Source organism: Hyperoodon ampullatus (genome assembly GCF_949752795.1).
Source record: "Hyperoodon ampullatus genome assembly, chromosome: 1".
Lineage (NCBI taxonomy): Eukaryota > Metazoa > Chordata > Mammalia > Artiodactyla > Ziphiidae > Hyperoodon > Hyperoodon ampullatus.
In genome coordinates this window covers 91,457,519-91,529,607 of record NC_136914.1, presented here as the reverse complement: position 1 = coordinate 91,529,607, position 72,089 = coordinate 91,457,519, and the positions used below count along the sequence as shown (strand labels likewise).

Sequence of the window (72,089 nt, the reverse complement as noted above, 5' to 3'; positions counted from 1 at the left end):
GTCAAATTTTCTTTTTCCTATGTGATTGAGCAACAAAAATCACTGTTCTTGATAACACAAAAATGAGTGTTATGACATATGTTCACAGGGCCTCGAATAGGTTAATAGGCCCCTTTCAGAACATCTCCCATATTTTAAGGTCCATGTTTTTTCCAGCACAGACTTGGGTACCAGGCTTGAGTGATTTTTGTATTCCCTTGGTCTCTCCGCATTAAAATCTTAGGCTCTGGTCAAATTCAGCTTTCCAATCCAAACCTCCAGCTAGATAAAAGAAAATGTGCTAGAGATGTAGCTAACCAAATCTGGAAAAGGGGTCTTAGCAGTGTGGTTGAGGGGTGACCTCACTGGGATGGGTAAGAAGAAAATCTTCTTTATCATCGGTTTGGTGGATGTCTGGAAAACAAAACGGCTGCAGTTATTCCCCTCCCTGCATCCAGGCCCTTTGCAATGCGATGCTGCAGCCCCTGCCATCATCAAGATGCAGCCTGTTTCCCCAGTCCTTGGATCTGACCTGGCCTTGTAACTTGCTTTGGCCAGTAGAATGTGGAAGAAGTGACAGTGTACAAGGACTTGCACTCTCTCCCTCTCCTTGACCTTGCCTCCACCATGTGAACAAACCTGGGCAAACCTGCTAGAGAATGAAAGACCACTTGGTCCATGGTCAGCTGACTTGATTTACCAACTGTAATCCCAGCTGGTACCTATGGTATACATGGTACAGGGTACAAGAGCCCCATGTGACAAAGTCCAGCCAAGACGAGTTTATTGATCTGCAGCTGAGTGTGTACAGGCATGAGCAAGCCCGGCTGACATCAACCAACCCTGGCCCAAATCATCAGAACCACACAGGTGCCCCACTGACTTGTGAGCAATAATATGTAGTTATTGTCTTAAACTATGGAGGTTTGTTGTGGCTTGGTATACAGCAGTAACTATTTGATACAAGCATAATCACTATAATCATCTACATCATCAATAACCATCATTCATTTTCACGTTTTTTTCCATATACCTTCTCATCCCATCCCCAGTTTCCCTGATTATTAACATCTGACATTAGTGTGGCACATTTGTTACAATGATGAGCTAATATTAATACATTATTATTAACTAAAGTCCATAGTTACATTAGGGTTCACTGTATTGCACCTTCTACAAGTTTTGACAAATGTATGATGACATGTATTTCCCATTATGGTATCACACAGGGTAGTTTCACTGCCCTGAAAATCCCCCGTGCTCCTATTCATTCCTCCTTTCCTTCCCCACTGAGTCGCTGGCAACCACTGACCTTCTTACTGTCTCCATAGTTTTATCTTTTCCAGAATGTCATGTAGCTGGAATCATACAGTATGTAGCCTTTTCAGATTGGCTCATCTGAACAATTTCTATTTGTCTTGCACTGTGTTACTTTTCCTAAATGATCTCATTTAACCCCGTAGGGTGCTATTATTATGCTTAGTTTACAGAGGAGAGAACTGAACTCAAAGATGAGTTAATTGGCCCAAGGACACACAGCTAATAAGTGCTGGGGCTCCAGAAACTCCGGCCTTTCTGATTTTAGAGCCTAAACTCTTAATTATTACAGGAAAAGTTGCAAAGTGGTGATCCAGAGGCCGCATTCAGCCTACGGTTTTGTTTCATTTGGCTCACCTGCTATGTTAAATACCAGAAAATTTCAGCTTTTCTTTTAAACACTGTAGGGTGTGGCAATTTTAGGCCTGAGTTCTCACACTGCAGTTGTCTTAGCTTGGACTGGGTGGTTTAAACAACATTTATTCCTCACAGTTCTGGAGGCCAGAAGTCCGAGATCAATCAAGGGGCCAGCAGACTGAGAAGTGAGAGCTCTCTTCCTTGTAAGGAGGATTGTCTGCCTAAAGGATGACAATTTCACTCAACCAAACACCTTGATGGATTCTGATCCTGAGAAAATGGGCCTGGAGGTACATTGGGAATAGGGGCTGGAGGGAACAGAGCATGGAGTCCCTATGGGTACCTCGGGCCATATGCTGGTGAAGGAGAAAGAAAGGAAATTGAGAGAGAAGAAGAGCTAGCAAAGTGGCATGAAGCCTAGGCATTATATGGTGTGGCAGAGCTACTGAGAGATGCTGGTGGTGATAGGTGTCTTAAAACATCTAAGACCAAGTGCTGGCAAGGATGTGGAGAAATTGAAACCCTTGCACACTTTAGTGGGAACTCAGAATGGTGCAGTTACTATAAAAAGCAATATGGAAGTTCTCAAAAATTAAAAAATAGACCTACCATATGACCCAGCAATCCCACTTCTGGGTATATATCCAAAAGAATTGAAATCAGGATCTCAAAGAGATATCTATACCCCCATGTTCACTGCAGCATGATTGACAATAGCCAAGATATAGAGAGACAGCCCAAATGGCCAGATGAATGGATAAAGAAAATGTTTATATATATATATATAATGGAATATTATTCAGCCTTAAAAAACAAAGGAAGTCCCACCATTTGTGACAACATGGATGAAACTAGAGGACATTATGCTAAGTGAAATAAGCCAATCATAGGACAAATGTGCATGATACCACCTATATGAGGCATCTAAAAATAGTTAAACTTGTAAATCAACTATACTCCAATAGAAACTAAAAAATAAAAAGTAGTCAACCTCACAGAAACCAAGAATAGAATGGTAGTTGTCAGGGGCTAGGAGAGAGGGAAATGGAGAATTGTTTCTCAAAATGTATAAAGTTTCTGTTATGCAAGATGAATAAGTTCTAGATATCTGCTGTACAGTACAGTATCTATAGCTAATGACATGGTATTGTGCACTTTCAAAATATGTTAATAGGATAGATCTCATGAAGTATTCCTACCAGAAAAAATAAAATGCAAAAGAACAAAGGAAATTTTTGGAGGTGAAATATATATTTAGTACCTTGTTTGTGGTGATGATATCACAGGTGTATGCATATGTCCAAATTCATCAAGATATATACATTAAATGTATGCAATTTTTTGTATATCAATTATACCCCAATAAAGTTAAAAAAAGAATAAAACTATTTAATATGCAATTTCACACTGATTACTGTGCAGTGTGGTGCTATGGAACTCCCTCATACTAATTCATAGACCTTTAGTGAAAGTTCTACTACAGTCCACAGCTGTGTATTCACAATTGTTTGGGGGAGAGACATCAAGAGGAAGATTCTAAGTTCGGAGTAACATGGGGCAGAGAAAATAGAAATAACACTAAGATTCAGAATGTAAAACAAGACTTCAGAGGACACAGGAAATCAGGAGTGACAATGAATTTCAGAATGTTGGGTGGACATTGAACTTTAGCTGAGGTCTTTATTTGTGGGCTCAGGCTATTTCTGTCTAGATCATAAGGGCTCAGGAGACTTCAGATGATATCTGAGTTACACAACCATTGTGTTTAATCAAGAATTTCCCACTGAAATCTCCCAGCTGGTTCCATTTGCCCTGCCCCAGGAAAATGCAAACCACAGGTATTTGACTCTAGTTGGGGAACAGAGTGTCCAGACAGAATGAAAGCATGGGCCTTGATAGTGTATTTTCCCAACAACCTCTGCAATTAAAGAAGTTTGTAATCCAAGATTTGAATAAGTAGTTGTATGAGAGAAGATGGAATCTGTTTGAGGTTTCTAGATGAAGTATAAATAACAGAAATCCTTAAATTGCACTGAGCTTTTTACTTTTAACAGTATGTCTTCAGAGTACAGGACATTTTGCCATCTTGACCGGGTGGAAATTTTTATCCCAAGCTCTTGATACTAAAGACTATTTCTGCTCATGGAACATTCTCCAGGACAGATCATATCTTGGGTCACAAATCAAGGCTCAGTAAATTTAAGAAAATTGAAATTGTATCAAATATCTTTTCCTACCACAATGCTATGAGACTACATATCAACTACAGGAAAAAATCTGTAAAAAATACAAACACATGGAGGCTAAACAATACACTACTAAATAACCAAGAGATCACTGAAGAAATCAAAGAGGAAATAAAAAAATACCTGTAAACAAATGACAGTGAAAACATGACGACCCAAAACCTATGGGATGCAGCAAAAGCAGTACTAAGAGGGAAGTTTATAGCAATAAAATCCTACATCAAGGGCTTCCCTGGTGGCACAGTGGTTGAGAGTCTGCCTGCCGATGCAGGGGACATGGGTTCATGCCCCGGTCCGGGAAGATACCACATGCAACGGAGCAGCTAGGCACGTGAGCCATGGCTGCTGAGCCTGCATGTCCGGAGCCTGTGCTCCACAACGGGAGAGGACACAACAGTGAGAGGCCTGCATACGGGAAAAAAAAAAAAAAAAATCCTACCTCAAGAAACAAGAAACATCTCAAATAAAAACATTAACCTTACACTAAAAAAATTAGAGAAAGAAGAACAAAAAACCCCAAAGTTAGCAGAAGGAAAGAAATCATAAAGATCAGATCAGAAATAAGTGAAAAACAATGAAGGAAACAAGAGCAAAGGTCAATAAAACTAAAAACTAGTTCTTTGAGAAGGTAAACAAAACTGATAAACTATTAGCCAGACTCTTCAAGAAAAAAAGGGAGAAGGCTCAAATAAATAGAATTAGAAATGAAAAAGGAGAAGTAACAACTGACACTGCAGAAATACAAAGGATCATGAGAGGTTACTACAAGCAACTCTATGCCAATAAAATGGACAACCTGGAAGAAATGGACAAATTCTTAGAAAAGCACAACCTTCTGAGACTGAACCAGGAAGAAATATAAACAGACCAGTCAAAAGCACTGAAATTGAGACTGTGATTAAAAATCTTCCAACAAACAAAAGTCCAGGACCAGATGGCTTCACAGGCAAATTCTATCAAACATTTAGAGAAGAGCTAACACCTATCTTTCTCTAACTCTTCCAAAATATAGCACAGGGAGGAGCACTCCCAAACTCATTCTATGAGGCCACCATCACCCTGATACCAAAACCAGACAAAGATGTCACAAAGAAGAACTCTACAGGCCAATATCACTGATAAACATAAATGCAAAAATCCTCAGCAAAATACTAGCAAATAGAATCCAACAGCACATTAAAAGGATCATACACCATGATCAAGTGGGGTTTATCCCAGAAATGCAAGGATTCTTCAATATATGTAAATCAATCAATGTGATACACCATATTAACAAATTGAAGGATTAAAACCATATGATCATCTCAATAGATGCAGAAAATGCTTTTGACAAAATTTGACACCCATTTATGATAAATTCAGAAAGTAGGCATAGAGGGAACTTACCTCAACATAATAAAGGCCATATATGACAAACCCATAGCCAACATCGGTCTCAATGGTGAAAAACTGAAACCATTTTCACTAAGATCAGGAACAAGACAAGGTTGCCCACTCTCACCACTATTATTCAACATAGTTTTGGAGGTTTTAGCCACAGCAATGAGAGAAGAAAAAGAAATAAAAGGAATCCAAATCGGAAAAGAAGAAGTGAAGCTGTCACTGTTTGCAGATAACATGATACTATACTTAGAGAATCCTAAAGATGCTACCAGAAAACTACTAGAGCTAATCAATGAATTTGGTAATGTAGCAGGATACAAAATTAATGCACAGAAATCTCTTGCATTCCTATATACTAATGATGAAAAACCTGAAAGAGAAATTAAGGAAACACTCCCATTTACCACTGCAACAAAAAGAATAAAATACCTAGGAATAAACCTACCTAAGGAGACAAAAGACCTGTATGCAGGACACCATAAGACACTGATGAAAGAAATTAAAGATAATACAAACAGATGGAGAGATATACCATGTTCTTGGATTGGAAGAATCAACATTGTGAAAATGACTATACTACCCAAAGCAATCTACAGATTCAATGTAATCCCTGTCAAACTACCAATGGCATTTTTCACAGAACTAGGACAAAAAATTTCACAATTTGTATGGAAACACAAAAGACCCCTAATAGCCAAAGCAATCTTGAGAAAGAAAAATGGAGCTGGAGGAATCAGGCTCCCTGACTTCAGACTATACTACAAAGGTACAGTAATCAAGACGGTATAGTACTGGCACAGAAACAGACATATAGATCAATGGAAAAGGATAGAAAGCCCAGAGATAAACCCTCGCACCTATGGTCACCTTATTTTTGATAAAGGAGGAAAGAGTATACAATGGAGAAAAGACAGCCTCTTCAATAAGTGGTGCTGGGAAAACTGGACAGCTACATGTAAAAGAATGAAATTAGAACACTCCCTAACACCATACACAAAAGTAAACTCCAAATGGATTAAAGACCTAAATGTAAGGCCAGACATTATAAAACTCTTAGAGGGAAACATAGGCAGAACACTCTATGACTTAAATCACAACAAGATCCCTTTTGACGCACCTCCCAGAGAAATAGAAATAAAAACAAAAATAAACAAATGGGACCTAATGAAACTTAAAAGCTTTTGCACAGCAAAGGAAACCATAAACAAGACGAAAAGACAACCCTCAGAATGGGAGAAAATATTTGCAAATGAAGCAACTGACACAGGATTAATCTCCAAAATTTACAAGCAGCTCATGCAGCTCAATATCAAAAAAAGAAACAACCCAAACCAAAAATGGGCAGATGACCTAAATAGACATTTCTCCAGAGAAGATATACAGATTGCCAACAAACACATGAAAGGATGAAAGGATGCTCAACATCACAAATCATTAGAGAAATGCAAATCAAAACTACAATTAGATATCACCTCACACCAGTCAGAATGGCCATCATCAAAAGATCTACAAACAATAAATGCTGGAGAGGGTGTGGAGAAAAGGGAACCCTCTTGCACTGTTGGTGGGAATGTAAATGGATACAGCCACTATGGAGAACAGTATGGAGGTTCCTTAAAAAACTAAAAATAGAACTACCATATGACCCAGCAATCCCACTACTGGGCATATACCTTGAGAAAACCATAATTCAAAAAGAGTCAGGTACCACAATGTTCATTGCAGCTTTATTTACAATAGCCAGGACATGGAAGCAATCTAAGTGTCCATCAACAGATGAATGGATAAAGAAGATGTGCCACATATATACAATGGAATATTACATATCCATAAAAAGAAACGAAATTGAGTTATTTGTACTGAGGTAGATGCACCTAGAGTGTGTCATACAGAGTGAAGTAAGTCAGAAAGAGAGAAACAAATACCATATGCTAACGCATATATATGGAATCTAAAAAAAAAAAAAAAAAAAGGTTCTGAAGAACCTAGGGGCAGGACAGGAATAAAGACGCAGACGTAGAGAAGGGACTTGAGGACACGGGGAGGGGGAAGGGTAAGCTGGGATGAAGTGAGAGAGTGGTATGGACACATATACACTACCAACTGTAAAACAGATAGCTAGTGGGAAGCAGCTGCATAGCACAGGGAGATCAGCTCGGTGCTTTGTGACCACCTAGAGGGGTGGGATAGGGAGGGTGGGAGGGAGATGCAAGAGGGAGGGGATATGGGGATATATGTATATGTATAGCTGATTCACTTTGTTATAAAGCAGAAACTAACACACCACTGTAAAGCAATTATATTCCAATAAAGATGTTTAAAAAATAAAAACTATTTCTCTATGCGTTTTAATCAGAATGATATGAATATTGATAAATTTCCATATACTGTGTTTCAGAAAACATAATTATCAGTTAAGCATTATATTCAGCTGTGAGTAAACTGATAACTGAAAAAAACTAGTGTATTGATCACACAAGAATGCATTCTCTTTTGTAAAAGAAGTCTGCAGTGAGGCCCTCCAGGGATCATACGGTGATTCAGAGTTTATCACTTCCATATAAATACAGGAGCTTTCTTTGCATATAGGACTAGGAAGAGGCCATTTGTGACTTCACCAGAACTGCTGAACACTTTAATAATCTAAGGGTCCAAATGTTCTGCTTCCTTCCATAACTGCTGTCTCATGCGAGTCTCACCAGGGGTAGGTCTGGAGACATTATTACCTCCCTTGCACAAATCATGAAAGATAAAGGATGTAGGTCATAAACCAGGAAGTGGCAGTTCTCTTTCCACTGAGTGAATGAGTATGAAAAGCTCCAGATTTGCCACCAAAGACTGGACAAACAGCTTCTCTGGGACAATGGACACATCATGGGCACTGCTCTCAGGACACACTGAGGTTTCTCACTTCAACCAAACAGTAAGTTTCTGGGCAGGGAATGCCCCCATCCAGACCAAGCAAAGGCCTGGGAGAAAGAACCCAGCTGCCCTGGGTCTCAGTGTTCTATTCCCCCTAAGCATCCACAACTCTGTTAAAGCTCCAGACCCCACTTCTTATTTCATTGTGTGGCAAGGACAATTTATTTGCAGCTTTCTCAACTCTCACAAGGCCTCACTGTAGCTCTGTTGATCTGATTTAATTAAAATAAATTCCTGAAAAAACTCATACAAAGGACTTGACCTATAACAATATTCATTGTTCTCTTTTGCTAATTTACTGGAAAAACGTACTTAAACCCGTTGAACCCAACAGATTGCAGATCCAACTGTATGATCATCCAAAAATTTATTTCTCACTTCCTAAACTAGTTATACAGTCAGGTTCAGGTTCACAGGAAACCCCCAGATCTCATGCAACTTTTTCAGAGTCCAAAGATGTGAGCTGTGTTCCCTTTAAGATGGACTGGAAATCTAGCATGGAAATGATGTTTCTAAATCAGATTCTCTCACTCTGTGAGCTCCAGCTGCTCAAATTTCATGAGGATGACTTCTCAGGGCCTTCAGATTTCATTTCACATCAAGCAAAGTCTGGTCTTGATTAAAGTAGCAGTGAGGAAAGCATACGGCAGTCAGAGATGCAGAGACTGAGTAATCAGCCCCTGCAGATTCACACTGAAGAAAGTAAGAGCCCATAAACTGTCTGCATTGAAGTTGGGCTCTGAATGAAACATGAGCTTGCACAGTCCCTGTGTTTATATATTTGAGTTAATTGAGTTTTTAATTATTAAAAGTGAGTCGAGTCAGGCAAGGGATTTAGTGAGCTCAGTATTACAATAACACATAGAGGCAAACTTTGTCCAACTCTGACAGGATGAGTGTTGGGACTCTTTGTTGTCACATATTTTAATAGGAAAGGAAAGGGTTGGAGCTGAGACCATGCACAAGTTACTAAGCTTTTGCATCTGCAGAGTGGAAGGAATAATGCCTTTAGCTTTCGAATTCTGTTAGGACTAGACAAAACACTGCTTCCGGGAAACACTGCAAGAACTAGCCATGCAGAGGAAATGGAGCTTCTCTTCCTGTCATCAAAGCTACAGGCCAGACCAGACCAGGAATTACACTGGTTACTTCTACAGACATGGCATGGGGAGACCATTTGCAGAGAGGTCTCATTACAGAAGGAATCGATTCACAGGTCTTGTCCTAAATGTTCGGAGTTCTTTATGCTCAGGAGAAAAGATTTAGAGGTAAAGTTCCCCAGCTTCATAAATTGTTTGCTTTTTTATTTTAATGGTGTAGAATATTTCAAAACAGTACGATAGTATTGCAGCAGGGTGCTCCTGTTTTTTAAGATGTCTGCATCCTTTCCTGCCAAAACAATGTGCTATTCAGTCCTTTCTCTTATGCACAATCCTTAACTATTCTCAAAAATATTAATTCTTTCTAAAGAAACAGCGGCAATGTTTTTTCACCAAAGCCCAGAGAAGAACCATGTTTGACCTGGCCGCCTGTATACTCTACAGTGGGTTTTCCTTGGCAAACAGTATCCCGCCTTCACTGACAGCTTCTCACAAGTAATATCCCAGGATTCCTAGAAGTGACCCTGCCTGGGAACTGAAAACCAGAAAACTGAGAGCCTGGGAATCAGAGAAAGGGGCCACAGCACTGGGGAAGAAAGGGACGGGGCTGGAGTGGGGTGTGCAGAGACGGAATGCTGAGCGTCGTCAGCAAGAGACAGCTTCACTTCTCCAGCTGCTTCTTCAATGTTCTATGGAGATTTGGTTTCTCAACACATTTATCTAGTACCTGTTCTGCATTGTTTCAAATTTAGTTCTTAAAATATCCCATTTTATCCATCAAGAAAGTGAGTCTCTGGGAAGTTCAATGAATTGCCCGAGTTCACAAAGGAAACCACAGGCAGCATAGGGATTCCCACCACCAAAGAACGGATGCCAAGCCCTGGGCACTAGTTCCATAGACCGAACAACCTGAAAATGCTGCCCAGAGGGTCAAGAATTGGTTCCCATTGAGTGATGGAGCTATGTAAGGCTCAGCAGTTCTAGAGGATGGAGTGAGGGGAGGTAACAAGAGGGAGTGGACAGTTTGGCTGGCAACTCAGAGGGAGCCGCAAATGCTGAGACCTCCAGACCTACCCAGTGATCTGCCACTCCTTTTATCCATGATTTTTATCCTACCAGTTTCTCTCCCTACCCCTCTCTCTCTGTGCTGGCTTCAAATACATCTCTTTCATCCACCCAATCACTCTCTCCCTCTTCCTGGCACCCAAAGGGAACTCCCACCTACTGGTAGGAAAGCCTTGTTGCAGCCAAGGCTTCTTCTCAGTTAGGGTGAAGAAGGAGAGAGAGAAGAGGGAAGAAAGGAAAGGAGAGAAGATAAGGAACCCAAACTGACGCCACATTTCTTCAAGATGGTACCTCAGCAGGGGCCACCATCAGGGAGTCACTTCTCGTCTTCCTTCTGTACTCTCTTGTTCCTGACACATCTCCCTGCAAGGCCTGGCATTCCTCAACAGAAACCAGGCCCTGCACAGCTCTAGCTAGTGACCACCCTCCAGCCCCAACCTAATTGCAGGAGGAGCCACCTGTGGATGAGGCCATTCCTCTAACACACCCTGTGGGGCAATGGTGGAAGCTCTCATCCATCCGATGTCTCCAGGCTGGAGACTCGGATCCTTGGGGTGAAGTCTCCCACCTCCCTGAGATGTGGGGTTGGCCTGAGACCTGTCAGAAACCTCCCAAGCTCTGGACAGGGCTGCCTGAGGACAAAATGGTCCCTGAGCAAACCTCTACTTGCAGCTGTGTGAGGCCCAGTGTCACTTCTCCCATCCTCCCAGGAGGAAGAGACCCACCAAGACAGGCCTCAGAAAGCTAGAACACCCCCAGACACTTCATTTGACTTTGAGAGGGCAAACTCCTGGGAAGATTTGTTTCTCTCACAGGAATCATTGCAACCCACTTCTGACATTTCTGGACTGACAGTTATCTAAAAACTGGCATCAACTCAATTCTCATGCTACTCTCAGTAAGAGCAAATATTTTACTTCATGAGACATGAGTGAATATTTTTGCAAAGACTCATGGCCTGGGGTAGACTTTCTCTGGACACTTCCTCTCTGAGGCAGGGTCCCAGCACGCAGACTTTACATATTCAGAGTAACATTGCCCCCCAGCCAAGTCTCCAGCCTTTATCAGCACACCTTTGCATGCAGTACAGAGTGTGTGTCCATGTGTTTGTGAGCAGTTGACAGAATCTCTCACTCGGCTGGTTCTGGAATGCCTGTCTGTTGGTCATATACCAGCAGAGGAAGCAGCCCAGTGAAAAAGTATTGTCCTCACGTCACCTCCCAACCTCCCTCGGTCACTCTGGCCCTGCGTTTTGCACAGAGCATCAGCAGTCCACTGCGCTCAAAGCTGAGCCAGAGGAAAAGTGATGGAGTGGATAACCCAGCTGTCTTCTCTCAGTAAAACCTGGAGAAGTATTCTATTTATGCAAACAGTGCCACACTAGTCCCCATTCAGTGTCCACATTGGTTGGTGTGGCTCCCTCATGGCTCAGAGACACCGTGGGCAAAGCTGCCTCTGTGGCTAGAATTCCCTCCTCAGACAAATGCTGTGGAGTTGAGGCTGGTACTGAAGTGAGTTCCCTGCCAGGGGTCCTGTGGAGAGGGCTTCTGCTGGCAGCCAGGACCATCACATGGGCAGTAAAGAGCAAGAACAAAGGGAATTGTCCAGACCTCGAGAACTTCTTTTCTGGTCAGAGTTTCTAGTAACAAAACCAGTCCCCTCCCATGTGGGAAATTCTGAAGAGAGGCGAGCACAGTAGCTGTGGGAAATGTGCAAGCTGACCATCTTCTCGAAAAGCCTCAGTGGACAGACGGGCTTCATGTTTTGCCCCATATGTGTTATTTTGTCTTCAAAGACCTTAAATTTCAAGAAATTATGACTCATCCCCTCCCCCATTTACAATTCAATTTTTTTCACAGTCTAAAAGCTTAAGGAAGTCCAACAAAATTCTGATTTTTTTTTCCCTAAAGCTATTTAGAATACTTTTTGAAAATAACAGACACTAAGTTATTTTACTTGGGGGGTGACCTTGCTTTGCTGATACCCTAGTTCATGGTCAGTCTGACTAGCAGCAGCCCAGGATTGGTCCTGGTCCTCTACTTCCAAGTATAAAAATCAAAACAGGGCTTCCCTGGTGGCACAGTGGTTGAGAATCCGCCTGCCGATGCAGGGGACATGGGTTCGTGCCCCAGTCTGGGAAGATCCCACATGCCGCGGAGCGGCTGGGTCCGTGAGCCATGGCCGCTGAGCCTGCGCGTCCGGAGCCTGTGCTCCACAACGGGAGAGGCCACAGCAGTGAGAGGCCCACGTACCACAAAAAAAAAAAAAAAAAAAAAAAAAAAATCAAAACAGAGCATTGTTGTTGGCCCTCAGGGTTAGAAGCAAACATAGATCTGCAGGTTCATAAGAAGAAGGAAAGAATAAGCTTTCTTTTGTTTTCAATGACTCTATTGTCATAATTAAGAATATTTAGAAATTAACAAGTTCATTTAAATTTATTTATGGCTCTTGGGAAAGGGGTGTTCCAAGAGAGGAGGCTTAGTGGGACATTGATATTATCTCCAAAGGGAATGACTTTCCAAAGTTTCTTTATGAAGTTCTTATTGCTCTTCAAAGCAGAGATCACTCAAGTGCTAGTGTACTCTGCACCATCCTGTAATTGACGGAGGGCTAACTCTTCTTAAGGCAACTCTCCAGTACACAGAGACTAAAGCCAAACAAGATAGTATTTCAGAAAGCCCCATCAAAGAACAGACAATGGGATTACATCCAGTAATTAACAACTCCCCCTTATCTTTGACTTTTCCAAGGAAATGTCTCTCTTCCTGACACAAGATGTTCTCTTTCAGTGTGAATGTCAGAGATTATATTTTGCTCAAATAACAGTTTCTATGTTGTTAAATGTCTTTAAATTTTTATTCACTGTACCCTTGATTAGAAATGCCTTTTAGGTCCACCAGTACAGATATCCACACATCAGACTGGCACTTCCATCCCAATATCCATATTGGTCTGAAATACGCCTAGGATTAAAAGGAAGTGTATTGATCAGACCTGTGTAACAAAGTTCATGTGATCAGAAACTGAAATTGGGCAAATCCTCGTTATTTCTTAGATCTAGCATTTTTTATTTTTGTGGCTACAGAGAAAAGTTGCTGATAAGTGCAGTTTCATGTGATCCAAGAAACCTGTTACTTTTGGTCTTGTTTTGTTTCCAAACTGATTTATTGAAAAGATACAGATCACAATGAGATTCTCTCATCAAAGCCCAGAGATACTAACCATATTGAATTAATTTGCAGACAATTCAAAGAATGCATTCAGAATCCAAAAGAATGTATTATCAATATCACCCCTGTCTTTATTTAAAGTGCAAGTACTTTGTTCGTCATGGATTTTTTTCATTAACTTTGACTTTTTTTAATATTGCATTAAAATATTATTTTATTACTGAGTTTTTGGTACCCAATGCAACTGCTTGCCTCACCCTAGTCCAGATCCTGTGCATACTTCTCTTCCTAAAGGATCTCAGAAGAAAGGGAGAAGCCCCGTTTGAAGAATATGGTTTATTTCCCCTCAGCAGGGGAACAGCAAAAATGGTTCTGATAATCCCTTCTATATGAGGCCTTCCAAGAACTTTGAAGATGCTACTAAACCAATGCTAAAGCCACCTTCTCTTATGCAAGTTTGCTGGGTAAGGTTCCCTGTTGGGCAATGCACAATTCTAGGGGACACTGCTCTCATCATAGTCTAATTGGTGCTGCTCAGGACTGCTTTCAGCCCACAAGCTATTGATTTTAGGTCCACCATTAAATAAGGAGCTTGCATCAGAATTTAAATCAATTCTATCCCTAAGCATGCTGTTTAGTGCAGCTTTTTTTTTTTTTTTTTCCATAGCAAAACTTTCTCAACAAAGAAAGCAGTTCATTGATTTACAATCAGGTCCCAGCTCCTTGTTGATTGGCACTTTGAATAGCAGTGACCCAAGTGAGAGGTGCTCCCTGGGGTTGGGAAAAGCAAAATCTGCACAACTGAACCTGGACATCCTGTTTTCACCTCTCCTTGACTTCTTGATAGACACAGCTCCAGAAGCAAAACTAGTAACAAAGAGATGTCCTTGGAAACAGACCCCCTTCAACCTCTTCTTTAATCCTAACCCCTTTTCCTTATACCTTTAACACTCAAAACTTTTCCTTTCCATTTCCTGGATTGCCTCTGGGGCAAAGTCACTATTACACTATTCTGGTTTAGGAGAGATAGGTACTTTAACCACAGTGACTTCTGTCCTCCTGGGACCATGCACAATGTCTATTTATTAAAATTAAATACTAAGTAGATGGATGCTCTATTGTTAAAACTAAACACAAATAAGCTCTTGACTTCCTGATGGCTTGTAACATCAATGAATAGCATCCTTGTTATTGATAATAAACACACACCAAGGAAGAGTTTCCTTTCCCAGCCATCAGCGACAATATCCTGAAACTGTTATATCTCTGAGGATAGTGGAAAAACTGGGGATTGCTCCCCTTACTCAGAAGTCTGAGCCAGGTGATACAGAGCCTAAAGACCTGGATTAAAGCCTCAGTGAGGGAGGGGGATGTATAAAATCCTTCGTAAAATTTTGTTTGGAGACTAGAATTTTCACTTAAACTTAGGTGTGTGGTCATTGGCAGAAGGAATATTTAACTGATAAATTCACTGACCTTAAAGACGTAAATTTTAAGATCAATGTTCTCAGAAAAATTATGTTAAAAAATAAAATAGAAAAAAAATACCAAGGCAGGTCTAGAGAAGCCAAAATGCAAATCTACATTTTTTAATTGAAGTATAGTTAATTTACAGTGTTGTGTTAGTTTCAAGTATAGAGCAAGGTGATTCAGTTATGCATATATATTCTTTTTCGGATTCTTTCCCACTATAAATTATTACAACATATTGAGTATAGTTCCCTGTGCTAACAGTAGGTCCTGCTTTATTTTATATGTAGTAGTATGTATATGTTAATCCCAAACTCCTAATTTATCTCCTCTCACCCCCCATCCTGGAAATCTACATTTTTGACAGGAAACATTTCTGCTTCTTCAGAGATTTATTTTTTTAAGTAAATAGTTTTAATTAATGTTATAGAATTTTCTTCCTTTCATTTGTGACCTTTTTCAAATGCTCGCATATTATTCTCGTGAGTCCCTATAATTTCTTAAGAGAGTTTCTCAGCAATATTGTTCCATCTTCCAGGTGAAAACTGAAATATTTGCTTGGAATAACCCTAAGTGTCTCTGAAACCGACCTCCCTGCTCAGGACGCACCTGGGGAGTTTGGACCATGGGAAAAGCTAACAATCTGAAAAATTTTGGAAACCTTCAAGGATGATTAAACCCTCAGTTTCTCCTATTCCATGTTTAAAAGCAAAGAACTATATTCAAAATATTTATTAACAAACTGAATCATGGCTCATTAAGAACTCCAAGTTAACAAGATGGTGGTGGTAGGTTGCATAAGGAAATTTAAAAATTAACACACAGGGCTTCCCTGGTGGCGCAGTGGTTGAGAGTCCACCTGCCGATTCAGGGGACGTGGGTTCGGGCCCCGGTCTGGGAAGATCCCACATGCTGCGGAGCAGCTGGGCCCGCGAGCCGTGGTCGCTGAGCCTGCATGTCCAGAGCCTGTGCTCCGCAACGGGAGAGGCCACAGCAGTGAGAGGCCCGCGTATCACCAAAAAAAAAAAAAAAATTAACACACAGAAAGCTTTGTTTTAGCAGAGGAATTTCTTCCCAGGCCTTGGGAATCAAATACATAAATACTTTATTAGGTATAATGATAGTTATTTAACACTTCACATTTTCTGTCACACTTTTTGTATTTTATGCATGGCCATCCTCCATCAATTTAATTTATTCTCTAAAGTTATGGAGAGCAGTAAAACTGGTAATTGTTACAGATCTTACCTAAGGAATTGCTATTTCCCAGTTTGAGTCTTCGTACTGAGGGACAGTCGCCTATTTCTTAAGCAACATTGCCATCTGGTGGCTGTTCATACATTTACCAGGCCTACGTGAACTAGAGACCTCAAGATTGGAATTGGTTTATGTCCCACAATTTCCTTTAATTGTGGATCAAATTGGTTAAGGACAAAGGGATTATCCTGCTCCCCCAAATTTTACAACTTTTATTTCCAATAATCAGTGTCGTTTTGTTTTACGAGGCCACTTCTGGCTATTCAATGAAGAAAGGCTGAACCAAACAAGGAAAACATTAAGAAAAAATTTAAAAATCATTATTTCCACGAAAACACCATGTATTTCAAATACTGGCATATTCAATTTGAAGTTACATTTAGCCCCTCTGTATCAATACTTCTTTCTTGGAGCTTTTGAGAACCTAATTTTCAACACTAAGACACTAGTGATGAGAGATTATATTGCACTCTGAAAACAGAAAAAGTGCTTTAGATTTTACGAATAGAAACTGAAACAGGTTCATTTCCAATCTTCTCTTTGGGACATTTGGTGAGTAAACAGAAAAAGCCAAATGTCTCTCCTCTATTTAATATTTGGGAAAATTCCAGTTGAGGTGGGCCACCTGTGAGGTCTAATATTTGGATGTCAGTTTCACTCTATTTTAGATTTTCTCTAGAGATTCATATGAATAATCATAAAGCTGTTCCAAAGTCTGAATCATCCAGGTGACAAGCTCCATTTGGCAGACAACCACGAGTAGGCAAACTGTGGCCAATGGGGACTCATTATTCTAACTGTTTTTCTAGCTCTCAGTAATACACAGTGAACACAGGTAGAAGGGAATGACTTATGAAATACACATTCTGACAGCTCAACAAAGGAGCTATCCAAATACGAAACACAAGAGTGGACATTTTTTTACCTCTAGGGAAGAAAAATAAAATATCTATTCTTTTTTGTCCTCTTTCTTTTATTGAAAATCTAATTATATAGCAATATATTTTTTTCTTTTCTCGTGGTATGCGGGCCTCTCACTGTTGTGGCCTCTCCCGTTGCGGAGCACAGGCTCCGGACGCGCACGCTAAGCGGCCATGGCTCACGGCCCAGCCGCTCCGCGGCATGTGGGATCTTCCCGGACCGGGGCACGAACCCGTATCCCCTGCATCGGCAGGCGGACTCTCAACTACTGCGCCACCAGGGAAGCCCTTATAGAGCAATATTTTTATATGTATGTACACAGATCAAGAATACATATACTAAATTTTCAGTAACTTACCTATTACTGGAGTATGGCAAATAATATTCTCAGAGGCTTTTAAATTAATATATTATTTTCCATTTAGAAATTTAAGGGTAGCATAGTACATGCAATAAATTATTTCTGCAATATTCTGCTTGTGAGTCATTAAAGCCAGATCGAGGGCAGTGCTTTTCAAACTTGTCTGCCGATGTTAAAAATACAGATGCCCCTGGAGATTCTGATTCAGTATGCTTGGAGTAGAGTCCAAGAATCTACCTTTGATAAGTATGCCAAGTGATTTTCATCATCAAACAACTTTGGGAAATATTAATCAACATTTTTATTGAAGTGACTTAAGATGTAAGTATAATCACAACTCAGACTTATTGGAAGCTACACATAAGTTAAGAATTGTCATTTTTAATAACCCAAATATTCAAAAATTTAGAAAATAGTTATTTAAAAATTTAATAAAATGCATGCATTATATGAATCAGGATACAAATTCATCTTTATAGGGAATGCTATTCAGTGTGTTCTAATTTTGAATAATATCCATTTGTCTCTTTCACTGATTCTTAATTACATTAAAGGTTAGGTACCTGTTTTTAAGAAGTGTAAATAGATTTATATTAGAGAGACTAACTAGGAAAACAAAACCCTGATAAAGCAGAAGAGGACAAGAAAGAGAAAATAGAAGTAAAGATGCAAAGTCATAACATGTGAGGGACTGAAGGAGAAATATGAATGCTGGAAAAACAACAGTGACATAAATACTGGGTTCAAGGGAATTTTATTTTATGATACACTTGATAGAAGGGTGAAGAAAATAAGACAAAAGGGAAAGATAAGCAGAAGTATAAAGAATAGAGATAAATAAGAGATTTCCATTTTAAGCCTTTTATTCCATAATGAATTTATTGAGTGAAAAGTCTGTTTATCAGAGTCAGAATTCTTCCTTCACTTGTAAAAGTTGATAAAACCTAACTCCCAGTGGTGAGCAGCATCTGTAATTCTAGAAAACCAATAGGTCTTAGGAAGAATTTCCTGAAACAGGTCTTCTAGAGCAGTACTTCTTCAAGAACTCCATGAAAAAAAAGGTTTCCATGGCAAAATAAACTTGGAGAGTCTGCACATGATATTCTCTTTGAAATTCCCCACAAACAGTAGATTAAAGGCTCTGAAGTCCTATAGAGATTTGTTCGAATCACTTTTAACTCATTATTTTCCAAACTTAGTTAGCCACAGGACACTTTTTTTCAGTTCACATCTTATCAACATTCTGTAGAATCAGGGAGAAGAGAGTGGGGCTCAACATCAGAAAACCTGGGTTGAACTTTTGCTCCAATATTTACGTGCTTCGTAACCTGGGTCAGGTTACTTAATAACTTAACCTTAGCTTCTCCATCTGTAAAATGGGTTTAATAATGCTTAGCACAACATCTGGCACATAAAAACTGTTGGATTAAGTACTAGTTATTTGTATTCTGCAAAGGCTATTCTGAGAAACATCTTAAGCTTTCTGTCAAATTATCAATATGAAGCGTATGTATTAAAGTATGCCATCACTCTTCTTAACATCAGAAGAAATTTATTTTTCCAATGAAAGAAAACCTGAAATTTTTTCTTTTATTTTTCCTCCCTCCACCCCCAACCCTTTTTATTTTCAGTTAGGCAATTTCAAATCAAACCAAGAAAGGTCAGAAATCAGTCACATCACGTCCAGGCCAGTGATATGCAGCAGAGAGTTGTCATAAACAGCAGGATAGAATGGATACAAACTGGTCTTAGATAAAGATAACTATTATCTTAGTCTGTTCGGGCTGCCGTAACAAAAATAGCATAGAATGGGAGCTTACTCAACATTTATTTCTCACAGTTCTGGAGGCTGGGTTGTCGAAAATCAGGGTGTCAGCAGCTTCGATGTCTGGTGAGAACCCGCTTTTGAGTTCATAGACGGTCATCTTCTTGCTATGTCCTTACATGGCAGAAGGGCTGAGGGAGCTCGAGGGGGTCTCTTTTATAAAGGCACTAATCACATTCATGAAGGCTCCACCCTCATGGCCTAATCACCTACCAAAGCCCCCCCCCCCCCCCCCCTCATGGCCTAATCACCTACCAAAGCCCCCATCTCCAAACACCATCACAGTGGGGTTTAGGTTTCAACATATGGATTTTGGGGGGACACAAATATCCAGTCTAAAGCAACCATTTCTAAGATGAAGCTGCCTTCTGGAAACACAGAATTCTCACTGCCTAGTAAAACTCTACTGGTGCCAAACACAAGAGTGTAATAGGTGTCACTTGGTTTTTATGCCCTTGACCATCCCATTCAAAGGGTAAAATTCCATTATATATCCTGCCAACCCTAATCACATGCTAAAGGCCCTAATAGTCCTTCATCTCCCCCTCCATCCATATGGCTTCCTGAAAAGACTCCAAAACCTCCTAACACCATGACTGGAACATCATTTAACATGCATCATGGGACTTCCCTGGTGGCGCAGTGGTTAAGAATCTGCTTGCCAATGCTGGGGACATGGGTTCAGTCCCTAGTCTGGGAAGATCCCATGTGCCATGGAGCAACTAAGCACAACTACTGAAGCCCACACGCTTAGAGCCCATGCTCCACAACCAGAGAAGCCACTGCAATGAGACACCCGCACACCGCAAAGAAGAGTAGCCCCCGCTCACTGCAACTAGAGAAAGCCCACGCACAGCAACGGAGACCCAATGCAGCCAAAAATAAATAAAATTTTTTTAAAAAAGCATAGACAGTTGCTTCCTAAATGAATCAATGATGAATGAACGAATAACTGTTTCCGTTCTCACTTCAACTTTGTGACCCACAGAGCCAAGCCAGTACTAAAGTCTGTTATTCTGAAGACACAGCTCTGAAATTTGTTCTCTGGTCTAAGAAGATAGAAGCAAGTAGGAGGGGTTTAAAATGCCACATCCCCAGCATCCCAACACCAGAAATCAATTGTGAAAGGGTCCGATTCATCAAATGGCGCTCAAGAGCTTCTGACGATTATCCGATTACTACCTTTTCCAAAATATATTTCACATCACATTTCAAGACATTATTTTGGTTGTATCCTAAAATTATGGCTTAAACTACATTGAAATAAAGCTATAACATGCCCATTTATCATATTTTTTGTTGCTCACCCAATAGCAAATAGAGTCAGCTGCCTGGTTTTCTTGTTTGTTTTTTGGGTTTTTTTACATCTTTATTGGAATATAATTCCTTTACAATGGTGTGTTAATTTCTGCTTTATAACAAAGTGAATCCGATATACGTATACACATAACCCCATATCCCCTCCCTCTTGCATCTCCCTCCCACCCTCCCTATCCCACCCCTCTAGATGGACACAAAGCACCGAGCTGATCTCCCTGTGCTATATGGCTGCTTCCCACTAGCTATCTATTTTACATTTGGTAGTGTATATATGTCCATGCCACTCTCTCACTTTGTCCCAGCTTACCCTTCCCCCTCCCTGCGTCCTCAAGTCCATTCTCTACGTCTGCGTCTTTATTCCTGTCCTGCCCTAAGTTCTTCAGAATCTTTTCATTTTATTTTTTTTTTAGATTCCATATATATGTGTTAGCATATGGTATTTGTTTTTCTCTTTCTGAATTACTTCACTCTGTATGACAGTCTCTAGGTATATCCACCTCACTACGAATAACTCAATTTCATTTCTTTTTATGGCTGAGTAATATTCCATTGTATATATGTGGCACATCTTCTTTATCCATTCACCTGTCGATGGACACTTAGCTTGCTTCCATGTCCCGGCTATTGTAAATAGTGCTGCAGTGAACATTGTGGTACATGACTCTTTTTGAATTATGGTTTTCTCAGGGTATATGCCCAGTAGTGGGATTGCTGAGTTATATGGTAGTTCTGTTTTTAGTTTTTTAAGGAACCTCCATACCGTTTTCTATAGTGGCTGTATCCATTTACATTCCCACCAACAGTGCAAGAGGGTTCCCTTTTCTCCACGTCCTCTCCAGCATTTATTGTTTGTAGATTTTTTTTGATGATGACCATTCTGACTGGTGTGAGGTGATACCTAATTGTAGTTTTGATTTGCATTTCTCTAATGATTAGTGATGTTGAGCATCCTTTCATGTGTTTGTTGGCTGCCTGGTTTTGATACACTAATTGCCAGTAATACTATGGAAAGTATGATGTTCATGCTGGCACCCAGGGGGCAATTTTTTTTTTTTTTTTGCGGTACGTGGGCCTCTCACTGTTGTGGCCTCTCCCGTTGTGGAGCACAGGCTCTGGACGCACAGGCTCAGTGGCCATGGCTCACGGGCCCAGCCGCTCCACGGCATGTGGGATCTTCCTGGACCGGGGCACGAACCCGTGTCCCCTGCATCAGCAGGCGGACTCTCAACCACTGCGCCACCAGGGAAGCCATGGGGGGCAATTTTTTAAGCGTGAAATTATTGCATCACATTGCATTTGAAAGAAAATTAGTTCCTGCTTCATTTTCGATGCCCCTATTCACTCAATGTATTAAGGCCAACAACCTTCACCGTTTTGTTATTTAAATGGCATATGCTGAATGTCATTTACCCGTATGGTTCCTGGGCTCACTTTTCAATGACCTAATGCAGTTTGGAATACTAGCTTCTTAAAATCTCCATAACACATTACCCTTAACTATAGGTATGATATTATTCAAAGTCATACTACTAAGAAGTCTTCCGTTCAATCCAAACTTTATAGAACACTATTGGCAGCAATCTGCCTTGTGAAGGATTTGCAAGTGCCTAAAACTGAATTATAATGCTCTGCAACTTGCCATTTCTTAGGAATATGGCAGGTGGAGGACACAGCTGCGGTAATTGGAAGTATTAGATGGATCTCTGGGCCACTCTCCCCGAACTCATTTTACGGTTGATGATGATCTTAGGATTATAGTTTCAGTAGATACTTGTAAAAAGACTGAGTAATTCACCTGTGGATGACATAACTGAGTTACATTCTTTCGTGAAGTTCAGCATATTTCTCCCATTGTCTTGCATAACTTTCTTATATATAGGTATTTGCCCCCCAAATTAATTCTTCAATTGATATGTGGCACTCTCTCTTTTGAATTGCTCTACTGGCTGTATTTTTTTTTCTTTCTTCCATCATATATGCTCTCTATGACAGGAAAAACACAAAGGAATGCAACTGGACATGACATTAAGCTCCAGAAGAGCCCGAACCTTGTCCATCACTATATTCCTAGCAGTACATAGTGTATCTAGCACACAGGAGGTGCTCATTGAACTTGTGAATGTATGAATGAATGAATGAATGAACAAACCATTAAACAAAAGAACCGATGCTATAGGCCATGGAGGAACAAAAGAAAACAGGAGAGAATATTATTCTGAAATAAAAAGGCTTAGAAGAAGACCACATGGTGTATTGGATGAACAGGTTCCTAACCTCTTTTACACTGTAGACACCTGGATTTCTCGTGGGGAGAAACTGAAATAATGTACATAAAAACAGTATAGAACTACTCAGAGAGTGTCTTGAATATGAAGACAATTAATTGTGAATAAAATAAGCTGAAGCTGATAATTAAGCTGCAGCATGGAATCACAGCATCATGGAATCAACCCCAGAGCAGAGGCACCATTGATATTTATTGACGGAATTTGTGGCCCTGGTTCAGACCTCAGAAAGTGGAGACGGGTGAAGGGAATCTGCAATCTCCAGTTCAGCACTTCTCTCTAAAAGGCACACAGCAAAAGCTGTCATTTGCAAAGCTTGTGTTTAAAACCAGCATTAAAGTGAAAAGAATTTTTTTTAAAAAAACAGAAAGAACATTATTCATCTTGAGAAAGCAACATTCCATTATAATCTTGAATGTGAACTTTTTCAACTGTACTTCACAGTGGAGAAATCAAGGGATAGACATTCAATTTAAAATCCATAAATGGTACCCTTAGCTTTTAGCCTTGAGTTTAAGTGTTTTTAGTCAGATGGAGTTCTTATGCGGTCTGAGTTTGTAAACAACCAGGTGGAATAGGTAAAGGGTGTGTTCCAGGAAGCTTTTATATTTCACACGTACATTAAAACTGCCCGAAATATTCCAGGGAGATAAACACAAGGTAACTAACATTTATCTCCAAACTGGCTTCTATCCAAATCACAGCTCTGCACTTATGAAGCAAGAGAATTCTCTCAAGTAAGTAGCTTCAACAAACAGTGCTCAACTCAGCCACACTGGGCACTTCACAGTAAGAAAAGAGAAGCAAGCCAATGAACTATATTCTCCTAAATCATCATCACCTACCTTTAGCCTGAAGTCACTGCTATGCTGTAAGTTCCCCAACCTGAGACTAGGGTTGTCTTCCAAACCCCCAAAGAAAATTAAAACACCCCAGATTGTTTTCCAGTTAAAGCTAAAACCAGCAATTATAATATTTATGATCAGTTTATAAACTAAAATGACTCCTCTTGTCTTTTGGACTCAGCACGGTAAAGATTTTCCACTTTAGTTCTTGTAGTTGCTATAAAAGAGCCTCGTATTTCAGGATGAGAATCCTGAACCTGTGTAATGGACTTTGCTTCAAATGAATATGATCCTAAATACCTAGGCAACTGTTTTTTATCAAATTAATGGAATCTGTATCTATAAAATAAAATAAAATGCAATATATCTGAAGTTACAAATGCACTAAGCCAAAACATTTAACTCTCTGTATGAAGTGATACACAGAATTGCCTTTTCACATTATTTTAAGTGAGGTCTGAGGCAGACAGCAGGGCAGGTGGAGGCACTGGGTAAGTTGGCCGTTTCAGACGTCCTGGGCAGAGGAACATGGCTGGTGGTTTTAAAACCCTAGGGAGAAAAGTAAACCGTTCATTATTATGGTCCATTTCTTAGACTTTCTTTTGGGAAGACCTAAAAGAATGGTGGGTGGTTAATCTAAGTTTACATCAATCAAATCTCTCCATGAGAGCCTCTTCCTGTGTCACCCACGGCACCTGCTGTGGTACCATCCGCGAGAAGGCCCAGAAATAAAAGGTGTGAAGTGGAAGTGAGAAATGTTCTCCAAGGAGCAAAACATTCATTTTGCTGCATGATGCTGAGTTCTAAAAGCAACAATAAAAAGCAGAAACTTTGTTGCATCTAGACCATCCGACTTACTTGGCAATCCACACCTTATTGGAGAAGGACTCCGGCTTCGAGATATCTGGAAAATATAAAAGTGTAGTGCGAATTACACAGTAGATGGAGCTCAAAGAAAGAATCCTTTTGATGTTTTTTTCCTAAAACCAGCTAAAGAGTTTATCTGAAGCAGTTTAGAACTATGATGGTTTCCCCCTGAGGTTGAGCACTGTGATTCCTTTTATACTTCCTGAAGCAAATGGACACTCAACTTAGCTTAAATTATATGATTAACTAAAAGCTGAGCTCAGTGGCCTAGTTTTTTGCTGGTTTTTGTTGCTGTGGTTGTTTTTAGTGGTTGCTAAACACTTTGAGGCTGGATGCTCACTGGCCATACTGAAGTCTATGCTTTCCAGAAAATACTTATTATTATTATTAATTAAAGCTAAAATGATCCAATACTCTCTGGCCCATCCTTTATATGAATTATGTCATGTGTCCAAAATGCTGTCCTATTAAGGAGGGTCACTGGGAAGCCAGAAAAGAGCCATTTTTCAAATCTCACCTTTGCTTTCACTGAGGAAAAGCTACCCCCATACCTACAAGCCTGCGATGGCTCAGAAATAACTGACCACAATTATCATTCTTGCTGTGAGCTTTCAAGCACTTTAGATAAATAGACATTAACAAAGATGGAAGCTGTTCTGGATATGAGGTCTCAAACAAGTCAACCAGATTAACCAAAAATGTTTGTAACGGGCTTGTCGTAAAGGGATGATGCTGGAAAGGGACAGGATTTTGGCAGCAGTTTCACCTTTGAGAATCTACTTTAGTCTATCAGAAGTCTAAGTTTGCTCTCCCTGGGCACAAAGTAGGAAAAAGAGAGGTACTTATTACAGAGGAACATTGCCCATTGCTAAGCCTTCCAATGAGGGTCCAGAGTTAAAACTTGCCATGGCTGTAAGTGCAACAGGTGTCTAATATTGCTCTTTCTTCTGGCAGAATACTTCCTCTTAGAATGAGAATTGTGATTCTTCCAGTATAAAACTCATAATATGTCTTTTTAATTTATCAGCCCATTAAATGTACTCTCCTTTTGCTTCTTCCTACTGTGAATACCTATTTGGCAATAAGGAGAGTTAAGTTATATTAAAATCAGCAAGAGCTAAAGAACAGTGTCTGACACATGGCTTTCCATTCTCAGGCCATTTCTTTCATGTGGATAGTCGTCCCCAGTTTCCCAGCCCACAAAAATTCTGCCAGATCACATAACTCCACCGTGAACTAAATCCAGAGGGAATCTCTACCTCCTCTGACAGCTGTAACATTCAGTTACTTTGTTGAAATCATACTGATCTTCCTATATTGAAACCCATTCAGGGAAGAAACCATGTTTTAGTCATTTCTGTATCGCCCACGCACACATACACACTAGCATCCATCCAATAACAGAAAAAATGTTTGATAAGAACATTATCAGGGCTTTCCTGGTGGCACAGTGGTTAAGAATCTGCCTGCCAATGCAGGAGACATGGGTTAGAGCTCTGGTCCAGGAAGATCCCACATGCTGCAGAGCAACAAAGCCCGTGTGCTACAACTATGGAGCCTGCATTCTAGAGCCCGCGAGCCACAACTACTGAGCCCGTGTGCTACAACTACTGGAAGCCCGCACACCTAGAGCCTGTGCTTCACAACAAGGGATGCCACCACAATGAGAAGCCTGTGCACTGCAACGAAGAGTAGCCCCTGCTTGTCACAACTAGAGAAGGCCTGCGTGCAGCAACAAAGACCCAGTGCAGCCAAAAATAAATAAATAAATAAATTTATTTTTTAAAAAAAGAATGTTATCAAACATTATGTTTTGTTGGGAGCGGTTTAGAAGTTTAGGGCTAGAGTTGCATCACTAGAGATAATTTCAGAGAAGTTGCCTTCTCTACCACTCTCCCTAAAACAAGTTTGAACAAATATTTAAAGAATTTTTATTTGAAGGAACAGCAAATTGTTAGCCTGTCTGGTATCTTAACCTGTCTTGGTCTAGATCTGTATTCAAAAGGCATTGACTAAATATTATGTGTTGAATGAATGAACAGTGGTGAATCATAATAATGTTAGTTTTTAGGGATATTATCTCCACAGTTTTCAGAGATATTTTTGCTGTTATTTTTTTTCTTTGATAGATGCGTTAGTAATCCTAAGAATGAATACACAGAGACTAATCTTAATTCTTCCTACTTTGAAGTTTGGAGGAAAATTAAGATCTGCAATGCCCTTTATACAGTATTAAAATCCAGATCATTTGAGCAATTTCTCCGAACTCATGCAAGAAGTTCTAGAGATACCAGAGACAGATGTGTGCAGAGATCAGTTGACTAAGATGTCCTATTCTCTGCTCAGGAGACTCATAGCTAATAGCCCATTTTCAGTTAAAGATAAAAATAGGGCTTCCCTGGTGGTGCAGTGGTTGAGAGTCCGCCTGCCGATGCAGGGGACACAGGTTCGTGCCCCGGTCCGGAAAGATCCCACATGCCGCGGAGCGGCTGGGCCCGTGAGCCATGGCCACTGAGCCTGCGCGTCCGGAGCCTGTGCTCCGCAACGGGAGAGGCCACAGCAGTGAAAGGCCCGCGTACCGCAAAAAAATAAAATAAAATAAAATAAAATAAAATAAATAAATAAAACACGAAATAACTAAAGTCTATTATTCTTTCAACTAATGAAGAAAAAAACTGCCTCTACTTCCTTCTTTCTAGAATGATAAATTCCTTAGCCAAGGTAGTATAAAAATCAATCTGGGGTGATTGTAGTAGGTTCTCTTTCTACCTACAAACTTATCATTGCCTCTTTTATAGGTGACTGCAGACAAAAAAAAACCATCAACCATAAGATGATTTTGTGTAAAAACGATTAGACAGATACATACCGTGCTTAAACTAATATGGCTACGAGGGCAGATGGGACTTAAACTCCTGCTTCGACACCGACTTAGAGATCGCACTGAATTCCTCTAGAAAAAGAGAAAGAGAAAAATAGTCAATAGTTTGTGAAAGCCCAGGTGGCTTAAAACAATACTCATATCCCATAGAACGAACAAGAGGTTTTTCTGATATGATTACACTTGCCCGTTACTGGTCGTCAGTATAAGTACACTCATTTGCTATAGCTGCCCAATATTTGACAATAGCTCTAGGGTACTTCAAATAAAATCCCATTACAATGAACTTTGGGATGTTCAAATTCATGATGCTAGTAGAACTTTGTTTTGATGAGTAAACTGTTAGAAATTACATTCAAGTTTGCAAGTGTTGGAGAACGTTAAGCTCCATCTGGTCAGGAATTTATGTTTGTTTTGTTCATTGCTGAATCCCCAGCACCTAAACACAGAGCTTGGGTCATAAATAACTATTGAATAAAATGAATTAATGAATAAGTGAGTGAGTGAATCACTACTGTGGCCCACCTACTGTCCAACTAAGTTAATGAACAAAAAGAAAATTTTATTTCCTATAATGAGATTTTACCAGTCAAAGTCTTCTCATCAACTCCCGTCATTCAACCCTTTCCCAAGTTCTTGCTTTTAGGGTATTTCCTTTGTTTTAGGAGTTTAAGCTCGGGTAAATATTGATGACATACTTGAGGGGAGAGAAGAAGGAAGTTAAAAGGCAATTGCTATTTGATGGAGAACATAGGAATAGTGGCTATTTCCTCTCCCTTCCTTCCAAATTGCACTGCAGACAGTTTACAACAAGAGTTTCTTAACAGAGGGTAATTGTTGTAAGGGCAAGAAGCACGTTTTATGAGCTCATTCATTGTAGAGCACGTGCGATTGCCAAGTCAACACAACTGTTTCTATGGGCTCAACTCTTACAGCACAGAATTTTTTCATTGAGATACTTTATGCTACAGTGGGATATTTAAGCTTAAGTTCTTAAGTTCTTTTAAATACACTACTCCGCTTCTCCACTTCATGTGTGAAAAGCTGCCCTGAAGCACTTCCCCTATCTTCCAGGTGCTGAGACCACCCAGATGGTGGCTTTGCTCTGGACCTGGGAGCTCCTCTCCTGAATTCACTTAACTTCTAGGAAGGGCAGGGTAAAACTCCATAATGGGAACAATACAGAATATCCAAGCACCCGTAGCAACCAGTTCCAACATCCTCTCCCCACCTTAACACACACACTTACACACTTGCATACCTAAGACTCCATTCTGAAGGCTGTCCAATTATTTAACATGTTCAAAACATTCTACAGCCAATGTATATAGGAAGCAACCATCCAAAACTGATTGGCTCTTCTCTCCCCACCTCCTCTGCCCTCTTTTTCTCCCTCCCTCCCCTCCCTACACATCATACCAAGGAGAGAAAAACAGGACACATTCATCATATCCCAAAATACAGAACTATCAGTAAAAATTGGGCCAATTGTTTTCTGATAGTTAATCGATCACTTTTAAATGCTTAGAATTGTAGAGGGCCTCTAAAAGTTGAGCTCAAGGGGCTTTGCCCTTATAATAGCATAATATTTCTAAGACAGAGGAGGCAAATAGGACCAGTTCTATCTTGTAAATAAAGCAATAAATGAAGAAATGACTGCCAGGAAATGATGAAGACTCATGGAAGAATCAAAGAAAAGAATCTGTTCTTTCCCAGCCAGTCCCTTTCCTCTCCTTTGTACGAAATCTTATCAAATAACCCTTTATGAACTTCTTTTATAGAATCTCTGGGTTTATAAATGTTCTCTAACTTGTGAATCAAACACTTGGGATGAATTGTCACTATGCAAGGCCACCGTACAAAAGCCCCTCTCCTGGTGACAGCTTCTCCCTTCATAATGACACAGCCATTCTCCATGAGAGCAGGCCACACGTGATAGAAGACCAAGGGAGCTGTGAAATCGGAGTCATAGCTTCGACGGTACCTATTTTAAACACGCAAAAGAACAAGAAGGAGAAGGTAAGCAGTTATGTAACCTAACTGGGAGGGAAGAGGACATCAGTGTAAATTCTCATCTTTTATTCTGCTCACACTTAGATAAATATGGATCCTGATTCCATTATTAAAGAGATAGTTGTGGGCTCCTAGAATAGGAACCAGTGATAACAAGGACCCAACATGGGCTCACTAAAAACAAGTCATGTCATAGAGAACAGACTGGTGGTTGCCGAGGGGGAGGGGTTGTGGGAGGGATGGACTGGGAGGTTGGGGTTAGCGGATGCAAACTAGTATATTTAGATGGATAAACAACAAGGTCCCATTGTATAGCACAGAGAACTATATTCAATATCCTATGATAAACCATAATGAAAAAGAATATTTTAAAAAGAATGTGTATAGAGATATGCATATGTGTAACTGAATCAGTTTGCTGTAGAGCAGAAATTAACACAGCATTGTAGAAGTGCAATGTGCTATCACTGCACAATGGAGCCACCCCAACACAATACTGTAAATCAATTATACTTCCATTTCTTTTAACTGACAAAAAAAAAGTCATGTCAGACTAGTCTTGTTCCTTCTCAGGATTACAAGAATTGTAATTCAGGGAAATGCTAGAGACAGAGACCATCTAAGTCCTACAGGCAACCTATAAGATTTCTCCTGCTGGGGACTTCCCTGAGGCGCAGTGGTTAAGAATCCGCCTGTCAATGCAGAGGACACGGGTTAGAGCGCTGGTCCGGGAAGATCCCACATGCCGCGGAGCAACTAAGCCCGTGTGCCACAACTGCTGAGCCTGCGCTCTAGAGCCCACAAGCCACAATTACTGAGCCCGCGAGCCACAACTACTGAGCCTGCGTGTCGCAACTACTGAAGCCCGCATGCCTAGAGCCCGTGCTCCGCAACAAGAGAAGCCACCACAATGTGAAGCCCGTGCACTGCAATGAAGAGTAGCCCCGCTCACCGCAACTAGAGAAAGCCCACCCACGCACAGCAGCGAAGACCCAACGCAGCCAAAAATAAATAAATAAATAGATAGATTTATTTTTTAAAAAAATTAAAAACAGAATTACCATATGATCCAGCAATTCCACTTCTAGGTATTTATCCAAAGAAAACTAAACCCTAATTTGAAAAGATATATACACCCCCATGTTCATTGCTGCTTTATTTACAATAGCCAAGATGGACATCTAAGTGTTCATTGATGGATTAATGGTTTAAAAAGTTGTGGTACCTATACAATGGGATACTATTTTGCTATTTAAAAAAAAGAGAAGGAAATCTTGTCAAGTGAGACAACATGGATGGACCTCGAGGGCATTATGAAATAAGTCAGACAGAGAAAGACAAATACCATACAATCTCACTTATATGTGGAATCTAAGGCAAACAAACAAACAAAAACCAAGCTCACAGATACAGAAAACAGATTAGTGGTTGCTGGACATGGGGGCAAAATGCGTTAGGGAGGTCAAAAGGTACAAACTTCCAGTTACAAAATAAATGTCATGCAGACATATACTTGTTAACAATATAGTTAATAATACTGTATTGCAAATTTGAAAGTTGCTTAGAGAATATATCTTAAAAGTTCTCATTGGAAGAAAAAAAAGTTTTGTAACTATATATGGTGACTGATGGTGATAATCATTTCACAATATATACAAATGTAGAAGCATTATGCTGTAGACGTGAAACTAATACAATCTTATATGTCAATTATACCTCAATAAAAAAATTTTAAACAATAAAAAGCAATACATGTCTGTATTTCTATAGCACTTTTTTTTTTTTTTTTTTTTTTTTTTTTGTGGTACGCAGGCCTGTCACTGTTGTGGCCTCTCCCGTTGCGGAGCACAGGCTCCGAACACACAGGCTCAGCGGCCATGGCTCACAGGCCCAGCCACTCTGCGGCATGTGGGATCTTCCCGGACCAGGGCACGAACCCGTGTCCCCTGCATCGGCAGGCGGACTCTCAACCACTGCACCACAAGGGAAGCCCTCTTTTTTTTTTAACCTCTTTATTGGAGTACAATTGCTTTATAATCGTGTGTTTCTGCTTTATAACAAAGTGAATCAGCTATACGTACACATATATCCCCATATCTCCTCCCTAGCACTTTTCTTTTCAAGAGTTCCAAACAGACTCCAGGGACTCATTAGTTCTTCCCAAGACCAATATGTTCAATGGAAATCATAACATCACCTCTGAAGCACATTTGACTGAGAAGGAAAATGACCTCAGAAGAGGGCCCTGCCCTGTAGTACCGAGAAGTATATGGCTGGGCCTGAAAATCAGGTAATGTCTGTTGATTTCCCCACCCAGAGTTCTTTTCCCTAAATTGTTCCCAGAGAATACACACAAGATCATTTATTTATAAAGAATCCCTTAGCTTCTGCTCCTATGTCTCTTACTTGCAATCATTAAAAATTTCTCCATCGGCCCCAAATGCAATATCGAGGGGTGGGTCTAAAGTCTGCATTGCAAAGGCAATGCAACATATCTCTTGGATGAAGTTACTGAGGAGGCAAAAGTCAACTTCAGGAGGGAATGAAATCTTGGGATTGACATTCATGGCTCGGATCACATCCTGAAAAACAGAAAGATGGCATCACCTTGTTACCAACCTGCGAAATACACACTGACAATCCTAAGGACATTATGACTGCTGGGAGGGGGAAAGAGCATGTGAGTGAAAACAAGGTAAACTAGAAGAGAAGTGCATGTGCTGAAAGGAGGAAGACTCATTAACAGAGAAGGAGGAAAGATGACAGAGGACAAATGACATACTAAAGGCCAAGAAAGTCTCCACAAACAAAAAACTAAAGCAAAAACCCTTAGTAGCTTTCATTTATTATTTCCTTATTTTTCTATTCTGAGCAAGTTATATAATCGCCAACACAGGACTCTGACTTGTTCATAAACTATAATAATAACAATTATAATAGCTTGCTCTTATTGAGAGTTTACTCTGTGCCAACTCTTGTGCTAAGCAAATTACCTGCTTCCTTTCATTTAATCCTCTCACAAACTCTATGGGGTCATGACCATTGTTGCTCCCATTTTAAGATTAGAAAACTAAAGCACAGAGAGGTTAAGTAAATGTGCAAGGTCACACAGCTAGTAAGTGGCAGAACCAGGATGCAAATCCATAACTATCTTTCCCAAAATCATTGCTCCTAAGCACTATGGTATTCTATCTTCCAATCATAAGAGCCTGTCTGAAGAATAGAACTAGAAAGCTCAATATATTTTCCTCATAATATGTCTAAGAAAGAAAGAGCCAATAATGACTGGTTCTACAAAATATATTGGATGCTCATTCCTGCTCTTCCATTACATAGATGCGACACTAAGCTGGATGGATTTCTGAGTTATTAGTATTCATTATAAACAGCAGCAGCAGCAAACCAGTCCCAATAAAAGACCCAACACTTACATTAACACTGCTTTGGGAATCATACAGATCAAGATGACAAATGATATAATCCAAGACAGCATCCTCAAAGTCATTTGACCCTGCATAAGACGGTGCCAGCAGTTTCCTCACACAGATCTTGAAGTGTCTGAATGCCACTTTAGCTACATGGAACGCCTCCTGCAGATAAAAGTACAGCAAATTTATCTGGTGGGAGGAGGGAGGTAAAGAGGTCCAAAGCAAGGAATGAAGAAAGAATGCCCAACAAAAATCCAACATCATATTGGACTTCTGGTAACTAAATTTTGGAAAGTACATAAATACATATAAGACTACCCATATTCACTAATTTCAAGACAGTTGACCACTGTTCTGGTAATCCTGATTGCAAGAAGCAGGACAATGCAGGCATTCAAGGAAATAAAATCACCTGTGGTTACATAAATACTTGAGATATGCTAGTTGATGCTTTGATCCCACAGCAATATCATATTACTGGTCAAGAAATAAGAGAAAATTATCAATCTAGTGGTCACGTCATACATAGACACATATCGTGTCTGACATGTTTCCTGGCATATATTAATTCAACAAATATTTATTAAATGCCTGTAATATAGCAGGCATGGGGAAAACTCAGTTATGCATGAAAGATATAGCCTCTACAATTACAGAACTTTAACCAACTCAGTACATGATTCTTAATTATATAAATTATATATATAAATTAAATAATTCTTAATGATATAAATTCTTTTTTCTGTAAAAAGCCAGATAGTAAATATTTTAGGCTTTGCAGGTCACATAATTGTCTCTGTCATTTTTTTTTTTTACAACCCTTTAAAATGTAAAACCATTCTTATATGTTAGCTCTTGGGTGGTATTTCTCTTAGAATTACAGATCAGGGCCAGATATGGCCCAGGGGTCATAGTTTGCTGACTCCTGATATAAATGAATAGGATAAAGTCTGGTAGATTCTGATAATTCCGCTCTCACACCAATATTTTGTTTTGTTTGTTAATATTTAGCTGTTCTCATTACAGACTCTTAGTATCTCCGTATGGTACCCACAGAATAAATGCATTTGCTTTGGATTTTAAGATTATATATGAGCACTTTTTAATCTTGCCATACTCAAGTAGTTAGCAGTCCTAGTAACTACTCTTAGTTAAACAAACAGAAGAGTGAACACAATCACAGCCTTTTGATTTTTCTAAGAAGGGAAGGTAACCAATCAAATGATAGCCCTTAGCAATAATATATCCATTGTGCGTACATATACCTATATTACAATAGAAGATCCAGCGCGAATCAACTTGGTATATACCCATCTGAGATAGTCCTACATTTATGGATGCTTCAACAAATGTCTGGTCAAAATAGATATTAACATATATGAATAGTTATTGAGTGTGAAAAATAATTAATCGCAAGTATCTGTAATGGAAGGAAGGCAGGGAGGGAGGAGACAGATGGAAACCCACCCTCCTTCAGTGACCTCAGGCCCTACCAGTCTTTTTTAAGCCGTCCTGTTCGGTTTACCCAAGCACTGCCTGGCCGCAGCGCCCTTGGACCGCGGAAGTGCAGCGGCGCGCGAGACTCACGTACCACTGCCGCGATGTAGATGATCCGCTGCACCGCCTCGGCTTTGTCGATGCAGCGCCGCAGCAGGCACTGCGCATCTAGGCGGGCCTCGGAATAGGTGTCGGTGAACCGGGACAGCAGGGCGGCCTTGCGCGCCGCGCTGGACAGTTTGGCGCGACTCGGAGACGGGCTCCTGACCTTCGCGACCGCGGTAGAGGGGCTGGTGGACCGTCTGCGGCTGCGGCCCTGGCTGCGAGGATCAGGGCTCGGAGACCGGCCCCTGGCGGACCTGTTGGTGAGCAAAAATCAGGCAGGGAAGCGCTCTGATTCCATTCACTCTCTTGTTCCTAGACTCGGCTGCTTCTCTCCCCATAAACCAGAAGCCATGGGAGCAGGGAGAGCAGCTCCCTGTGAGAGGCGCTGTGTCTCCATAAGGCCTCAAATAGGACCACAAACAAAAAACAATACTCCATATTTGCCTGGTGCATTCGAATTTATAACACGCTTTCACTCACTCAGCACATCAATTTATCCTTCAAGCAGCCAGGTAAGGTTAGCATTGATTGTTGGCCCTTTTACAGATGAGGAAGTTGAGGCTCAGAAATGCTAAGAGGGCTATCCTAGAGTAACACAGCTAGCAAGAGCCAGAGTTAAATAAAAAGTCAGATTTTCAGTATTTCTTACCCCAACCTTGGGCCACTAACACATCACTGAGCTTTCTGGTATAAAATGAGATGCACGCTGATTGAACAATGAGAAAGAAATTCTGTGCTCTCTTTCCATAGCAATGGAACCATTTGCAGTCATTTTCTCCTCTGCAGGTCCTCCATTTTCACCTACATAATTTGTGCCCTATTTCGGGATGGTGAGGAGGTTATCAAGTGAGCTAATACATGTGGAAGTACTTGGTGAATCGAAAAGCATTGCATCAGTGAAATGTATATTGCTACCAAGTACAAAGTAAATGATCAGACGAGCTAGTCCAGAGGGAATGGGCCACCAAAAAGAGAAGTTTTATAGAAGGAACTGTGGGGCAAAAGGTAGTACAAAGCAGACTCTCTGAAGGTGGAAAGGGAAAAATAGCCCTCATTTATAGTGTTTGCCAGTTTCCATGGTGCAACAAATACTCTCACCATAGCCAATTTCAAACTATCAATGTGACGTCACTGACCCCAGAGTTAGGTAGAAATGCACAGAATCAGTTCGCAGAGCTAGTACAAGCTGGCGCTCACACACCACTGATGGAGTGATTCCCCAAAATGAAAGCCTAAGGTGACATTTAGGGGAATGGAGAACCGGGTTAGGGGTGGCTTTGATAGCCTGAATCTGGGCACACTGTGGGGCTGGGGGGGAAGAGGGGAAGTGTTAGAAAGAACAAGGAAAATGCAGAAACTCCAAAGAGTGGAACACTCTACTTTGTGCTCACTTAACACTGTCTGAATGACCTGTCTTAACGTGCTGTCCATCAGTAGAAGGGAATTTCACATTCCCTTACCTACTCATTCCATCAAACAAAGTGAGACGTAAAAAGGCAATACCCTGTGAAATGACAGTTGGTCATCCTGGCGAGACAACTCCTAGAACTCAGAGAACAGGACCCTCCCCCTATCATGGAACAGGCTTTCAACATGGGTACCGCCTTTTGCATTATAGGCACTCAAATCTGGTATCAAGACAAGAACCTTCCTTTTGCACGTCTTAGTTTCATTCCTTAAGCTTCAATGTCAGTCCGAAATTAATTAGTGCCCAAGTATTGTCAATCCACGAGGTATTTTCTCTATGGAAGGGTGAAGTTAGAGAAAACAATCCCTCTACAATTCAAAGTTTTCCATATTATTGGGGTTCGCGCTCAGGATGTCATTTTCTTTTTCTTTTTTCTTTTTCTTGTTTCCTTTTCCAAGCCAGGTTTTTATCACTAATTCAACAAAAGGAGCTTAAGTGAAAAGATCTGTGAGAATTTGTCAGACCTTCCTTGGAGTACAGATTTTTCAGCTGACAGAACAGCTATCTTGTCCTTCAGCGTTCGGAGCTGTTTCTCATAATCGCATATCGCTTCTGCCTTCCGCTGGTCTACGCTCCACCTGTCCGCGCCCGTCTGCTCCGAGCCCTGGGGCTCCGAGCCCCGCAGTTCCTCTCTCCCACGCTCGGAGCCCCGCTTCTCTGAGCTCCTATGCTCTGAGTGTCTGTGGCGAGATTCCTCCTGGGCTTGAACAGATGTAAGCCTGAACAGAAAAAAAGGTTTGAAAGAAAAGAGAGAAAGGGAGGGATGGAGGAAAGGTAATAAACAGTAATTGGCCTACTTAAGGAGGCTGCTTTATTTAGTGTGCCGTTATTGCCCTGGGAAACTCGGCTGGAAATACATAGGATCAAACGCAAATTAACAAAGAGCAGAATTGCCAGGGTCAGGGTGCCACTTCATGTCTGCAGCTTGCATGGAAAAAGGCTCCTGAAGAAAAGATAGGCATGCAAATCCTCTAGCCAAAGCAGAGTGGGCAGAGTCATGAAGTCTTTGCAGAGGCAAAGCAGAGACATACTATTCTACGTTGGACGGCTTCACTGCACAAAACTCTGGAAGCCTGTGACCTCCAAAACCTAGTCCAGAAGCTGGTCAAAGATATAATCTATTCTCACTAGCTCTTCTATTCTCTGAACAGATGGAATGTGGGGGGAAACTGCAGTGGAAATTGAATAACATCCACAACACTAAGCAGAAGTGTGGACCTATGAAAATAATGTACTACTATGGAAAGGAGTAAAGCTTTAGAAATAAAACTGGCATCCTCATTAACACAAAGAGGTATGGCCATCATACAAGGGAGCAAAAGCCATAAGAAGAGAACATGCTGTGATGAAAATAACAATGGTGTAAGAAGAAAAGGGAAGGGGTAAGATTAAGAAGGATGTAGAAAAGCTAAAAATGCAATAGCAGAATTAAAAGCTGCCGTAGAAACAGTAAAGAACAGAATTGTTGCTATAGGGAATTGCTGAGTAATATGATCAAAGAATTTGAGAAGCTATATCAACTAGGAAATGAGATTAGTGCTCCAAGCTAAAATTTATGGATGTTCCTGAAGAAATCAGAACAATTGGAACATGTATGAAGGCAACAGAAAGGTATGTATGTATGTATGTGTACATATATATATATATATATATATATATATATATATATATATATAGTTGTTTTTTTTGTTTTTGTTTTTGTACTACAACTCCCACTTGCTCTTTTTGGGGGAAAAAAAATCAAAGTTAGGATTGAAAAAAGTATGCCCTTAAAGGATCAGTGTTTATTTACCCCTTCTAGAAATTTATCTTTAGAGGATAATCTGAAATTTAAACTAAGATTTTCCAGAAAAAATTATTTCCAATGTTGAAAATTGGCATCAAAGTAAATATTCCATGTTAGGGAAATACCCAAATGAGGAAATATGATGTACCTATTTAAGACTAAGCTCTGCTTTATTTTTTCTTAATAATAGAGAAAAATAATGTTAAATGAAAAAATGGGGTCCACAATCGTATACTCACATTTTGTTGTCTTAACTTTATTTTTAATGTACTAATTGGAAGAAATAGCAAATGGTGACAGTAACTGGCTCTGGAATTATGAGGGCTAAGGTTCCTTTCTACTATGTTGTACTTTGAAGATTTTCTATAGTGCATAAGTATTGTTTTGTAGTAAGAAAAATATATAAAACATTAATAAAAACATTGCTGCCTTTCCTCTTTATGGACAGATTCTTTCATATTGTAATGGAGCACCAAAAAAGCTAAATTCAAAGGTTAATCAGCAGCCTGCAATAATCCTGTCATTTTTTTTTCTTACTGCTTTCTTAGCTGATTTATTTCCTCCTCTGCAGTCAGAAGGGATATGGCCGATCTGTTCTTGGTTTCTTCAAGAGTCTTTTCAGTTTCAGCCATAGTGTAAGAGAAATCAGTAACTAAAGACAGATTTTCCAAAATTGGCAGACTTTCTAAATCAAGGCATAGGTTCTCTTGGAAACTTTCGCCGTATGATATAAATTCAATATAAACATCAAATTATAAGACATCTGCATTCAATTAGATGATATTACAAATATTATGGTACACTAGTATGCAAAAACATGCTAGCATCTTTCCTCGATGTCAAACACAAAGAAATTACAGAGCTACTACCTCTAAAAGACTATGTAATAATTACTGGTATTAGAATGTAAAAGACAAACTTGTTCAGTTTCTCCTTCTCACCCTCCTAATTCATCTGCTCTAATTACACCGAATCCCCAGGTTGCTTCTCCATAAAATCTCCATTTTTCTGTAATATACTAATACCTATTCATATTACTTTGCACTGTAGAGTTGCATTTGACTTAATTTTCCCAGATTTACTAAATATAGAAAAATTGTTTGCCCGCCTATAGAAAAGTCCTCCACAATTACACTCGACTACCAAGTACTTCGTATCTTCCTGCCTCTGACTTCCACCACTAATTGAGCACAGTTTTCCTGAGTTTTCAACCTAGCTTAGTCCTTGTTAGTTTCAAGGACTCTCCTCATTGTGGACAAATCATAATAAATCATACTATATCTTTAGGAAATGAGAATGTGATGGATGCCATTGAATGAAGACCAATGGTTCTCAATGAGGTTGTCCTAGTACAGTAAGAGATTGTGGATTGGCAAAGGTTTTTGGACTTCTCTGACCTTGCATCCCTGGAACACCAAGTATCTTTCATCACAGTAGTTCTGAAGCTAAGAGATTGCAACTGCTGTCCAAACTCACACCAGTCTTCCTCCCTACACTTGGATGGGAAGCATGGAAGGTCAAACACTGGCCTCCCCTATACAGTGAGGCAGACTGAGAAATAATGGGACAGCAGGATCCCTATCAAGTCGGCACAGATCCGATGAGACAATGCAGGAGGTGGTGTGAGTTTCCCCAAATTCCATCTCATCCCCTTCTCCTCTAACAAACGCCCACTCATCCAATGAGTGCCTCTCCAAAGGCCACACCTGACTCTCAAGAAAAATTTGTCTTCCCTTCTCCTGAGCTCCTCCAACACTTGTTCACATCTGTAATCTCATTACAAACACACTGAACTACTTGAAGGCAAAGATTTTATTTTATTCATCTCTTTATCCCCAGCTCCTAAAACAGTACCTGTCACATAGATTTTTTTAAAAAAACTGAAAAACGGAATGAATGAATGAAATGTCTGAAGTCTAAAATAAAACCAGAGGAGCAATAACTTCACAATAGGGATGCTGGTGATTGTAAGGAAATTGCTGTGATTTAATTTCAATGTGAATATGTTATAGATTTTTTTAAAGTATATATGGGAAAATGAACATTTTTATCAAGAGAAAACTGTGGAAAATTAAAAGAAGAAAATAGACCAAGAAAGGAACAAGAATGTGAACAGTAATCGGGTTTTTTTCTCTCGAGACATGGCATACATGTGTGAGCACATATATATACAAGCAAATATATATACCAACTTGGCCCCCTTGGACGATATATAGAGAGAAGAAAGGAGATAGCCTTCATGTGACAAGCATTGTTTTAAGCAGGCTAACATATTTATTTTTTGTTATGGATTTATTCATTCATTGAGCAAGTTACTGAGAATTTACTACGTGCCAGGTACAATGCTAGATGCTGGAGATACAAGTGTCAGAATAGCGATACAGGACAGTAACCCTTTGGAGCTTCCAGTCTAGTGGATCATAAATATTCAAACAAATTTTTCAAAGTTCCAACTTTCAATAAGTGCTATTCTTAGATGATTGTGAAAGAGAATTAGAGGAGAGGGAGAGGAAAGAAAAGACCATTCAATGTGTAGTGGTCACAGACTCTGAGAAAGTCACATTTAAGCTGAGACCTAAAGGACAAGAAAAAGCCAGCCATGCAAAGAGCCAGCAGAAGACTTCCATTTCTCTGAAAAAGCACAGGCAAAGGCCTCGAGGTGAGGAAGTAGACAGAAGACTAGGTCAGGGGAACCTGGCATGAGATGAGGGTGGAGCAAGAGGTAGGGTCAGATCACGCAGGGCTGGGAGAGCCCTGGGAAGGAATTTAGAATTTTTTTCTAAGTACAAAAAGAAGCAACTAACAGCTTTTAAGCCAGGGGGTGACTTGCTACAATAAAAGTATATCTATATGTGCTGTGTGGAACATGAATTGTAGTACAGCAAGAATGGGCCCAGGGAAGCCAGTTGGAAGGCAACTGGCTGAGGCAAAAGGTAACAGTGACTTGAACGAGGGCACTGGTAGTAGAATAGTAAGGAACGTGTGTGGGAGATGTTTAGGAGGTAGATTCCACTGGATGTTCTAATAGATTGGATATAGGAAATGAGGACAGGTGAGATTTCTAACCAGAGTCCCAAAATAAAATCCAGCAGTCTTCCCTTGTCTAGGGCTCGTCAAACCTGAGCAGACCTGTCCCCATTCAGCACCCTGTTGGAATTTGCACCTTTGGAACTGAGTCACAGCTAAACTGGTCTCCACAGTGTTAGACATGGGAACCTCCTGGGGTGGGCCTCTCATTCCACATTAGGTATCACCCTGGATTTAGAGACAGGTAGGCAGAGTAGTGAAGGAGAGAGCTGGCTACCATAGAGTGCGGGGACAGCCTCCATCATTTCTGATGCCTTAAAAAATGAAACATGAACCACACGTGGGTTAAAAAAACAAACCAAAACAAAAATAGGGAAAAGCTAAAGGGAAAAGCACCTTCCTGTATGCAACTTTCAAATGGCGGAGGGCAGTGTGTATACAGATAGGGAGAGTATACATACAAATGATAAAGCAGGGACTTACCTGATGGCACAGTTTCCCCATTGCAGGGGAAACAGGCTCGAGCCCTGGTCTGGGAAGATCGCACATGCCGCGGAGCAACTAAGCCCATTTGCCACAACTACTGAGCCCGTGTGCCACAACTACTAAAGCCCGCATGCCTAGACCCCGTGCTCCTCAACAAGAGAAGCCACCACAATGAAAAGCACACATACCGCAACGAAGAGTAGCCCCCGCTTGCTGCAACTAGAGAAAACGTGCATGCAGCAACAAAGACCCAACGCAGCCAAAGATAAATAAATTAAATTAATTAATTAATTATAAAATGATAAACAGGACGAGGGGCATATGAAAGGGTATATGGGTGTTCTTAGTACTACTCTTGCAAATTTTCTGTATTTGAAATTATTTCCAAATAAAAAGCTTTTTTAAAAAAAGCGTGCAGTCATAGTTTTTGGTCCATGATGCCCCTGATGGGTAACTACACAGCCATAGTGACAAGAGAGGCAGGTAGGAATTCCTGGCTCCTACGGATTCTGACTGAAGACAAGAATCAGCAAAGTCGTGAAGCTTTGCCTCACAACCAGAGGCAAATGGAGGCAGCAGCAGGGGCCAGCGAATGCCTGAGGAAACTTAACCAGATGAGCCACAACTCAGCGCCCATCAGCACAAGACTCCAGTGCCCAGGTAGAACCAAGGCAGCAAGAACCCAGAGGGCAGTACAAGACCAAAAGCCCCTCTCCTCCATCACCAGGAGAGCCCGGAAACCGCCCTTCACCCCTAGACGCCTGTCTAAGGAAGGAGGAGGGCAATGAGACCCCTTGAAAGGACAAACACAGCCCCGAACAGAACTTGGAATTAACTGAATATTTACACAAAAGGAACTACGATAAACCAGAAAAGAAGTGGCAGGTTTAAGGTTCCTTCTTACCCCTCTCCAAATCAGTTGACGTTAGTTGAAATAAGTCATACGAATTCAGAGGAATTATGCATTTTGCACATTTTATTTGTAAATTTTGACTGCTGCAGCTGTAAAACTACACACTGACAGTGGTTCCAGTTGGAAAAATGAACAGGAGTGTGTAGAGGTAACCCTGTGTGTGTGTGTGTGTGTGTGTGTGTGTGTGTCCGTGTGTGTGTGTGTGTGTGTGAGAAAGGAAAAATGTCTGGAGTAAAATATGCGAAAATGTTAACAGGCATGAACTAACAGTTGATTTTCATCTTCATACTTTTATTTGTTATATGCATTTTGACAAAGGAAATGTGTATTATTTTTATAATCGGACAAAATTAAATCAATCAATAGAGATGTTTTCCTTAGAAGGAAATCTAATCAGAGAACAAGGCAGAATGCCATACCCTATTCCATCACAAGCCTTAACTAGTGACAAAAGAATCCCTTGCTATCCTCTACATGTCAGCCATGGAGCAATGCTGCAGTAGGAGAAACACCTTACTGATGGATTTTTATTAGATATGTTAAAAGCAGTTGCATCACATTTGTCTATCTCCCTCAAGTACAACCCAAAGTTTGCAATTTTCTTTGCAGTGATTCCTTGAACTTGCTACCCTGGCTTTGCACACAGCGTACATCTGAGATCTGTTACTTCCAGACATTGCTTAACTTTTTAAAAATACATTTTTATATCTAAAAGTTATTCCAAAATCTTGAGTGGTTCTCAGTTAGGCGTGTATAACCCCTAACTGACAGATAGATGCAGGCTGCTTCATCTTACTTTTTCTCTCTTTCTCTTTACCTGATCTTTCACTCTCTTTAACCCTTCCTCTTCTGCCTCTTTTCTTATTTTCCTCCCCAAAGTTAGATTTTCATGCAACAATCTTTCTCTTTCATACATATGGACTGATAGTGGGCCTATGGAAAAGGAGCCCCAGGAATGAAGCCAAGGGGACCAGGGTCTTAGGGATCATAATGTAATATAGGAATCCTGTCCCCAAATTCAAAGACACTGCCTCCCAACTCATACACACAGACACAGACACACACACACATACATACACACATCATATGACTTATTTGCAAATGTCTACATTTTACATGAGCCAGTATTCTCCTTTCAAACTTAAAAATTAAGTTAAGAATAAGCAATTCTTTTTGGAAGAAAATAACTTGCATTCCTCTTACTTGTCTTGAACCTGGTTGAGTTGATTACGAGTTGCATTCAAATCACCATCTAATTGTTGTATGTCACGATCCCAAGCGTCAAACTCTTTATGTCCGTCTTTATCAAACGTGACCTGGAATGGTACACAAATCAAAACAGAGTCTGAATACATGAAACCACATGGGCAGATTGCAAAAACATTACACTGGAAAAAAGAAGTCAAGTACAAAAGGGCACGTAATGTATAGTTCCATCTTCATGAATTTCCCATGCAGGCAAAATCAATGGAGAGTGATAAAAATCAGAAGAGTGGTTGCCCTGAGGGTGGAAGGAGGGGAATGGGAAGTGGCACAAGGGAATGCTCTGAAGTGATGGAAATGTTTTATATCTCAATAGTGGCGTGACTTGCAAGAATATATCCATTTGTCAAAATTCACCAATCTATGGTTTTCACTACAGGTAAATGATACCTCAGATTTTTTAAAAAGACAGTGAAATATCATCCTACATCTTTATACCCAAAGATGGAAACTTCCACAGGGGGTAAAACATGCACAGGGGGTAAAAATCTAAGAGGCATATGAAAATTCCCACATAAAAAAATTTGTTTAATAACAACTGATGTCTCCAGAGCCCTTACTATATGTAAGTTGTTTCGCAGGTTTATCACGTTTAACTCTCACAGTGACCCTGTCAGCAAAAGCATTGTTTCCATATAACAGATGAGGAAACTGAGACCTAACAGGTTGCACAACCTACCCAGGACCATAGAAGATAGACTAGGATTCTGCCTAAGCAAGAATCCTTTGGCCACTACCTCATAAGGCCCTCTTGCTTAGAACTGCTTGCTCTAAATGGTTCAGTTTTTGAAAGGAATTTATGTAAATCCATATAAGCATTTAAAATCAAGGTTACAAATGTTTTTTGCCTATCCAGACATAGTGATACCAGCGCCTTAAGAAAAGTATGCGTTCTCTTTCCAGTCTGGTCCTCAACTGTTAAAACACTGCCACTGTTGCATGGAAACCACCAATATCAACCACAAATGATGACACTCATGATCAATCTACCAGAATTGAGTTTTCTTCTTATCGTGGAAGTTTCCAATTAGTTTTATTTTACTCTTTCAGAATACTGAGCTTTCCCCCATCTAATGATCTCTTTCTCTTCTGACCCCACCTGGTGGTACCCTGTCTGGGTGGCTAACTTGTTTAAAAGTTACTATTTAGTGCCTAGTGTGGGCCCAGCAATGTCCCAGATGCAGATCATCACCAGGACCTTTTCACAGCTGAGGAAGCAGGGCCTTATTGAGTTGCCTGAAGCCATACCACCAGTAAGTAGGCAAGGCTGAGATTTTAACGCCGATCTGTCTTAGGAGAAAGCTCAATCCATTATGCCACGTATTACTGTATATACAAACTCACCTTTTCGACCCATGTCTCAATTCACTAACTAGAGTTGAGCCCCTCACTAGGTAAAAACCATATCTTACATACGTTTGAGTCCCCAGAGCCTGATCAGGTGCTGAACACCTAGGAGGATCCTTTAGCATCCCTACCTGTAGAGAGGGGACCTTGCTGTCGACAGGTTTTCCTAGGGAAGTGGCAGTAAAGAAGGCCTCCAGCCAAGGCAAAAGGCGCGATTTGATTGTTTCCACACCATCATAATGTCCTCCTAGAAGAATCCACAAATCAGGTCAGTGAGAGAAATCCAACCACAGCAACCCAGTCAGAGAGCACAGAGAAGGGACAAAGAAAAGAAAGCAAAGACGGGGATGCATGGGCCATTCTCACCTTCTTGGGCTGCTGTAGTGAAGATCCCAAAGAGTTGTCCCTGCACTTTGGTGACTTGTTCAATGAGTTCGAGGCAATGATTTAGATTTTGATCACATGAGTTCGTCTGCAAAGCCAGAACAGTAGACATCAGTGCAATTTCCTTCTTCTGGGACTCACTGCAGGTGGACAAGCACTTCACTTTACACAAGGGCCAGCTGGCTCTGGTATGCTCCCAGGGCAGAGACCGCTGTGTGCTCACAAAACACACTTCCCTCTCCTCCTGGGCACCCACTAGACTGCTTTCCCCAGCTTCCCTAGCGGTCGGTGCAGCTGTGCAAACCAGTTCCTGTTAGGGATGGGAAGTAATGTGATTGTCCTTAATGATTGTCTTCTTCCTCTCCCCCCGCCCCCGCCGTCTACTAGCCAAATGCAGAGGACCCCAAGGGCATAAGGGATGGTGGAGCCACAGGATTTAGAAGGTTGCTAACTGAACACTTGAATTGAACTGTCACATCACTGAGAAAGTTTTTTGGTGGGCATTAAGCCACTGAAACTTGGGGGTTGTTTTTATAGCAATAACCCTGACTCCCTACTCAATGGAATCCTGCAAAAACTTCTTTTAAAAAATGTCATGAAGAACCTAGGAGTAAGACAGGAATAAAGACACAGACCTACTAGAGAATGGACTTGAGGATATGGGGAGGGGGAAGGGTAAGCTGTGACAATGCGAGAGAGAGCCATGGACATATATACACTACCAAACGTAGAATAGATGGCTAGTGGGAAGCAGCCGCATAGCACAGGGAGATCAGCTCGGTGCTTTGTGACCACCTAGAGGGGTGGGATAGGGAGGGTGGGAGGGAGGGAGACGCAAGAGGGAAGGGATGGGGGAACAGATGTATATGTATGACTGATTCACTTTGTTATAAAGCAGAAACTAATTTAAAAAAAAGTGTCATGAAGAACCTAGGAGTAAGACAGGAATAAAGACACAGAGAATGGACTTGAGGATATGGGAAGGGGGAAGGGTAAGCTGTGACAAAGCGAGAGAGAGGCATGGACATATATACACTACCAAACGTAGAATAGATAGCTAGTGGGAAGCAGCCGCATAGCACAGGGAGATCAGCTCCATGCTTTGTGACCACCTAGAGGGGTGGGATAGGGAGGGTGGGAGGGAGGGAGACGCAAGAGGGAAGAGATATGGGGATATATGTATATGTATAACTGATTCACTTTGTTATAAAGCAGAAACTAACACACCATTTTAAAGCAATTACACTCCTATAAAGATGTAAAAAAAAAAAAAAGTAAATAGTCCTTTTGTAACACAATATAAATCACTGCCTCCTAATTTACCCACTTTACTGGTTCTTACCCTCTACCTAAGTTCAATACGTGCATAAAGGGCACTACTTGTTAACAATAAGAAGGTATTGCTGGTTTGAGGATACAATGGAGAATAAGACCAAAAAGATGGCCCAGGCCATATGGTGAGCCAGACAAGTGGGAGAGAAAGGAGAGTAGATAGTTACCCTGCAGTGGAATAAAGTCTTAATATAGGGATGAGCACAAGGTCTATTCAAGAGCCCATTGTCTTAGAAAGTCAGGGAAGGCTTCCAAGACAAAGTGAAATCTAGGTGAGAACAAATTAGGCAGACTTGGGGAAAGTCTGTCCCCAGAAAGAAGAAGCTAAGAGGTAGACCTCTCAGCTCTTTTTCTGCTTTTCTCATCTCCTTGGTGACCTTTCACCAATTCCTCGTTAGCCAAACCTCTAACTGATCCTAACTCCAAAGGAATGAACACAACTACAAGCAACAAATTGTGTGGGTGCAAATATGCATAGACTTATGTGTGACCTCAAGCCATAATAAGGCACTAGCAGGGGGTACCTTCTGGGTACTATGAATCCCGAGGCAGGAAGTGGGAGCTAGAAACTGGAATGAAGAGGAAAGATTCAGATGACCTCTAGGTAAAAGTTTACAAGTAAAATGCAGATCTGTGTCAACAAGGGAAATGGTTCAGACAGGCAGTAAGCTCTTGTGGACAGAGGATATGCCTGGCCTGTTCACTGTTGCATTCCCAGCCCTGCATTCTATTGTCTCTCTGTATTCAAACTCAATATGTATTGGGTTGATGAATGAAAATGAGACCATTCACTCACTTTGGCTTTATTACATCCCCCCTAAGTGCCAGGCACTGTTAATGCTTTACATACGTAAACTCAGTTAACCCCACTCTGGTACTCTAGGAGATTAGGAGGGCCTTTGTCATCATCCCCATTTTCAGATGAGAAAACTGAGACCCAGAGAGGTTAAACAACATGGCCAAGGTTACTTTAGTAAAATGCCAGAACTGAGAACTGGTTTCAGAGCCCATGCTCTTAACTACTAAACTATAGTGACTTTTGGATCATGATTCATGCCGGGAGGAAGAGGAGAAGGACTGGATGATGTGATAAAGTGTGAATGAGGAGGGCACTCAGGGAGGCCTCTCTGAGGACGAGACACTGGAGCTAAGTTCCGGATGCAGAGCACCAGGGAAAGAGCAGGCCGGGCTGTGGGAACAGCAAGGGCAAAGGCCCAACGGCAGGAAGGAGCCTGGCAAACTTGAACCAGAAGTAGGTACATGTGGCAGAGGACAGGTGGTCAGAGACGTTGGCAGGACAGATCCTGGAGGGCCCAGGAGGCCTGGTAAGCAGTCAAGATGGAATGGACTCGTTGTAACTGAGAGGAAGCTGCTGGTTTACCGTCCATGTCTGGTTAACGGTACCTGGGGACTAGCTCTGTTGTAACACTGATTTCTGTTATGGCCATTTCTTCTTCTGTCTCATCTTCCTATCCCCTTCTCCTTACAAGACTAAGTTTTTTTGTTTGGGTTTGGTTTGGGTTGGGGTTCTTTTGTTTGTTTATTGTTTGGCCACGCTGCACGGTTTGGGGGATCTTAGTTCCCCGACCAGGGATCGAACTTGGGCCCCCTGTAGTGGAAGTGCGGAATCCTAACCACAGGACTGCCAGGGAATTCCCTGGTTTGGTTTTGACTATGAGTTTTTTTTAAAGACTTTGTCTTTCTCATGTTTGTATCAATCATCACTAGTATCCATAGCAAATCGAAGGGCTCAAAATATTTGATGAATGAGTGAGCAAGTGAGTGACTTAGCATAATATTGACATGATCAGAACATATGGAACCCACAGCCTGAACAGCTCTCTCCATTCCTTCCTCATTGAACCAGCAGCTCCTTGTCCTTGCTGTTTTATTCCTGCACTTACCACAGTGAACTTCAATTCCCCACTTACAGCCATTTGCCCTCTGGCTAGATCATGCCATGTGCTAAGTGGACAGAGGAGGGGCTTGGGAGTCAAGCAGACCTGAGTACCTCAGCTCTGCTACCTGCCACAGTCCTGTGTGATCCTGCACAAGTTATTTAACCTCTCTGATCCCATTTCCTATCCAGGAAAATGGGATAAAGCCTTGCAGAGTGTTAAGAGAATTAAATCAAAAAAATGCACGTTCTGCACCTTAAAGGCAAAAGATGTTCAACTGTTGGTACCTGCGAGTCACTACACAGAACTGACTGGAGCCATGAACTGAGTAATAGGGCAGACCATGATTCAGATCTAGTTCTCCACTTATTAGCTTTTTCTCTTAGAAAGGGAATTCTAAATATGAACTTCCATTTACTCGTATTTAGAAGGTGGTTGATCTCACCAGCTAACTTAGGTGCAGAGTAGAGGAGGTATGTAATAATTAGCATTATTGTAGTATTATTATTATACGTTCCTGTGCTATGCCCAATGCCTGATACAAAGTAGGGGCTCAATGTTTTCAAATGAGTTTGTATACATGACTTAAATAACAGAAGAGAATATACCACGTCAGACAGTTCCTGATCCCAAGACATGTCAAAACATGCTGCTGTAACACAAAGCATTGCATAAGACACTCAACTTGCAATAGAGTCACAGTATTCTACCAAACAATTACTCCCACAAGATAAATAGAGCAAGGCTATGAACTAATTATATTGTCTCCTAATTCCAAAGCTCATTCATTCATAAATCACTGAGTTCCTTTAATTTGTAAGCCTTGGGCTGGCAGCTCAGGAAACAAAACTACATTAAAAAATAAAAAGTTGGGCCTCCCTGATGGCGCAGTGGTTGAGAGTCCGCCTGCCGATGCAGGGGATACGAGTTCATGCCCCGGTTTGGGAGGATCCCATATGCCGCGGAGCGGCTGGGCCCGTGAGCCATGGCTGCTGAGCCTGCGCATCCGGAGCCTGTACTCCGCAACGGGAGAGGCCACAACAGTGAGAGGCCCGCGTACCACAAAAAAAAAAAAATAAAAAAATAAAAAATAAAAATAAAAAGTTGCCTGCTGTCAATGAGCTCACCAGCTGGGGAAGCAGGATGGAGAATGGGAAACACACAGAGGATAAATAATTCCCTTAGCGTTTATTAAATGCTCTAGGAAGACAATGAGCTGTAGAGGGAGCAAGATACACTCTGGTGAGGGGTGAGGGTAAGAGGTTAGGACACTTCAAAACGAAAAACATCAGGTACCAAGGCAAGAAGCAGTAAGGCATACTATACAGGAGAAGGGAATGCAGGGTCCAGCGACCAGCTAATGAAGGACTTTATTTGCCACGTGAAGGGCTTTGGGCTTTATCCCATCACTGAAAAGTTTAATGGAGCAAGTGGAAGATTTGCTTTGATTTTACAAGAATTACTCTGGCAGGAACAGACTAGATAATTTGGATTAGAGAGCGAGTTCTGTGAGACGGTAGTAGCTGTCTGGCTGAGAGATGCTGAGAGCTGTGGCAATGACAAGGGTCCCCTAAGAGTCCTTCCCAGCCCCCAAATTACATCTGTATCGGGCAAGGTCCCACTGATTCTAGCATTACCTGAGGAGGAAGTCAGTATGTTTGGAAACAGGTAAGAGGTATGAGAGGGAAGATACTGTTTTCAGACAGTTTAAAGGGTTTGAAGGAGCTTCAGATAGAGATGTCCAGTGAGAGTATGTAACCTTTACTGAGCACCTACTCTTTGCCAGCCAGGCACTGTGCTAAGAGCTTTAAATACATGTTTAAACATTTCATTCAATCCTCAAAACAACCCTACAAATTGGACACCATCCATCATCTCGAATTCACTAATGAGGAAAACAAAGCTCTTAAGTAATTTGGAAGACATGGTGGTTCAGCTGGAACCTAAAACCATCCTTGCAGCTTCTGGAACTGGAGCCGAGCTCTCTAACATGAGGCTTTACCAAAAGCCGTTGGAAAGTCATCTGGATCTCAGAAAAGAGGTGAGGGTCAGAGGTGTGGATTTGGAAGCCTCCAGCAGAGGAAGAATGGAAACCATGTGTACAGATGAAGTCCCCGGCGAGAGAGGAGAGTGGGGAGGGGGCTGAGGGCAGGGCAGAGGGCAATTTGACTGTTTCAGAAGTGGGCTGAGGAAGAGGGTCCAGTGAATGAAAAACAAAGCAAGAGCAGTAAGAAATAAGAGGACAGCCAGAAAGAAGGATGAAGAACGAGGAAGCCAAAGAAGATGGTTTATTCTCTGCTTCACTCATGCATTTATATTCTCAACAAATCTTTATGGAGGAGGCCAAGGAGACCCAAGATAGTCTCGTGCCCCCAAGGAATTTATAGTCTCAGATAAACATGTAAATGAATGCAAAATCGAGTACTGCCTGCTATAATAAAGGTAGGTCCAGAATTCAGAGGTGAGGCTCAAAGGAGGAAGTGGTAAGAAGCCAGGAAGATTCAGGAAAGCCTTCACCCGAGGAGCCTTGTGGGCTCCCATTCTTTAAAATTCTAATTGCTCTAGTGTGGGATCAGGGCATTAGAAAGCTTAAAAAGTTTTCTAGATGATTTGTAGGTGTAACCAAGACCACAACCTAATGGGGAGTGATATTGATTTAGTGAGTCTCATCCGGCTCCCCCTAAAAAAGTAATGAAAAAGAAAACAGAGTATATCGCAATTACTAAAGAGAAGAATTATTTATGAACCTTTACTTCAGTTATATAAGGGTGTATGTGTGCTATGTCGTGATGTAAAATGCATTCATTTCTATGGGTAAGTTTTAAAAGCACTGACCCAGGGCATAGGGCTTTGCCTGTGTTCAGAATCACTGGTATGGGGAAATGAGGAGCCCCCCCAAAACGATCTCCTGTACAGCTGTATAAAAATTGGATTGGAAGGCTTCCCTGGTGGCGCAGTGGTTGAAAGTCCGCCTGCCGATGCAGGGGACATGGGTTCGTGCCCCGGTCCAGGAAGATCCCGCATGCCGCGGAGCGGCTGGGCCCGTGAGCCATGGCCGCTGAGCCTGCGCATCCGGAGCCTGTGCTCCGCAACAGGAGAGGCCACAACACTGAGAGGCCCGCGTACCGCCAAAAAAAAAAAAAAAAAAAAAATTCAGTTCCTCAGTTTGCACTTGCCAGATTTCAAGTGCCCAATGGCCACCATATTGGATAGTGCAGATATAGGTATAGATATAGATATAGATATAGATATAGATATAGATATAGATATAGATACAGAACATGTCTGTCATCATGGAAAGTTCTGTTGGACATCTTTGCTCTAAGACTGCCAGTACTGCTGGAGTGGTTGAGCAAGGGAGAAGGTAAGAGATGACATCACAGAATTTAAAGGACCACAGTTGTATAGGAGCTTGATGGCCATTGTAGGAACTCTTTTTCTGAGACAGGAAGTTTGGAGAGTTTTGCCAGAGGAGTAACTTGATCTGACTTGACATTTAGAAGAATCCCTTTGGGTTATTTTTTTAATGATCCAAATAAAAGATGACCAAAGGTGGACAAGGGTGGCAGCAGCAGGGGTGGTGGAAAGTGATCAAGTTCTGCACGAATTTACAACTGGTACCCACAGATTCTGCTGGTGAGAAGAAAGTGGAGTGTGTCATGATAAAGACTATTAAGTTAGGAAAGAAGTTGGTGTTTGGGGCATGGGAGAGGCTAGGGTCAGTCTTAGACTGATTTGACTTTGAGATGACAATAGCACAACTGAAAATTCCAATGTACAATTGGAGAAGAGAGAGCTGAGATGAGAATAGGACCTGAATATAGATATGAGATGAGCAGCATAGGAGTAAGAGATGAAGCAGGAATGGAGCTAGAAGAGAAGATTTCTAAAGTCTGGCCCTTGAAGAACAGTTACAAGAGGGGAGTGGGTGAGGCAAGGAGACAAATTATTAGAGCCTTAGAAGAATAGGGGTGTCGAGAGTCAAATGTGACAGAGACGCCAAAGAGTTGAGGAGAAATGATGTTGCCCAGGGAATGGCCACAAAATTTGGAAAGCCATTGATCTCTTAGAGTGCAGTCTCTACTATTCGTGTGTGTGTGTGTGTGTGTGTGTGTGTGTCTTTTAGGGGGCGGGGTGGGACAGGTGAAGAATCTAGATTAAAATGGCTTCAGTGAGAACAGAGGAATGGGATGCACCAGTGTCAGTGAGAAGGGAAAGTGCAATAAACTTTAGCATTTCTCAGTACTTACAGGTATTTTCAAAGCAATCATTTAACTTGGTCCAGCCACTACTAGTATCATTTGTGTTAAATGTTGTCTAGTAACAAACTGAATACACTTTTTAATATTCTGAGTTAATTTAGACCACAAGCAAGAAAAACATTTTTTCTTGTAAGAGGGAGTTTTAAGAAGGGTGAATACATGTATAGGACTTGTTATTCTCAACCTTCTGAGACTAGGTAACAAGTGGCCACTTTTAAAGGTAGGTGGTAAGGGGAATCCAAGGCTTTGTACTAGAGGTGAATTTTAGTTTTCCTGCAATCTCGGTGGAGAAGGAATAATCATTGCTGCTTCTTTAAATGTGCGCGAAGGGGGTAAACACTAGAAAGGAAGGCTAAGGAGAAAGCTGTAGCTATGCTTTGAGCTCCCCTCCTCCCAGGAGCCCTGGTTAGAGGGTGGATAGGAAAGCCCAGGGACTCGTGACAGCAACCAGCTGCATTTTTCCTGGTAGAATTTCAGAAACAAGCTGATCTAGATTCAAAAATCTGAGATCTAAAAAGGAACTTTACCTATCATCTAATTCCAGTCTCCCATTTAGCAGGGGAGGTACTGAGAACCAGAGGTTAAATAAGTTGCCCCAAATGATTCAGCTAGTTCTATGCAGAGCCAGACCTAGAAGCTAGGGGGACTGATTCCGTGTCCCCAGCTCTTTCTGCCTCCCTGTTCTACTTGCTGTGTGAAAATAGGACTCCCCTTTTTAAGACAGACCAACCGAAGCAAAATTCAGCACTGGAGTTCTACTCTCTGGGTGGTGGAGATTAACTGGAGCTGGAGTGGGGGTGGGGATTAAGGAGATTTGGAGAACCCTTCTGGGTTTGATGAGAGAATATGGGCTTACACATGCCTTGGCAACAGGCCTTCTGAAATCTGCCCTGGTGTTGAAACTGTGCCTTACTTGCCATGCTGACCAGCACACAAGTGAAACCCTCAACGTTAACAACTGCCCGTTTCACTGATTTCTGGGTACTAACTCCTGCGTGTATTTTTATAAAAATCCATTCTGATACAACCACAAGTTATCCCCAGGGTGGGAGACTTGAGGAAAGGCAAGAGGAGGGATGTAGTAAAATAATAATAATAATAATTCGAGTCGGGGTATGAAGGTAGACTGCTGACGGAGGGGATAGGAGAGAGAGTGGCAGGCTTGACCAGACCCCGGCGGCTCGCAGGGCTTTCGCGTTGCTAGGGCCGCCGGCGTCCTTGTCTACCTCTGGGTAAAATGCGTGCTCTCTTCCCAGACTCCGAGTCCCGCGCTCCGCGCTAAGAAAGGGGAACCCGCACTTTCCTTCCTTCCCGGCGATGCAGGTCCGACGCTGGTCCCCAGTTAGGCATCAGAACTGCGAGACTTGGCACAGCGGCCACCCGGAGACCAGTCCTAAGAAGCCCCCCGCCGAGGGTCGTGCGAGCAACTAGAGGGAGGGGCGAGCCCCGGGGGTCTCCCACCCTGACTCACGTTGTACTCCCTCAGCCAGGACTCTAGCTGGTCCTGCATCGATCTTAAAGATTCGTTGGAGACCAGTTTCCTCAGGTTAGCCGCCATTGCTCGCTTTTCCGCTCGGCCCCGCTCTGGGAGATGGACTCGTGGACCGCGGGGCGATCGGACGCGGCGGGGTTCGGGAAGCCGGGAGGGAGGTGCCCTGGGCCACAGCCGCCCCGCGCGGTCCCCAGGCTCCCCTGCGGCTGCCCGGAGCCCCGGCCAGAAACACCCGGGTGATTGTGAAACAAACCTTGACGTGAGCGCGCGGTTGCTAGGTACGCGCGCCGCCCAGCCCCAGCCGCGCCCTCCGCCCGCCTGCAGCCCAGGGGCCCTCCCTCCGACCCCGGGTGTCCCGGGCACCCCGCGCGATGCCGCCGTTCCTCCCGCTGCTGGTGGTGCTGCTGGTGGTCGAAAGCGAGGGCGCCCAAAGTCAGTGAGACTCCGGGTTGGGCCGGGGGCTGGAAGACGCTAAGACTATGGACGGCGGCTGCCCTACCCGCTGATGGGCTGAGACGCGCCCGCAGTGTAGGATGGGGGGCAGCTGGAGGCCTCTTGTCTAGAAAAGCAAAGGTCGTTTCTCCCTAGACGTCTTTGGTTAGGCTCTGAAGAAAGCACCTGTTTGGGTCCTTCCTTTATTCTTTCATTTCTCAAGGCTTTAATTCTTCATTTGTTAACACCTAGGGTTTGGTGGGTGCCCAGGTAAATAGATGTTAGCTCCAGGATGTTCACAAATTAATCAGGTTTAAACAAGATTTGGTCTATTTTTAGAATCACTAACACTCTAAAGCTTCATTTAATTATGAATTCTCTAATTGAGACTTTGTTCAAGTTCAGAGCCGGTTTGGCGCTATTTCAAAAGGGTGTATTAAGCCACAGTGACAGTTTGAACTACTTAAGAAATGAAACCATTTCGACCATCATTAAGCACTTTAGAACCCTTATTTTCTATGCCATCAAATGATGTGCAGATTGCAAATCATCCTTATCTATTCATTAAAACAGTGCAGGGCCTCAACTAGCTAGTTTAATTCAGTTCCTTTTCTTCAGGTATATGAGAATATATGAACATTGCACATGTCCACCTATGGTAAAATTCAGAATTTTTGCCTCCTCCCCTTTTTTCTCTTAATTACAATGGTTTTAATGTCCTCTAATAAACATGAAAGGCTCATTTCTGGAGCCTGTGTTCATACTATCTTCTATAGACCACAAAATAAGAACTATAAAAGTTCTCATCACAAGAAAAAAAAAACTTGTAACTATGTGTGGTGTTGGATGTTAATTAGATTTATTGTGGTGATCATTTCACAGAATATACAAATATGTCGTTGTACATAATGTATTATTTTGATTATATCTCTACAAAAAGAGAAAAACGAAGGAATATAAAAAGAATACACATTATTTTATCATGGTGCAATAACAATTACTAAACTAAACAAAAAACACTATTCATTAGAGACTTTCTTCCTTTAAAAAATTATAAAGAAGGAGGAAGGGAATGGAGAAGAATCTCATAGATTTCTTAATTTAGGGCCAATAGCTGCACATTTTAATAGGCAATTGGAATCTTTGAACAGTCGGATTTACTTATTAATAAAAACCAAGTTGGAATATTTGCTTATATCAGATTGTGTTAAATCCTCTTCCTTGCTATGGACACTTTAATTAACTGCTAAGCCTTGTTTATATCATCTTACAAGAGTTCTTACTTCACAGGAATATTAGAGACTAAATAAGATCATTCATGTGAAGTATACTTAGCACAGTGCTTGGCATATATTATAGCAAGTGCTTCCTAAATGCTATGATCACTATTATGACGAACGTAGATCACAGTATTATATTAAACAGAGAAAACTAGGTTGGAAACGATGTAAATCAATGATAGGGTAATGACTGAGCAAATCATTCAATGAAATTTTCACACTACAAATCTTGTTATTGAAGAATATCTAGTATCTAGGAATTCTTACTACATAATGCTAAGTGAAAAAAGCCAGCCACTAGGGCTTCCCTGGTGGCGCAGTGGTTGAGAGTCCGCCTGCCGACGCAGGGGACACGGGTTCGTGCCCCGGTCCGGGAGGATCCCACATGCCGCGGAGCGGCTGGGCCCGTGAGCCATGGCCGCTGAGCCTGCGCGTCCGGAGCCTGTGCTCCGCAACGGGAGAGGCCACAACACTGAGAGGCCCGCGTACCGCAAAAAAAGAAAAAGAAAAAAAAAAAGCCAGACACTAAATTATATATATTGTGTTACATTATACAACATGAAACCAAGGCATGATTATGGATGATTTTAATTTGTTCCTTTATACTTTTCTGATTTTCCAAATTTCTACCATGAACACAAACTGCTTTTATGAGAACTTACTCAGAAACAAAGTTAACCAAAAACTTTACCACCTTCAGAAAAATGTTAGTCAAAATATCAATATTTAAGCCAACTCAAAACAGAATATGCTTTGACCAAATGTTCATATTACTAATTTAATAGACTTATAGATTCTTAGGATAAAATAGGTCTTTGAAATCACTTTACAATATGCTACCTGATGTTATTTATCTCTACAGTACTGGAGCTCCACAACTAGATTCAAGACCCTTCAGGCCTCCAGTCATTTCATACACTTCTTGGTTTCTGTAGAATTCTGGAGCTTGGTTGCCCATAGCAGGAACTTGATGCTTACTAACAACAAGCATAGTTCTTAAGGACTCAAAACAAAGGAAATGCATACTTATTCATTATTTATCCCCCCAAAACTTCCAAAAGAGGATCTGAGATGGCTTACAGTAAAAGGCTTGAGGAAAATATCATTGCTAGATTTAGAAATTTTTTAATGGAAAAAATATGCCCCCAATTTAAGCTTATGTACTAAGATTGAGCCTTATTTTACATTTATTTCTGGGCTCTGTAGTAGTCAAGGCAAAAAGGAAAATGGGTGGTATGATTAGTACTATTTGATTTTAAAAGTATACATACTAATTTTTTGAATGAAAACACATTTTTCTGGTACCAGTTCTAAAATATGTTTATTCTTTTCCAAAGAGTATAGAACAACATAGATAAGCTGTCCTTAATAACCCCCCCCCCTTTTTTTTTAGAAAATATAGAAACAAACTTAATTTGATTGTTTTTTGCAGTCACCTTTGATCAATGCTAAGGGGGTAACACTAGAACACATGCCATCAAACAGAGGGCCAAGCCATTGACACCCCATTTCTTAGCTCTCTGGTGATGTTACTTGATACAAGCTTAGAATTTCCATACGTGTAGGAATAAGTGGATATCCTCATAAGTGCCCTTAATGATGATCCCCTCCTCAGAGCTTTTTATGGGTGTAGGATGGTAATCAGTTTAAGAGAGAGCTAGAGTCTGGAATGCAAACAGTCAATGTTGCTGATTAAAGAAGAATCCATCTGCTTCAAACTACAAGTATGCACTCAACAAGTTTGAAATTCTGCTTTAAAAGTCTATTTTATGTGTATATATGAAAGAAAATATCAGTTAAGTAAAGGTACTATTTGGAGAATCTTTTGATGCTCTAAATTTTGTTCCGATTTGATTATTTTAGGATATTATCAAGTAGGCAATTATTTGGGAAGAAAAATAAAAATCAAATCTTTCTTTTTGGTACACTATCAGGTATCATGGAGAGGTTAAAGGAACAATGAACTTGGAACATGGATACTCTTGCTTTATCTCACACTCTTCCAGTTAGTGGCTTCTCACGACTTTACATAAGTCTTTAATCATTCTGAGCCTCGTGTTTTTTCCATTCTAAATAATGAAAAATATGGACTAGATGAGCTCTAAGATTGCTTACAGTTCTCACATTCTTTAATGCTATTTTTCCTTTTTTTTTTTCTTTTAACATATTGGTTATGGTTCGGATTGAGCAAATCCTGCCCTTTGTTTCAGTTTTTGGTTCACAGTTCAGTTGAGGTCAAGCCTTGATTCTGAGAGCATTAGCCAATCAGCAAAAGTTGAGCCTCTTTCTTGCATACAATTTAATCTGCAGACTTTCTGGAATAACTAATATACCTAACCTCCAGGAAATAAACAAGGGGGTTCCCTATAGTTGCACTTTTAATTAATTTAAATCCAGCTCAAACTGACAAAACCTTCCTAACTCTTCCAACCCCACAAAGCTCATTACTCTCTTCTTTATACTTTCTCTCTCTAACTTTAGACATGTTGATACTGTTAAAGTTATCATACTATATTAAACTTATTTGTCTGCATCCTATATAAGCTTGTGAGCTTCTTAAAGAAAAGGGCAAAGGTTTATTTAGCTTAATATCCTCAGCACAGCAAGTGACACTTTCTAAGCCCTCTATAAATGTTCGTTAAACTGAATTGTTAACAAAAAGATACAGAAGTAAAAGAAAGAAAAGAGGAAAGAAGGTAGGAAGGAGATGATTGGCTGCTTCATATCTGATGTCATAATCCAAATGAGGTAGAAGAAAAGCAAATTTAATAGCCAGTTGGTTGTTCTTAGAGCATCATAATTCTACCACCCAGCCAGGAGCCATTTGATCTAGAGAAGTGTAAGAGTCAAACATCTGGGTGGAATAGGCTTTCTGAAAGTCCTTAATTGTGTCTGGTTCATATTTTACCTATGTCAGTTAGCTGGAGATATTTTTAATTTGGGACTTTAAGAAGCCAACAAAAGATTGACGGAACCCACCCTCAGTATAGTGAGAGCTGTGTGTGTGTTTCACGCTTGTATGTAAGAAACCTGTATGCAAGAAGCTACAAGGATATACAGTAGGATCCTCATCATAATTTCCAGTGCTCCCTCACTAGGGACAGTTGCAAACCCTTAGCCAATGTGGCTAAAGGCATAATCTGTTCTGCTCTGGCCAGGATTCTTTTTCAGGCACCCCAGTCCTCTTCTGTGTGTGCCATGCTATTCTTATCCTACAGCTGTCTGTGTCAGAATCTCAGTCCTTTGGGTCAGGGCCTATATTACTATTTGAAGAAAATCTTTTAGCCTTTGCTGACCCAATTGCATGAAGTTTCCTTTGAATTCAATTTGTATTGGTAGTATTGCCAAAGCACTTTTTCTCTACTCCTAGGTAGAAAACACTCATTTGTCCATTCACTCAGCATTCTGTAACCTGAATGCTCTGTGTTCTCATACTATCAACTTCATTTGGATCTTTTTGTTCTCTGCCACACTGGAAAGAAGCTTCCCCCTGCTGGACAGAAGCAGGGATGCTGTTTTCTGTGTAATACCAATAAGCATTCCCTACTCAGTACAACAGTTCAGAATTTTTCTGTAAAATTATTTCATGCCCACTATTGATTAAACTACAAAAACGAGGAAAATTTTAATATATCACAACTGTATCACCTTAGCATGTAAATAAACTATTGATACTATAGAACATTTGTAGCAAATACACATTAGAATGGGGGGGAAAGTAGATTTGGTGTTATTTTTGAGGGCTACAAGATACTCCTCCTATCTCAACCCAGGATTCCATCATTTTAGTTAGTTCAAAAAAGAAGGCATCCTTGCCCTCAATCTTTTCAGCTTTGCTCACTAGACACATGGCAAATACTTCACTCTGAGAAAATGGTCATTGAAGTTATGAGCTTAGGACACATTAAGCTGATGCAAAGGTGCAGTGGGTATAATCTACATTATAAGATACCCTTAAACACCTCAGGAGAGGGACGTGGGACAGCATGAGAACAGTCTCTAGGATGAAGGATGTTGAAATAGATCTTTTCAACACATTTGATAAGCATTTACTGAATTTCTAGTGTGACAGAAACACCTGCCTTAATCCTAAGGCAAAATTAGACTCAGTCCCTTCTCCCTAGCATCTCACAATCTATTCAGGAGAGAGAGACACAAGCATAGTTCATTGTGACAAGTTACAATAGGGTAAATATAAAATTGTATGGAAACACTGACCTTCCTCTACTTCCTCCTCCATCCCCCTGAAGAAAGGAAATTGTAATGCATGTGCACATATCAGCAACACTTAGGTGCTAGTAATATTTTTTACCCAATAGAAAAAAATTAATCCAATAGTTACCCATCAAAGTTACTAAATACATATGATGTACTTGGTTCCTAATATGTCCAGGATTTGGGGCAACACAGAAGTAGTAACACATTATCCCTGCATTTTAATGAGCTTACAGTCTCCCCAGGAGCACAATCTATGTGCATGAAAAGTAAAATAACACAAGATAATGTGTTACTAAGTATCAAATGGGTGTCATAGCAAATTGGTGCAATACAGTTAAAAATAGAGAGTAAGGGCTACCCCTGGTGGCACAGTGGTTAAGAATCTGCCTGCCAATGCAGGGGACACGGGTTTGAGCCCTGGTCTGGGAAGATCCCACATGCCACAGAGAAGCTAAGCCCGTGCGTCACAACTACTGAGCCCGCGTGCTGCAACTACTGAAGCCCGCACGCCTAGAGCCTGTGCTCCGCAGCAAGAGAAGCCACCGCAATGAGAAGCCCGCGCACCGCAACGAAGAGTAGCCCCGCTCACCGCTACTAAAGAAAGCCAGCACACAGCAATGAAGACCCAATGTAGCCCAAAATTAATTAATTAATTATTTTTTAAAAAGAGCATAATAATGATTGGCTGTAATTGTCAGGCAGAGGTGGAACTGAGGTTGGTGCCTAACGATGACTGGAATTTGGGGAGGTGTGAATTCATAGACCAGAAAGATGGCCAAATAAATAAATTTCAGCTTAGTGGCAGAAATGTGACAATAAAGGCGGGCTTGAGGATCACAGGCAGGGGCACGGAAATCAGCAATTCATGATGGGGAGGAAGATTAAAGAAGTCTTCCCAAAAGAAATATCCCTTGAGCTGAGTTTTAGTGGACAAGCTGAAGAATACCTAGATAAAAAAGAGGAATATCCACATATGCAAAGGCACAGAGACATTAAGAACTTGATATGTTCAGACAAATACTTAGGAACTGCAGATACTGCACACGGCAGGAGTGAAGGATGAGTTTGTGGAAGGGGCAGGAAAGGAGGCTAAAAAGAGGTAGACAGGAACCAAAAAGTTAAGGACTATATATATATATATATACATATATATATTACTATAAAGAGTTTGATTTTTATCATGGAAGGTACTGGAGGGTTTTAAGCAACAGGGTGAGGAGAGACATGATCAGGTTTGTACTGTAGAAAGATCACGCTAGAAATAGTATAGAATGACTTTTGAGGTTTCTGACAGGATGGTGGTGTCATTCACTAAGAAAACACAGGAAAAGTAGATTGGGGGGAAGTTTTTGAGTTTAATTTTTGGATGGTTTCCTAAGGGCTGCCATAACAAATGATCACAAACTTGGTGGCTTCAAACAACAGAAACTGATTCTCTCACAGTTCTGAAAGTTAGAAGTTAGCAGGGTTGGTTCCTTCTGGAGCCTCTAAGGGAGAATCTGTCTCAGGCTGCTCTCCTAGTTTTTTTTTGGTTTTTTGGGTTTTTTTTTTGTTTTTTTTTTTGCAGTACGCGGGCCTCTCACTGCTGTGGCCTCTCCCGTTGCGGAGCACAGGCTCCGGACGCGCAGGTTCAGCGGCCATGGCTCACGGGCCTAGCCGCTCCGCGGCATGTGGGATCCTCCCGGACCGGGGCACGAACCCATGTCCCCTGCATCGGCAGGCAGACTCTCAACCACTGCACCACCAGGGAAGCCCTGCTCTCCTAGTTTTTGGTGACAAGTCTTGGCATCCCTTGCCTTGTAGACACATGGCTCCAATCTCTGCCTCTGTCTTCACATCATCTTCTCCCATGTGTGTGTCTCTGTCCTCACCTCTTCTTATAAGGACATCAGTCATTACATTTACAGCCTACTCTAAATCCAGAGTGATCACATCTTGAGATCCTTAACTTTATTACATCTGCAAAGACCCTATTCCCAAAAAATGTCACATTCACAGGTACTGGAAATTAGGACTTGGATATATCTTTTGCGGGGGGAACACTATTTAACCCACTATAATGTGAATGAATGGATAACTGTCTCTATGTTCTGACTAGTACTCTGGCCTTGCGGAGCTCTGCTTTGCACTTCTAAATGCTAATAATATGTGACAGGCAAAAGGAAGTGCAGAATTAAAGGTTATGTGATATGGTAGAAAAAGCAAACACTTTAGTCAAGTGGACTTAGGTTCAATCCTGGCTCTTTAGTAGTTGAAAGCTTGGTTAGGTGTTTAACCTCTATAAGCCTTGATTTCTTCATTTGTAAAATGGGGATAACATGACCTATCTTGTAAGACTGCTGGGAGAATTGGACTTAAAATATTATTTCTGAAAAAAAAAAAAGCTTGAAGATAATGCATTTGGGACTGACCTACATTAAAGTTGTGGTCTTATGAGCGAATTTAAAGACTATACAGTAATTGGCATCAAGGAGAATAGTGAGGTGTCCTTTCACAGAGCTGGAGATCAGCAAGGAGGAATCCAAGAGAAGGTAATTTTTTTTTCAGATAGCCTAAGGGGAATTTGGCATTAGGAAAATCAGGTATCTCACCACCTAAGTGCCAGAGAGGTTGGCAAAATCAAGGCAGGGCTGCTGGTCTTAGAAACTGGGGTATCAGGCATATTTCTAAGACACTTATTAAGTTTTCTTACTGTGTTAGGCATTGGAGATAAAAGAGTGAGTGAGATACGGGCGTTCCAGATAGAGCTCCCTGTTTTTTAGATGAAATTAGACAGGTTAACAAAATAGACTACAATGCAATCTAAAGTGCATGTAGAAGACCAGGAGCAGAGTTAAGGGACAGACCAGCTAAAACTGCACATACGCCTGCGAAGGCTTTAAAGAGAATGCGACATTTGAATGGATTTTTGGAGGACGTATAAGAGTGTGCTTGCCAGAAAAAAAAGAGAAGGATTTTCCAAGCAGAGGGAAAAAAGGCAAAGCATAGGAAGTAAGGACTACAGGACCAGAATTGGAGACAGGAAATAAGGATCAGTCAAAAGCCCTGTTATCTGAATGGATAATTGGGACCACAGTCAAGACTATTCAAAGAGACTTACTGCTGACTCCCAAAGCATTGGGCTATAACTTATAGTCTTCCTGCCTAAGATGAGGTTTGTCCTAGAGACCCAGGCAGGAGTGAGCCTAGACATGCAAAACAATTGGTTCCAGCATTTGGGAAAGGATAGGCAGAGACTGATGACCAGGTAGGTACTGATATTAGCCAAAACCAGAGGAGAGAAGGGAAAAGATTACGAGAGACTTACCACGTGAGAGAGTGTCTAACTTAAACTTCACGGCAATCCTCCGAAGTAAAGTAGGCAGAGAGCGAAACAACGGCTCCAGTCATCGAAAAGCAAAACTGACCTAGTTCCCAGAGAAAGGAAAACTTGGCCAGCAGGTAGGTCTCTTTGGTGCTTCCTGCTGAGTTAGGCAGGCCTAGGGCCCAAAGGTGCTTAGGAGAACTGGTTTCGGCTTCCTGAGGAACAGTTCTTGGAATGGTTCTTGCACCTTGATTGCCACTGCCTTCTTTTTTTTTTTTTTTTTTTTTTTTTAAATAAGAGGATTATTGGATTATATTGACTCGACTGGGAACAAGGAATGTGTACTCGAGTTACTTGTGTATCTGAGTGGCTTCCTGGTGTGCAGTAAATATCTGTTAAATCGGGTTCCACAGGAGATACATCGACACTATCTCCAACCCACCTCCAATACTACAGAAAAAAGCATCAGACTTCACAGGCCCTGCAGAGCTAAGCATCATCCCTGAAGTGATTGTATGTCTTCTTAAGGGGTCTCGGTTTTCAAGATTTTCGCTACCTAATCGGCAACTTGTTAACTTTTGCCACATTATCACCACCTCCTTCCTCGTCCACGAGTACTCTCCTATCTCCACGGAGATCCCGGCCCGTGCAGCAAGGAGGACTCGGGATGGCACCAGCCCCTCGTGATGGGGAAGGGAGGGGAAAGGGAGAGGCGTCTTCCGTATTTTGAGGGCGCCCTTTTGGAGGAATCCAGAGGCAGCCCGGGGTCGCGTGCAATCCCGGTGCATGGGAAAACGCGCCCGGAGGCCACCGCCTGGGCGCCAGGCCCCCGCGGCCGCCGCGGGCTCGGAACCTCCCTGTCCGGGTGGGGCGAGGTTGGAGGTGGGGAGGGGCGGTGAGGGGCTGGGCCCCCTCCCGCCCCTCCAGGGCGCAGGCGCAGGCGCGCGGGGTGCGGCCGCGGCGGGGAGGGCGGTGGCAGCGGCGGCGGCGGTGGCCAGCGGTGGAAGATGGCGGCATCGGCGGCGGCGGCGGCGGCGGCGACTGCTGCGGCGGTGGCGGCAGCCGAGCAGGTCTGTGAGCCCCGCCGCGGCCGGGCTCTGGAGGGCCAGCGGAGGCCGGGGTGCTGCCGGCGGGGCCCGCCTAGGGCCGGCGGGGATGACTCCGCGGGGTGGGGCGGGGCGGGAGGAGCTGTCCGCAGTCCGCGATGCTGGCAAAGGCCGGGCGGGAACCCAGGCAAGGGCCCCGGGGTGGAGAAGGGGGAGCCAGCCCCGGCCCTCGGCCTGGCCTGGCTGTCCGTCGGCGGGGTGAGGAGGGGTCGCTGTCCTGAGGGCCCGGGAGGCAGCCGTGGCAGCCGGGAGCCTGGGCCAGGACGTGCCGGGGACATGCCATGCTCGGTGGCCAGCGAAGATGCAGGCAAAAATAACCCCAGCCAGCGATCCAAGAGCCTCCCCTGACACCAGCCAAGAAACACTCAGCTGTTGCCTGGGCGTCAGCTTGCAGCCCCTTCGTGTGTGCCATCCCCGTATGCTGACATCCACGTTTCTCCTCCCGCTTTGGTTTTTGGAGACAGTCACCAATATAAAACTGTCTCCTATCCAGTTGGTTTAAAATCATTTTTTAAAATGCTTTATCAAGTATTTCCTGATCTGCATTGTAAACGGGTAACTTAGAATAATAGTTTAAAAGGCTATTTTCTTACAAAAAGCAAGCTATACATAGGCACACATGCACACACACATATATACATACCTGTAGTTACTAGGGTCATTTGTTATAATAAAAATAATTTTGATAGTCACTTTTTCCCCTTAATTGTTATTTCCTTTTAAAAAGAAACTGGTATTATAGTTTCTTTGGGAAAGTCTCATTCTTCAACACTGCTGAAAAAATACACAAGTCAAGTAGCCAACATTCTGTTTCCAGAACTGGAAAGATTTTCTTAGGCAATTAACAGCTTTTAGAGACATAGTAGACAGATATCACTGGAACAGTCATTCTGAGGGACATAAAAAATAAAAGACATGACATCTGCCTTCAAAGCTTAAAGTCAAACTGCCAGATAAATGCAGAAAAATCAGCTAAAGATGGTAGGCAAGCTACAGGTCCTAACAATAAAATAAAATCTAAAGGAATGAGTGAAATTGAAAGGAGACAAAGCTTCTTGAAGTTGTTGAGATTAAAATTGTCCCTTGGCGGGCTTCCCTGGTGGCGCAGTGGTTGAGAGTCCGCCTGCCGGTGCAGGGGACGCGGGTTCGTGCCCCGGTACGGGAAGATCCCACATGCCGCAGAGCGGCTGGGCCCGTGAGCCATGGCCGCTGAGCCTGCGCGTCCAGAGCCTGTGCTCCGCAACGGGAGAGGCCACAACAGTGAGAGGCCCGCGTACCGCAAAAAAAAATTGTCCCTTGGCTTTCCTGATTTCCCTCCTGATTTATCAGTGCCCATTTTAGATGGTTCTTTTTTCATCTGCATCACCTGTTGACGCTCTTGAAGTTCCACTGAATTTCTGTTCTTGCTTTACACCTGCACTGGGCAATCTGATCCATTCCTCAGTCTCTACTGCAGAGTTAGGCGTTTATGTCTCCAGCCTGAACTTAACTGAATTTTCCACAGGCACCCCAAACTCAAAAATGTTGGATTGGATCATATTCACCATTAAAAGGGTTACAGCCATCCATTCAACTTGGGTCACCTCGCCACAAATTTGGGAGCAGGGCGGGCTCAAGGGAACTGAGAAGGGACCCGCATTTGGTTTAATGCTCTGCTGTCCCAAGCTTGATATTTGAGCAAAGGGCCTCACATTTTCTTTTTGCTCTGGACCCCACAAATTATGTAGTGGGTCCTACTTGGTAGTCATCTTAGATGCCTCTAAGTCACACTCACATCCAGTCAATCACCAGATCCTTTCGGTTCTACCTCTTAAGGCTTCTCCCCAATCTTCTCTTCATCTGCAGTGCCAAAGCTCAGTCAAGCCTTCATTTGGACTGTTAGAGAAACCTGTTGTTGAAATCTCCATCTCTAAACCCTTCTATTCCAGTTCATCTCTTTTTGGTTTGATTTTGCTATAATGCAGATCTGATTATATCAGTGACCTATTTGAAATCTTCAGTAGTTCCCCATTGCCTTCAGGATAAAATTCATCATTCTTGATGTGATATTTATGTCCACTCATTTTCTAGCCCCTAATGACATCTCACCTCAATTTTTGTCCCATTCCTATACTCATCCTCTTCACCATCCACATAAAGCTACCAAAATTAGTTTGCAGAGATGACTTATACTCAAAAGTTCCCATGCTGTTCCCTCTGCCTGGAATGCCTTTCTCTGTACTTTGCTTGGCTAACTCCTGTTTGTCCTTCAAGATTCAGCTGAAGCCCCAACTTTTCTTAAAAACCTTCAACTGATGCTCCTGCTCGCTAAGTCGAGTGGCATTCCTCTTATGCACTCTTTCAGTATTGTGTGCATTGCTGTACGACAGCACTCGCCATGTTGAACTGCAATTGCTAGTGACCCTGTCTGTCTACTCTGCTGGCCTATAAGTAAGTTTGTTGAGGGTAGCTGCTCTGCCTTGCTCATCTTGGTAGTCTGGAGCCTCTGACATATAGTAACTCCAATAAATGGTAAGTGCATCAAATGAAATATAATACTGTACATGAATTGGCAGAGAAAATTAAAGAATGCATCTCAGGAGGGTAAGTTTTGCCCTGTCTCTCTATTATGTAGACCTATATTCAAACTCTGGCTAAGATTTTTAAATTGCCCACCTTTCAGCACTGTCATAAACCCATACTGTGTCTGTGAAAATTAGAAGCAAGCACACTTCCCCTAAGGTATTTTACTGCTTTCGGCTGTCAAAATGCATGTTCAACTCTAAAATGTTTGAGTGTCAATGCACCCTCATAGCTGTTGTACCTCATGCAGATATACAACCTACACAACTGTATTCAGCAACTTGTTTTGTGTTAAAGCTGTTGAGTAGATTGAATTATCTTCTACAGAGCCTTTCTTACCGCTTTGTAGAATTTAAACATTTTTGTCTGCCACATTACTCGCAATGATTATTCCTGTCTTTTTCCATTTTCCATAAGCCCTCAACCAGCCTGCTACCCCTGCCACCACAATAAGATTCCAGCTGCCCTCTCCACTCTTTCTTGGCAGAGGACCTTGCCTTTTATATCCCCAGGGAAAAGAAGAATTTTTTTTTTTTTTTTTCTCCTCTTGGTGTGAACCATTTCAATGAGGTGGGAGCCCACCCTTTAAGACTGGTTTCTCCTGTACTATCACTTTTCTTTCCTATCTCCTGAACGATCTTATTTCCCTCATTATTCTGCCCTACTCTGAGATCTTTGACCTTTGCCCTTCTTGGCCTCTTTCCCTCTGCCATCAAACATACAAGTCTTCCTGCAAATTGTTGTGAGGAGAGAATGAAGACATACTAACAAGAACAAGCACAGTTGTCCTCCGACAGTACATAATTCTTTAGTCTTCTGTCTTTCTGGACTCGAAAATAAATGCATACATGCTGGCATCCTTTCAGGACTATTCCTACTTACCAATTTGCTGCTCACAGTTCGTATTTGAGAGTCACAGAGGCACTTCTTGACAAATTCAGCAACACTGCACATCCGTAGTTTTCTTGTATTTCTCATTTTCCACTGTTCCTGCACATTTAAAGTTTCCCACGGGTACATCCTTGTCTCTTTATTCTCTTCCTCTATACTGTTTTTTACAGCAAACTGATGTGGTCTCATAGATTTAATTTACCTTGAAGGCGAAGACTCACAAATCTGTATTTCTAGTCCTGACCGACCTAATACCCCGTCCCATCCTTCCCATTGCCTTTAAGGCAGGTGGTTATTTCTCAATCAGTTCAAATACAACATGTGTAAAATCTTCTCCCTACTTCATTCCCCATATTTAAATAGTCACCATTCAGTAAACATGAGGGGCTTTTTTTTAACCTGCTACAAATTCACTTAACTCTTCTCTTGAAGTATATTTTAAATCTATTCTTTTTCATCCCACCTTAGTTTAGGCCCTCAATACTTCAGGCCTCCATTACCACAGCATCCCAACAGCCTACTTGCTGGTTTTCCTCTTTCCTGTGTCTCCTACAAATGCCCACACAATGAGCATCCTGAAACGTGTGTCATTCATCTTCAGAGACTTCCAGTGACTCCCAAATAAGCAGACATAAAGACTAGAGTTTGTACCCAGATGTCCAAAAATGTTCACAACCTAGCCTCCATTTCCAACTTGATTCTGCCGCCTTTGCCAGATTTGACCCACCTACTCCTCCTGGTTTCCCTGACAACTCCAAGCCCTCCTGTCTCTTCTCCCATGAACTCCACAGTATGTATTGTCTAAACTATTGATTTGGGCATCTGAACATACAGAGCATTTTATTGCATTGCTAACTGTTTTGTGTACCCAAATCACAATTGTAATATCTGGAGGATAAGGATCTTGTCCTATATTTCTTTTGTATTCCTATTTATAGTATTAGTGTTTAAGCATAAAGTGCTTAATAAATGCCGATTCAATAAATTAATTTTCTCAGAGCTCTGAAAAATATGAAAACTGGGCAGTATTCCATTCTACTCCTTCCTTTTGTGTTCCTGATATACCAGATTATTATGTAAAATGTCTTTCAACCATAGTCGAAAGTCGGAGGTTCTCAAACTCTTTGGTCTCAGGTTCTCTTTATACTCTTTTTTTTTTAAAGATTTTTCTTTTTTTTAGATGTGGACTATTTTTAAAGTCTTTATTGAATTTGTTACAATATTGCTTCTCTTCTATGTTTTGGTCTTTTGGCGTGAGGCATGTGGGATCTTAGCTTCCCGACCAGGGATCAAATCCGCACCCCCTGCATTGGAAGGCAAAGTCCTGACCACTGGACCATCAGGGAAGTCCCCCTCTTGATACTCTTAAAAATGACTGAGAATCCCAAAGAGCTTTTGTTTATGTGGGTTATATCTGTTGATACTTACCATATTAGAAATTAAAACTGAGAAGTTTGGGCTTCCCTGGTGGCGCAGTGGTTGAGAGTCCGCCTGCCGATGCAGCAGACACGGGTTCGTGCCCTGGTCCGGGAAGATCCCACATGCCGCAGAGCGGCTGGGCCCATGAGCCATGGCCGCTGAGCCTGCGCGTCCGGAGCCTGTGCTCCGCAACGGGAGAGGCCACAACAATGAGAGGCCCGCGTACCGCAAAAAAAAAAAAAAAAAAAAAACAGAAATTTTGTAAACACAGGAATATACAAACACACATTCCATTAGCTGTTAGAGCAATGGTGTCATCACATATGGTCATGTAGCCTCTGGAAGCTTCACTGTACAGTTGACCCTGGAATGACACAGGGGTTAGAGGCGCTGATCCCCACACAGTCAAAAGTTCACGTATAACTTTTGACTCCCCCAAAACCTAAACTAATAGAATGCTGTTGACCGGAAGCCTTACTGGTTACCTAAACAGTCAATTAACATGTATTTTGTATGTTATATTTGTTATATACTGTATTCTTACAATAAAGTAAGCTAGAGGAAAGAAAATGTTATTAAGAAAATCATAGGAAGGAGAAAATACATTTACAGTACTGTACTGTCTTTATCGATACCATAAATTTATGTCATCTGTTTACAAGATGAATCATCTATCAGCACCTACATCAATATTGTCTTATAAGGTACAAAACACTGTAGGTGTTATACATATTACTAACACTGGACATCAAAAATGAAAAGATAATATGGAAAAGAAATTCATATTTATGTGCATAACGATTCATGCATTGATAACGAAGAAGCAGCAGTATGGTTGCTTTACAGTAGCCTCATGTAATCAGTACAATTCCTTCACAGTAGCCTAACCTATACACTAATGAAAGGATCGTAATAAAATTTTTTATGGCATAGAGTATCACAGTCATATTCATAATATCTTTTTTAAAAAACCAGTTACATGGGATGATAGGCTGATACACAATTTCTCCAGTTATGAGAGAGAGAAACTGTACAGTAATGTAATTCTTTGAAAGCAAAGTTATAAAACAGTAAGAAAACTAGCATTATTAATTTTATATTAAATATCACTAAACTTACGTATCTACATATATTTTATGCATTCATGACGCACCTTTTTCTTATTTTTTTTATATTTCTAGGCTACACAGTTTATCTGCAAGTTTTTTCAAATTGTTGCAAATCTCCAAATTTTTTTCCAGTATATTTACTGAAAAAAATCCACCTATAGGTGGACCCATGCAGTTCAAATCCATGTTGTTCAAGTGTCATCTGCATATTCATAGGAGAAGAAGAGTAAAAAAAGAAAATAACATCTTAGTGTTATTTTGAAAATAATTTGCACCCTCCAGACACTTGAAAGAGTTCAGGGGACCCCTCCAGGGCTTCCCAGCCCGCATTTTGAAAACAGCTAGTCTAGGATAATGTTAACTTTAGCCATTTAGAGTGATAAATAAAGTGTATTAGCCTTTCCAAATTATTTTCATATAAATGAAAAACTATATACAATTAAACAAATCATTAGAAATCATTAATTAAAACAAGATTACCCACTGTAGAATGTGTATGTTAACTCTTCCCCCAAATGAGCTAGCTGTTCAGTTTACTGACGGTAGGACTATTCAAAGCAGACAGTGGAAATATGTTATCAGATGGTCACACTGAAGGTTCTCTGTGACCCTTCTCAGCACAGTCATGTCCTTACCTGGAGCCTGCAACTCAACATGACTTGAGGTTTATTGGTGGAAAATGTATCACTAACCAATTCAGCTTTCTTTAGTTATGAATTTGCACCTAACAAATAAATGCATCAAAAAGAGAGGGTATAGCTGCTCCATTGTGTTGTATTTTGTTTTTAGCAAAGTTCCAATGGTCCTGTAAAGAAGTCCATGCGTGAGAAGGCTGTTGAAAGAAGGAATGTCAATAAAGAGCACAACAGTAACTTTAAAGCCGGGTATATTCCAATTGATGAAGATCGCCTGCATAAAACGGGACTGAGAGGGAGAAAGGGCAATTTAGCCATCTGTGTGATTATCCTCCTGTTTATTCTGGCTGTCATCAATTTAATTGTGAGTATTTAGTACAGAATATTCTTTTCTTAATTACCATGGGGAATTTTTCTTCTGTTTTTCAGTCAAATCATGGACTCTCTTCCTATCATTTCTTTCAGGACCCTCTTTCTGCTTTTCTATACAGGCATACCTTGTTTTATTGCACTTAGCTTTATTGCACTTTGCAGATACTGCGTTTTTTACAAATTGAAGGTTTGTGGCAACCCTGCATCAAGCATATCTGTCGGTGCCATTTTCCCAACTGCATTTGCTCACTTCAGTCTCCATGTCACAGTTTGGTAATTCTCCCAATATTTCAAGCTTTTTCAATATTAATATATTTGTTATGGTGATCTGTGATCCGTGATCTATTTAATGTTACTATTGTAATTTTGGGGGGGTTGCCACTAACCACATCCATGTAAGATGGTGAATTTAATTGATAAATGTTGTGTACGTTCTGACTGCTCCATTGATTGGCTGTTCCCCATTTCGCTCCCTCTTCTCGGACCTCC

The 72,089-nt window shown here is 41.4% G+C and overlaps 2 protein-coding genes across 2 annotated transcripts in view; one reads left to right on the top strand and one right to left on the bottom strand.

Annotated features, from left to right (window-relative positions):
* Positions 1-22,392: 22,392 nt before the first annotated feature.
* SPATA18 (spermatogenesis associated 18) lies at positions 22,393-54,338 on the bottom strand (the record flags this gene model as incomplete). The annotated part of the gene is made up of 13 exons (XM_079718892.1): positions 22,393-22,488; positions 24,682-24,727; positions 27,560-27,643; positions 29,432-29,555; positions 31,991-32,166; positions 33,016-33,174; positions 34,604-34,868; positions 36,547-36,801; positions 38,406-38,501; positions 43,498-43,610; positions 45,036-45,151; positions 45,271-45,376; positions 54,252-54,338. The coding sequence occupies 13 exons, from the start codon at positions 54,336-54,338 to the stop codon at positions 22,454-22,456; spliced, it is 1,662 nt and encodes a 553-aa protein (XP_079575018.1). The 3' UTR covers positions 22,393-22,453.
* Positions 54,339-64,192: 9,854 nt separating this feature from the next.
* The window catches only part of SGCB (sarcoglycan beta), a gene marked incomplete at its 5' end in the record, with an annotated part of 21,670 nt that continues 13,773 nt past the window's right edge, over positions 64,193-72,089 (top strand). The window contains 3 exons of the mRNA XM_079710962.1: positions 64,193-64,388; positions 64,434-64,576; positions 71,383-71,592. Coding sequence (XP_079567088.1) covers positions 64,193-64,388; positions 64,434-64,576; positions 71,383-71,592 — 549 coding nt within the window. The remainder of the gene's footprint in view (positions 64,389-64,433; positions 64,577-71,382; positions 71,593-72,089) is intronic.